We start from the raw sequence: 71,387 nt of genomic DNA, 5'->3' as shown, positions 1-71,387 counted from the left end.
GCCCAAAAGTCTCGACCCAAGCCTAGACCCAATAAAATCTTGACTGTGTTGGGTTTGCTTATATGTATGGAGCTGAGTTCCCTTTAAATTACCCAACCAATAATAAGCAGGCCCCCAGGCCAGGCCTTGCTTCATTGAAATGTCATTTTATCTCTATCCAAACCCAGTCCATCTTGAGTCAAGTACCTAATTGCTCAGCGAGTACTTGAACTAGCATAAGAGGGATATGCCAGAATTTGTTATATATACATACTTACTTAAAATCATTGATAGCTCCAGTTGATAGGCTCAATCTGTGCTGTAGAATGAGTGGAATTTCTGTTGGTAAGTGTTCTCGCATTCTTGATCATCTTCGCTGGAAAAGGCTTTTCTCTCGACATATTTTTTTTTTGTTGGTAGAGGAAAAGCGAAATTACGTGAGCAGCTTCCGACTTGCTTCATGCAAAAAATTCCTGTGGGATAGTAAATTTTGGAGGCCCTAGTGGAACCTTCCAGGAAATGAGTGTGGGATTGAGTGCTGAGGCTGCTAGCTGGTATCTTGGTCAGATATCGGATCAGGTACAAACGTTTCACGTACGTACGTACGTCAGACGTCATCTAAGACAAGATCGACACATGTCCCATCGCTGTTTGTGGGGACCACGGTTACTTTAAGTACCAAACAGGACAAGTGTCACGTCTCATTGGGGTTTGTTGAAGGTGGAGGCAGTAGAAGCCGTGTCAAACGGGACTACTTTGGGCCCATTTCAGGGAAGCTTGCACGTTACAAGAGAGAGGATGGGGTTTGTTTGAGTACTTGAAAGGGCATTGAGTGAGTGTGTGAGAGAGAGAGGCAGCACCTTTTCAAGATATTTGAAAAGAAAAATGAGCTAAATGCAAAATTTGACACGAAAAGAGTTATGTACTTAATCAGCATTGGCAGTCTCTCTCTCTCTCTCTCTCTCTCTCTCTCTCTCTTGGGGGATAACCAAGAGAAGTCGCTACCGGACTACAGTTACCCCTGGAAGCTAAATGGATACCAAAAGCAATGCACGAAGCTGGAGGGCGAAGTGAGTGTTAAAAATTAAATAGTATGAAGTGGGAAGCGAGATTAGTTTTGAAGGCTGTTGAGGAAGCGTGTGAGAAACTAATTAAAAAGGAAACATGAATAAAAATGAATGAGAAGCCAAGGGAAAGGTAAAAAAATAAATATCAAGAAGGAAGTGATTTGAGAAGCCAGTGAGAAGGGCACTTCACACAAATGAAAAGCCAGTTTATCTCACGTGGTGCTTTCCACTTTGAAAGCACAGTACTTCCTCTCCTAGTGAGGCGTTTCAGATAACTATGGTTTGAACATCCCAGAATGAATAGAGAGGTGTCATGTTGACCATGGCCTTATTCATACTCCCTCCAACCTATTAGATATAGTTTCCTGTTAACTTCCACCATGCAGCAAAGAACGTCACCTCAAGCATCAAGCTCTTGATGTTCTTCCACTTGAATGCTTGAAGGCGACCCACCTTGCAAGGTGTGTGAGGAACATGGGGGTTTATTTTAGAATATCTTGTTTTTTTAACATTTTTTCTAAAACTTCAGAAACCATAGTAAACTATAACTGATCTAAAATTTCAAAAGTTAAGAGCAGAACCTTTTGTTACCCTTTCTAGATTCATTCTTTTAGTTCCAATTATAGTTTTTTAATTGGCTTTTATAATGCAGTCCATAATAAACTGTTACACTGAAGAGTTTTTTTATAATAAAAATTACAGTAAAAAACTATAATTTTTATAATTATAGTTTTTTTCCAAGTTCTCTTTATAGATACCTTTAAATTCAGGTCAGATTAATTTTTGGTAAATAATGATTGGATTCTCTCTTGGTTGAAGAATAACCACTAGACACCACAGTAAAAATTTAAATTACCTAAATTTTAGATCAGAAATTGTGCTATTTAAATGCATGCGCACTTGTCATGTGATGGAAGCACCGTCTTTCCTAAAGGAAAATAACAAGACAAGCATAATTTAGGCAAAGCAGATTATATATATGCCCCACCCTGAAGACGGCCGTTAGCTACATCATGTGTTTGGGGGTATTCCCATGTTTGTCAACATCAGTTAGCGTGCAGTTGCAAAGACTTAAGTACCCTTTCCTCCATTGGTGCCATAAAGCGACGATTCTAGAAAAGAAGCGGTTGCAAAAGACTTAAGTACCCCAAAGATGGTTATTTAAGACTCAGTCTCTGCACTGCAGGATTATCCTAGAAAGGAATCCCTTCTGAAGAAGGCCATGAACATCAACCCTCTCTCACTCTCTCCCTTCTCTTTCTGCCTCTTTGCATATCCAGCAGACAATCCTACACTGCTCCATCAAGCACTGACTGACTTGCACACTGCCTATGTGCACATCCAACAGACGATCCTATATTGTAGCATGGTTCAACTTGATGAGTTGTGCAGCTTAATTCAGAGTTTTTGCCATTACAAAAGGGGGTCCGAGGGGTCCCCCCGGTGCGAGTCCCATTGTGCGGTCTGTGGGCAGGGGTCCAGGGGGGCGCCCCTGGCGGTCTCTAGGAGGCAGTGCCCCCCATAACAAATTTTTTTGGGGGCCTTGTATAAATTCTTTCTTTTTTCTCTATTGTAATTGTCGAAAAAAAGCAATAAAGTGTTTTGTTTGATCGTGACACTCATATGTTTCCTTCGACTGTTTCTTGTTCAAGGTTTTCGTAACACCATTTCCCGTGATTTTCTGTTGTTGTTTTTTTTGCTACACTATTTTTGTAAATCGCTACTCGATTTAGCGATTTTCCATTTTTTTGCTACGTGATTTTCGTAAATCGCTACTCGACTTAGCGATTTGCCATTTATTTTCGCTACACGATTTTTGTAAATTGCTACTCGATATAGCGATTTACAAAAATCGCATAGCGATTTGCCATTGATTTGGCAGGGAGGTGGGTCATGTTGGAGAGCACGGCGCCGGAGGTCAAGATGAGGACCCCGCGGTGTCAGAACCCGACAAATGCCTGCCAAGACTTGAGGGTGCGAATGCCCGTGTTGAGCAGTGTCAGGGTGGCTTGGAAGGCATAGCCCTAATCGAAAGTATTGTCGACGTAGAGGTAGACGGATTGTACTTTGAAAGACTTCGTTGTAGGTGTACTGGAGAAAGATTTTGTTGTAGGTGTGCCTCAAAGGCGGCGGAGGGCCGCCGCAGTCGGTTGCCCACTAGATGAGGGTAGCATTCTGGCCACTGCTAGCAGAAATAGGACGACGATCACCATCGGATTGCCGACTCTTTACCTCCCTTAATACAGTGTTTCACGAAGAAGGAAGAAGAAGATGATGATGATGATGAAAAGTTCAAACGAAAAAGAAAAAGAGTGTTTCAGGTTTGTTTCGTTGTTTGGACTTTAAAGAGTTAACATCATCCATGACTTTCTGGATGGAGAATATTTTTGTCCTTTTTTCGAACCATCTTTTTCCTTTTTTTGAATGAAGGATATTTTTGTTATTTTCTCAAAACGTCATTTCATGGAGAGAATAGCCAGAAAGGGTACTTAAGTCTTTGCAACAGCACTGGACTCCGACACTAACTGATGTTGACATACATAGGGATATGAACCCCATGTTCTTACATATGTGGCGCTCATTGAGACCCCCCGAACACGTGATGTAACTAACGGCTGTCTTCGGGGGAGAACACACACCACCCTTCCTCATTTAGGAGCCCCACCTAATTTGTTCCTTCTTCTGAATTAAAATAAAAACGTTATTGCCTTTTTGTTATGAATACTCCCTTCCCATAATGGAACCCCTGATATTATTATAGACTCATTTCCAAGATCCAACCAATAAGGTCAAAGCTAAGCTCCCACGCTTATATAGAGGATACTTGTTCGGTTCCATATCAGTAAGGCGTTTTCCATTTGTTATGGAAGGCTGGAAATTTTGAAATCTATGGGTTGTCCTCTCTCTCTCTCTCTCTCTCTCTCTCTATATATATATATATATATAATGCATTGATTAGGCCCTTTTTTGTTGAGTCTCATAAGGCTCCTTAAAAAATCATAATTTTAAGTATTTTTTCTCACGTCTAACACCGTAGATGTATAGGTTTTGTTTAGTGAGAAACAACTTTTAGATCACCGGAATGTGACATGTATACAGGTTTTTCTGGTGATACAAAATCAATGGCTAGTTTTTTTTTACTCATAAAAACATGTTTTTTCTTCGAAAAACATGATCCAAGAGTCGATTCCTACTAAATAGATCATGCTAAACACATCTAACAATTCAGATCTATCATAAAACACTTAAAACCTATAAGGCAGAACGAGAAATGGGGCCTAATATGTTAGGTTCTCTCTCTATATAGTATCTAGAATATGAGAACTGAAATACGAGAACTAGAAATATGGGCACTTTCAACACTTTTTTTGCAAATCCAACTATGTGGATGTGCTTGGCATGGTGAATTTGCTAGGAATCAACCATTGGATCATGTATTTTCGATGAAAAAATGTGATTTTTGAATGCTTGAATATTTATTAAGATTATGAGTCAATGATTTTAAAGCCTTAAAACAATCTCTTCTATGCATCAAAATCGGATGATTCATAGCATATTCTTATAAAACCAAACATGTAGATCACATTGGTACGGTTAGATTTAAGAGAAGAGAATTAAAAATCCATGAAAATCATGGTTCACACATTAGTTCTCATATTTCAAGTTCTTATACTATATATATATATATATATATATATAGAGAGAGAGAGAGAGAGAGAGAGATGCTCCTTCTGCCCCCCTCAAAAATCATTTTTAGCATGTTTCTCACATCTAACACCATAGATATGATCTATAGGTTTTATTTAGTGGGAACCAACTTTTAAATTAAAGTATCTGACCTGTTTACATGCTTTTTCGGTGATCCAAAATGAATGGCTATGAAGGTACTAGTTTTTCCTGGCTCATAAAAACATATTTTTTTTTTTGGAAAGACATGATCCAAGAGTCCATTTTCATTAAATCGAGCATGCTAAACATATCTAATGATTCAGATCTATCATAAAACACTTCAAAACTATGAGGCAAAACAAGAAATGGGACCTAATATATTAAATTCTTATATATATATATATATATATATATATATATATATATATATATATATATATGAGAACTAGAAATATGGGCATTTTCAACACTTTGTTTGCAAATCCAACCATGTGGATGTGCTTGGCATGGTGAATTTGCTAGGAATCAACCGTTGAATCATGTATTTTTTACAAAAAAAAAAAATCTGATTTTTGAATGCTTGAATATTTATAAAGATTATGAGCCATTGGTTTTAAAACCTTAAAAAATCACATTTATGCATCAAAATTGGATGATTCAAGAGCGGGTTCTTATAAATCTAAGCATGTAGATCACATCTGTATGGTTAGATTCAAGAGAAAATAACAAAAAATCTATCAAAGTTGTTCACACATTAATTCTCATATTTCTAGTTCTCATATTCTAGTGATTATATATATATAGAGAGAGAGAGATGATAAGATTTACTAAGTCATTTGAACGTGCAAATGACCTAGCAAATATGGTGAAACCTCTTTGTTCGTTTGTTCTTTTCGCACATCTAACATCATAGATGTGATCTACTAGTGAGAACTAGCTTTTGAATCACCGAAATCTGGCTTATGTATAGGCTTTTTTAGTTATCTAAAAAACAATGGCTAAGAAGGAAAAGATTTTTTTCAACTCAAAAAACATATTTTTTCAACAAAAACATTATCTAAGAGTCAATTCCTAGTAAATAGAGGATGCTGAAAGCATCTATGTGTTTAGATTTGTCAAAACAACTATCATTTGTGAGATTCAAACTAGATTGTAAGTACAATTGTTTGTACTATATATATATATATATATATATATATATATATATATATATATATGAAAACTAATGTGTGAATCATGATTTTCTTGAATTTTTTGTTCTTTTCTCTTGAATCTAACCATACAAATGTGATCTACATGTTTGGTTTTATAAGAACATGCTCTTTAATCATCTTATTTTGATGCATAAACGACATTTTTTTAAGGCTTTAACATTAATGACTCGTAAAATATTTAAGCATTCAAAAATTGCATATTTTTATCAAAAATACAAGATCCAATAGTTGATTCCTAGAAAATTCTAGTAGGGGTCTTCTTAACCCCAGCTTGCCTTTAAAAAAATGATTTTTTCTTTTGTTCGCAAGCATTTTTAGCAACTGGACAATCAAAATATGAAATCACGCTCAACATGAGAACCGAAGAGCCAAACGTCTATTTTTCAACGTACCCTAGAATGTCAAAAAATAACTTATGGTAAGGGAGATGCGACCTTGTCAATCTGACAATGTCGAACATGACATAAAGACAAACAAGATTTTAGCTCCTAAGTGTATCCAATATCCAAAAATCTAAAAAAACACCGAAGCTACTAACCTCACAGTGCCGAATCTCAGAAACTGAGATCTTTGAGTTAAATAAACAATCTCACCGTGATTGTCATTTTGTGGATCCTTGAATTTTTGAAAGCCAAAAACAAGGGTTCTTGTGAAAAAGTTTATTTAAAAAACTAGACCAAAACTGAGATCCGAACTTAAGATGAATGTGAGAGTTGTTCTTCAAGATCTTGCACTTTTCCTTCTTTGTTGAATAGAGATCAGTTGGACCAAAAATCTTTGATCTTCATTTTTTGAATGATGAGCTAACTTGACAACTCAAAGACTCTGCCTAACTCATGCCAATTAGAAAAACCTTTTTTGGTTCAAACTTAGATCAAAACTGACACTTGGTTTGGTGGGATGGTTTAAAGATTTCAAGTTGAAAGATGTCATGAGTTCGATAACCTGAGTGTGCATCAACTCTATGATTTTACCTGTGTAGACCTACACTGAAGATAGTTAGGTTTACTGATGTGGATCCGATAAGGAGCTGATTCATGATCCAAGATCCAAATAGATCCTGATGCATGGAAGCTAAACTGGATAACTTAAAAAACTGCCAGTTTTCAATAAAGAGGTATTTGGACCCTGTTGCTCTCCAAATGAAAGGACAGTGCCAAAATAAATTCTGTAGACGACAAAATTTCCTTTTTAACGATTTCAAAAACACAAAAATCTAACCACTGATGTTCAAGATACGGTCGGAACACCAGATCAACTGATCGATGTTCACAAGTGGGTCTTCCGGGATTGTCCAGTATGGATAGGCTAGAACATGACTGTTCCCTAAAGATTCGGTCAATGACCCGAATACAAAAGTTATAGGAAATCTAGTTTTGAAACTACTAAAACTAAAATCACTCAAATTGAAAGTTGAATGACTCTGATACAACTCGAACAATATGGCAGACCAGTACAATCCTGAACAATCACTTGTGAGATTGTTTTGTCTATTCTAAGACACTTTTGACCATACAGATGATTGATTCAGCAAGTTTATTTAACATGAAAGTTGTAGAGAATTTAATTATTGAATTAGAACAATAAAAATTACTTGAATCAGAGTTCAAATGACTCCGCTATAAACCAAACAAGAAGTTGAACTATTACAGCCCTCATAGTCACCCGAATGACTATTTTCTTAATTATAGACTCATTAGGATAGCCAAAATGAATAAATCAGAAATTATGATAAATATATAAGTTGTAGTCACAGATGTTAGCTTTTCAACAAGCTATCATATGATAATTTTTATAAAGTAAATTAAGAGTTATGCTTCGATTAGTGTGACTATATCAAATACATAGACAATCACATAACCGAATGGTATTACACGATTCAAGAACAACTTTAATTTGATCTAAATTTTAGCATTAGGGGTTCAGTGTTTAGCCTGCACACACAAATACTTCTAAATGTATATTCGCCAATGTTAAATCCTTTTCACCTTATCCTAACTCCAGTTAGACTAAGTAAGGATTATAAATAAGGTACAAATAACAAACAAACTAGCTGAAAAATTATATTCAAAATCCAATGCTTAGAAAATAACCTCTTAGATCAAACAAGATGTCTAACGAGTTCAAACGGAAGCAAGTTTAATCAAACTCGTTTGAGAAGTCACAAGATATGGTTCCAACACAATATCAAGAGTCACTCAAACACGAACAATCATGATGCTACTTCCTTCCAAGTCGGCAAGAACACCACAATCAAGGAATTAGCAACAACAGTTGGTACTGATTTTTTACAGCAACTACAAACACAAGAATGGTTCACACGCGGCTTTGGTTCACTCTCAGCTGGAGCTATAGTATGTACTATGGTCTAGATGCAGCAAGCTTCAACAAAAAATGTCCCAATATAGGAGATGACTATGAAAGATCTACTATGATTTTTTCTTCAACAAAATTTATGAGCAAAGAGAGAAGACCTCAACATTTTTTCTGAGCTCATTTAAGGGAGAAAGAAAGGTAACATGGTCTCTCATTGGTCATGTTGGAGGCCACCTCCTTAATGGTTAATGAGAAGACCAAATTTGAAATGATTTGCTTTTGGATGGTCAAGAAGAAGGTGTCCTCCTATTGGCCACCTTGAAGGTGACTTAGGCTTAGAGAGACTTTAAGTTCACCTTCATATGCACTAATAGGAAGTCAAGCTATACTTCTCTTGACTTTGGTCAAACAAATTCAAATGGAGTTCATATTGGTCCAGTCATGAGAGGCACCACCAATATGGATCCATTTAAGACAAATTGGATATGGTATAAGATTCAATTCATGCAAATGGATATCAAACTATTTTAGAGTAAAATAAAATTGCTAAAAAAAATAAAAATCTACCCCGATATCTCATACACCCCCTAGTACCCTAAAATAATCCTACCAGATACCAGAACTATATGGATTCGTAAGATCTGATGCCTGAAAAAAATAAAATAAAAACTATAGAATTAATTTCAATATTCACAAAAATGAAATCCCAAAATTTAAATAAATTTTCTAAGATGGTTGAATTAAAATTCTCAAAAAATTAAATAGCAAATGACCAAAATATCCCTCGACCCCAAATGAACCCGAAATGGTTTTTTTTACATAGGGTCGCGGGTCATGCAATGCAGATTGGGTCTTTGCTCCTCGCGGCTATCTAGATGCTCTGCATCATTTACACTCGTATTGTTCATGGTCGGTGAGAACACAGTTTTTTCTTGATTTATCCAAGAGGAAAAAAGAACTAGAGAGACTCAATGACTTGCCTTGTATTTGATTCATTCAGTCGACTTATAGGATGTCACAAAACATATTTTTATAAAAATAAAATTACCTTCTTATTAAAAATAATCATAAAATTATAAAACAAAGGCTTTTCCTGCAAAGAAGAGTATGACCATAAAATTGAGGTGGTATCAATGCGGTAAGCGGGGTCCTCTGCCAAGCTCAAGGCCCATGTTCGAATCCCTCTGCCACATGGGGCTTAAGAGATATCTAGTAGGGGTCTGCCTAACCCCAGCTGGTCTTTGAAAAAAAAATGCCCATAATTATGAAAGGGGGCTCCTTGGTGCACATGACCTTGTGTTGGTAGGTTGCAAGTTAGAATCCCAATGGTATCATTGTATAACTGGTAGGGGTCTGCCTAACTCCAGCTTGCCTTAAAAAAAAAAACAAAGAATATAACCATAAATGTATACATACTTTTTGTAGACAATAAATAAATAGATTCTCAGGTGGGCAAGAGAGACTTGAAGGTTTTACCAACTGAAAGCCTGCCAATATATGGTGACTGGGCCTCGTTGAGATGCCTCAAAACTCATAACCAAAAATCTGAGCTAGCGTGGGGCTCACTGATGTGGTGAGGACCCTACACCAAAATCCGAATGCATACATCAAACCAAAAAATGAGGGGCCTTAAATTCCTAAAATAAAGGGCGAGAGAGAATCTTTAATCCAACCCCCAGGACCGGATGAGAGATTCGAGGATCTTGCTCTTCGATATCCCTCAAATATGAGGGATCCAAGGTTAAATTTGGTATCACTTCTTTTCATCCAAATCTGGATCCAATTAAGTGATATCCAATCGGGTCACATTCAAACTACATGGAAAGGCTTTCGATTGATACAACCTTCCAAGGCCCCTTCTGATGAGTACCGGGTTTCGAACTTGTGACATCCTGTCAACATTTTGGCGATCTTAGGCGGCCCCACCAACTGACCGGAGCCTCCACCTTTCCCTTAAATCATGCTCTATTGATTAACCACAGCATAATGACAAGATTAATCCATTAATTGCTCTTATCATCGAGTGTGTATCAGGTCAGAGCGACCTTTGTCAGCAATACATCAAAGGTCACCGTGAACGGCATCCCAAACACGATCACTGAACTCTATGTTTTCAGCCGTTCATTTTGCAAACACTTAGATGCCGTTCATCTAGAACATGAACGGCACCGGGAAAATTTGTGGGGCCCATCTAAGAGATATAGAGACCAACCATGATATTTTGAATGCCGTTCATCGTCAAGGGTGATCTCCGACGGATGAACCGATCACCCTCACAAGTCGCTCCGACCTGATGCACACTCTCCGCCACCGCCGACGGTTCCAGTCCTATATGCTATGCGTCAAGCGAGGAGTCACGGATGACTAGGATCCACGTTGCTATCTGCCACGTGTCGTACACATCCGACATGTGGGATGATCCGTCCATCCACAGCGCCTATAAAAATCTGACGCCCGCGGTCGGCTTTACCCCGAACAAATTGCGTCTTCTCTCCTCTCTCTTCCTCTTTCTCCGGCTTTTCTTTTTCTACCTTCGCCATTCCTTGATCACAATCGGAAGGTGAACCCCAAATCCAAATTGGGTTCTCGTTTCTCTGTTTTTTCGGCTTCTGTTTCTGGCGTTTGAATCGTTCCTAGGTTGGTTTGATTCCCCTGTTCGTAGAGAGAGAGAGAGATAAACAGAGGAGAAAATGGTGAACACATCAGGCGGTGCTTTGCCTCTCACCTCCCTGAACCATATTTCCCTCGTATGTAAATCCGCTGAAGAATCGATCAATTTCTACCAGAATGTTCTCGGATTCATCCCCGTCCGAAGGCCGGGATCCTTCGATTTCGATGGCGCGTGGTAACTATTTTTCTCCTCCATAAAAATCATCCATATCTTCTGGATGAAAAATGTTGGGTTAATTTCTCTATGTGATCGTTAGGCTTTTCAACTACGGAATCGGCATTCATTTGCTCCAAGCGGAGGACCCGGAAAGCCTGCCAAAGAAGACCAAAATCAACCCCAAAGACAACCATATCTCCTTTCAGGTAAATTCCTCTCAAGATTACTTTGGGTTCTGGAATTTGGGACCGAAAGATCATTGCGTTTTCTCTCTTTAAGATTATTCGAGTTATACTAATTAATCTCATGTGGTGGGAAGTGTGAGAGCATGGGGGCGGTGGAGAGGAAGCTGAAGGAGATGGGGATCGATTACGTGCAGAGCATGGTGGAGGACGGGGGGATCTACGTGGAGCAGCTGTTCTTCCACGACCCTGACGGGTTCATGATCGAGATCTGCAACTGCGACAACCTGCCGCTGGTGCCGCTGGTGGGAGGCGTCACCGCCTGCTCGTGCGTGAACATGGCTAAGCAACAGCAACAGCAGCAGCAGATGAAGAAGGTTCAACACCAGCACCACCACCAGCCGCAGCAGGTAGCGGCGATGGTGCACCATCTCTCGGTTCCTTCGGCTAATGACATGGCGTATGCTTGAGTTTGGTGATTTCCCCTGACAGCAGTTATTGTCATTTACAATATGAGAATAACTGCTCTCATTTCCACTGGGTTCGGAAATTTTAGGGGTGGGTTCTTGTTTGTTCTTTTGTATCTTTACTACCAAAGGCAATAAAATAAAAGGAAGTGGTTTTCTTTCCTTTTGTTATTATTTTAGTTTACTTGGATTGATTGATGGTGCAAAGCCTAGCATGGAAGGTTGGGAGAGAGGGAGAGACCCTTTTGATTGTTTGTATGTGTCTCTTTAATTTGAGCGGGGCCTAAGAGTTTGGTAAGGGGTTAATCTGAGGTACAACTTTCCTATTTGTCGTGCGGATGAAATGGACTAGAGAGAGAGAGAGAGAACAGGGGTTTAGAGAGAGAGTGGTGGTGGTCTGTTTTACCCAAGGCAGGAGGCTTGCTGCATTTCTAAATTGGAGAGTTAATGAGAGAGATAGGGAGGGGGGGAGGAGGGTGGTGGTCTATTTTACCCAAGGTGGGAGGCTTGCTGCATTTCCAAATTGTGTAGAGTTGTTAATGAGAGTGAGAGAGAGGTGGTGGACTATTTGACCTCCAAGTTAGGAGCTTTGCTGCAATTCTAAATGGGATAGCCGCTGTTGATTATTGGTCGAATTGAATGGCAAGGCCTTAATCAGCAATTTATAATTCAAAGTACAGCCTGTAACCACTTAAATGCTCCTCCGGAGAAGCCACCCACCTTGCTTCCTTGAGTGTGATTCCTCCCACTTGCTGTGGTATTATCTCATAAGCATGTATCCCATACTAGTTGTTGCATAGGCTAGGCGCCACCCAAGGGCCATAATAAGTCCGGATCCAGGTCTTGGGCCAGGCCATCACTGGCTCGGCCTGGACGGGCTTAGCCTTGGTCTAAACTCAACTTGGGGAGCTTGGCCCACTCAAAAGCAGACATGGACTGAGCTGGGCCGAGCTGGCATATGCACGTTCTTGGAGCAGTTGGCAATGTGGAGGAGTTGAGGGGAATTGTGGGTCCCACTTGTACTGAGTGCCGTAAAGAGAGGGGTGGGGTTTGTGGCTGTAAACGCTCCCAGCGTATGACAGGATCCTCCCTCAACGATACCGGGGTGTGGGGTTACAACTCAACATTTGCATCCAGAAAGATCTTCTCTCCACGTCGGATCCATTTCATTTGAAATACGTACTGATTTCTGTTGACGTGTCCATTTCAATTGTAGAGGTGGCACGACCCCACACCTAAGTTCATCCTTATCCGTGCGCTCCCTCTCCCCAAGTGGGGCAGAAAGTGCTGACCTCTTCGTCCAGGGTTCGACACCCACACCCAGAGGTGTTGATGCCTTTTGACTGATAGGTAGGCGTTGTAAGAGCTTCTTAGGTGTCGGTGCGACTCAATGCAATCCATTGCTCTCGGTGGACAATACGTGATCGGCCCGAGTACTTTATAGAGTATTCAGGCTAAGCAACCCACAGAAAATTACTTTGCATGCAGTTATTTTTTTGTGTAAAACATAAACAAAGAAAAACGCAACACGTCCAGTGATTTTGTGTGTAAAACACAAGCGCAGTGTTTTCAACTTCATCTGGTTTCCTTGTCTCCAAAAAAATGTGAAGCTTGAGATCTCATATGCTAGATCCAATGTTTGTGGTAGTCTTGTGACTGCTCACACATATTCTAGAACCTAGTTCAGGTATTTTTTTTTTTTACATATATAGCAAAATGAGATGGGCGGTTTTCTGATCCAATGCAAGAATGGATTAGTTAGAATGTTGGATTACAATGTTAATGTAAAAAGCTAACAATTCTTCCGAAGGAATTGGATATTTATCCTCATTCAAGAATCTTTTCCCTTCCTCTACATCGTCCCTAAGGTAGGCGGGACCAATATGTGACACCTGTCCTTTTTTACACTAAATGAACAAAAAGAATGGAACAGAACATTGGTTATGTTCGTTCTGTAACAATTGTTCCAAGTCCAACATTTGTTTCGATTGTACTCAAATGCTATACTTCAAATGTTCGTTGTTTGATGACGATGTGCAGATAACTTGGACAATCATGGATAATGGGTCAAATTACTTTATTTTGGATCATATGATCTTATCCGTTCACTATTTTACATATTTTAGCAAGTTTATTATATTTTTTTGCTCAAATATGCATCTAATTACGAAATTATATCTAAAATCATGAATTTTTGCCCTGGATATGGATTTGTGCTCCAAATAAGGATCTCAAATAGGATTTGTGCTCCAAATAAGGATCTCAAATAGGATTTGTGCTCCAAATATAAATCTCAAATTGAATTTTTACCCCAAATATGGATTTTTGCCTCGAATATTGATCTCAAATTAGATATTTTCCCTCAATATGTATCTTTGCCTCGAATATGTGTTATGCTCTCTCTCTCTCTCTTCTTTGGAGAATGGGCTGCTATAATGTACTATGATCCGATCTGGAACAAATTCAGTTTTAGATATGATGATGACCAATAATTACTTGCAGAGTTTAAAACAAAAGTTTATCAAAGAAAGTTAAAGAAGATATAGTTTGCCTATTTCAACAAACAAATAAGAATTATTCATAACATGCCTTTATTCATATGCAAAAATTCAACTAGATACAAAAGAGTATGAAAGATATACCAATAACTTTTTGAAACAAAGTTACAAGAAGGTACAAGGGCTGCTTCTTCACATTTCAGAAGTTCTGCACATAAGTCGTCTGCAGCCAGTAATTCATCATGCCTACCCATTTCAACAAGTTGCCCCTCTTCCATTATAGCAATATAATCAGCATTTCTTATAAGACTAAATTGTCGGGCTATGATGATGGTTGACCGGTCCAAAGTGAGAGCTTCTTGAGCTGCCCTTTCTGCCTCAAAATCAAGACCTCCAATAACTTCATTTAGTAGCAAGATGCATGGGTTTGAAAGGACTGCTCTAGCAACAGAGAGCTTTATCTTTTGTTCCTCGGTCAAAGCCAACCCAGCCCTAGCCACCTGAGGTAAAAAGTCATTAACATATTTGCAAATGTCATAACATAAATCAATGAATAATTGATTATGATCCCCTTACCTAAGTATCATATCCATTGAAAAGTGAGCTGATAAAAGTATGTGTATATGCTATTTTTGTTGCCTCTTCTATCCGATCAATGATAACATCTGACCTTCCATAAGCTTCTTATCTAGATGATTCCAAAACTATGTCACTGGGATTCGGCTAGCAGGGTGCTGCACCCGCATCGATGCGACATGGGTACGGGTGCGGCATCGGGTGCGGTCAACCCGACCCTGGGTGCGATCAACGCACCCAGGGTCATTTTGGTTCAATTTTTCAAACTTAAAAAAAAAAATTGCCAAGATTTTTTTTTTTTTAATACATGTCACAGGGATTCTCCAACTAGGTGCCGCACCCGATGCGGTCAACCTGACCCTGGGTGCAGTCAACGCACCCAGGGTCATTTATATCCAACTTTTGGACTATATATATATATATATATATCTTCATGGTGTATGAGCTGCATGCAACCTTCCAAATACTCAAGGTTTCTGCTGCTGTATGGAATGGAGGAAGCTTCCTTCTGGAAGTAATGCCCAAGCAGGTGATTCTAAAGGACAAGAGATTGGAGATGCTGCCTATCCTGAGTTGTGAATCGGCACAAGCACAAAAAGAAGTTGCTGTGCAGGATGGTCTGGAAAAGAGTGGTGATACTAACAATGCACAGAAAGCTGAGGTGAACAATTCTTGACAGTTTGTAAAAATCCTTTGTAGTGTTCGTTTACTTACTGATAGTCAATAAAGCATGCCCATTGTATAAGTGTTCACGCTTCTTCACTTCCTTGCTGTTGTATATGTTAATCATGGTGACCTGTGTGAGGTGTGGCATTTTGACAATCCTTGCCCCTTTACTATAAACACACGGATATGGCTGTAGATAAGGGGATACGGCCGTTTTTGGTGAAAGTTTTCCATTACAAGTAATATACAAGTGGACAGGGTGGCGGTAGACCAGAAAAGTGGTAGCCATGCTTGATTTTACATATTTTTATATATAATATTTATATGTAATTATATACTAAGTATAATATATGTATATATATGGGATGATTTGGCCGAGTCATGCTAAAACGTGGCGAGCTTTGTTCATTTCTAGGTCATTCACTGGGTTGACCCAGTAAATGACCGAGTCGAACCGTGTCACGGGGTTGATTCGATATGGTATTTTGTCTAATTGACGCTATGGATGTGATCTATATGTTTTTAGTGGGAATACACTTTTGAATCTCCAGAATCCGGCCTCTATGTACATGTTTTCCCAGCGATGCAAAAATGGACAATTGTAAATGTACCAATTTCTTGTCTAAAAAAACATGATCCATGGATCATGTCTAAAAAAACATGATCCATGTAAAAATGGGCAGTGTTTTGTCATCGAAGAAACATGATCCATGGATTGTTTCCCACTGAATTGAGCATGCTGAACACATTTACGAGGTTAGACAGAGTCAAAACAACTTGCATTGTGAGATTTCAACTGGATTGTACCTACAATCTACTTTATTAAATATATACCCTATATAGAGTTAATCACCAATGAAAGCTAAACAAGCTTTGGGTTTTGCCGTGTGTTATCTACTGTCAGAAAATGAAATAAGCATGCCGCTCTTATTTCAACTCATTCTAACGCTATAAGTTTGCCCCACATTAGAATTTTATTTCTTCATTAACATAGTGAAGCTCTGCTTCACATGTTAAACTTTTACTAATATCAGACACAACTCAATAAATTGGTTGATCTGCATCAACCAATCAAGAAATGCCCAAAGATCACACCTTTCATCAAAATTAATTGCCCTTCATATGAACATTCTTCATGACATCGAGTCAAAATCTCATTCTCAATCATCATTACGTGGCTTTTTCATCAAATCATTGTCATGAAAACAGCGATCGGGCCATTGTCTTCAGATTCACATGGAAATGATGTTCCTCTTGAAGCATCTAGAGAGGTCTTGTGAATCTTGGTGAATGGTGATCAACTTTTTATATAAAAATTAATGTTATTATTAGATCAGACGATTGGGCCTGATTTTACAAATTATTCACAATAGCTTACACTTGGTACAAGTGGCAATGCATGTTCATAGACAAATACGGATAGTCAAAGAATGCCCAGAAACACCAAGGTTCTATTGTTACCAAATATACTGATCTAGGCTCAAATAAGTTATGTGCCAAACTGGGTTAAGGTTGATGCAATTGAAACTCGTATTGATAGCTTAATGCGATACTAACAAGAAATTATGCAATGATATCAAATTTGCTGAAAAATTAATTGGAGTCTTATCAAGTTTCTTTTTTTTTTAAGAAAGTCTTATTAAGTTATGACTTAGATCTTGCACTGAGCATAGCAAAATCCATGCCTAAGAGCCAAAAAAAAAAAATGAACCCTAGCCGTTTACATTCCCTACTAATATTATAACTTACCTCTCAAGTCAAGAGATTGATTCACTGGAAGAGATGACTAGGTGATACAACCAAGATTCTAGCTTCACGTTAGAACTCCAACGGGGAGAGAGCTCAAATCTTAACTTTATTTTCAATTCTTCATTGCATTCAACTTTAAAAATATTTGCATATTTCTACATGGGCTTCGGATCTTACATTCATCTTTAAACTAAACCAATCAATTTAAGAAGAATCTAAATAAATCTCATACAACTAAGATAATAATAAAGCCATAAAATCCAACAAAATATAATTCAAACCGAATATTAAGAACCAAGCAAAATGATTCAATACAAAAACTGAATAACACACTCAAACAATGTGCTCATGCAATCCAAGCATCACACTGAATAGGCATTGAGCTCATCTCAGCTAAAGAGCACCTCGATTGGGATCACAAATTTAAGCCTGGTCCTCTTAGATAACTATGCATATGAATTCTCATAATCTCGTATTCAAAAGTGGATAATCAAAATTCAGTTTCAATTTATCCCTCACCGAACGCACATTGGCTGACCTCCATTTGGTAAAACCCTTGAGCCCCCCCCCCCCCCCCCCCCCCACCCCCCCAACACACACACACACGGTACTGGGCAGTACATCCAGCTGACGCCACCTATGGGTTTCAAACTTGTGACATCCCGTCAACTTGTTGACATTCACAAGTAGCCCCTAGCAGATGAGCGGAGCCCTGTGGGCCAGTTTCAATTTATTTTAGAAAGTAACATTTAAATTTTGCGCTAGGACAATGCATAAAAGCATTGAAGAATAAGTTCACATAAACATTTTTAAATAAAGTACTAGTTTAAATAGCTTTTTAATTCAAGCTCTCAGATTCTCAATCTAGCATAACTCAAACCAGAACCAAAACCAATCATCGGCTGTTGAGTCAGATCAGATGCACACAGATGGATCAGATATCCAACCCACTGACAGTCCTCTGTGGCTGCAATGCTGAACTCGTGCTCATCCTTTCCATACAGAGTAATTGCCAACATCTAGCTAAAGTTGTAGATCTATGGAAAGACAAACATCCTATGAATGGAAGATGGAGATTTGAAACAGAATGACGAGGGCAGTACAATCCAACAGGCACCATATTTGGTTTTCTAAGTTGCTTTCCATTAACCTATAACACATTCTGACAAACATTTGATTTAGATCAATTCATTGTTTCCCCAAAAGGAAACTATAGAATGCCTTTAGGATCTCTACGAAAACTTTTTCTCAAAACATGAATCCATAAACGACCTGACATAGCAAGAGCACTTCTTGGGAGTAACCACAACAGTTAGCGAGCATTTTTCTGGAGCTCATCACGAACACCGTGTGGCCGAAAAGGGAAACGTCCAAACCGAATCCTCAATATTGGTGCATCTGACTTCTTATCATCAAACATATATCCTGCCAAAAGAGAAAAACAAGTAAAAACTAAGCAGGAAAATTGGATCTAGGTGTCCTCAAGGCATGCATATTTTTTTTCTGTCAAGAAAATGTGATTAAGCATCATATTAAATGGGAAAACCTCAAGTTTATAAACCTTCCCGAAAGATTTGAAGTTTCAGGTTTCAACTAGGAGAAATCAATGCTTTAGAAGGTGTGCATCTCTCATCTAAATGAAAACTCCTAGGGGGCGTTTGTTTCAGGTGTGAGAAAGAGAAACACAAATCTCATGGAATTTGTGTTTGACATGATGGTATAATCCTGTCAAATCAATCTTGTTTTGTGTTTGTTTCATGTAAAGTGGGAAACTCACAAGGTAAGGTGGGCCCCACATGCAAAAAGTAACATTTTTGCATTTATTATGACTTGCCGTATGAGAGGTGGTTTCATTTTGAATGAGAGTGAAAAACTTGATGGGTCACACATGTAAAATAGTAGGCTTTTGCATTTATGAAAGGAGCCCATTGTCAGAAAAGATGGAAAATTTGTTCCCGAGGAGGGGAGCATATGGAACAGATTTCATATGAAACCCACAGTCAACGTTATTTTGGCTTCTCATTGACTGTGGGCCCCACCAAATCCCAAGCTTTAGCGTGTTTGTTTCACTCCCTCAGAAAATGTGCATTTCATATGAAACAGAGCTGTTTCATATGAAATAGCGTGAAACAAATGCCCCACTAATGTTTTAGCTTGTTCAACCAGATGTCATGAATGAGTGACCAATGACCATCATATATGATTGAACATTTATGACAAGAACAAAAAGAAAAGGAATAGTTCATATAAATCGTATTGTGGAATGTGAAGCCAAAGATATCACCAATCACTCTGTAAGAGGTTGATCTTTGAAACCAATAGTCATAGTGCAAGGATGCAATTCAAAGCACTAGACTAAAAAAAAATACCAAATAGCATTAATTTTTCATTATTCCTTCTTCTTAAGCACTGAAAGAAACTAGTATAAAAGTTAATAAGAGAGATAAATGCACAATTCAAAATCCTGGTGAGAGTACGGATAAGAGTGAACTGAAATATAGGAACCTTAAATACTACAATTTTGTGAAAATTTTTACTTCCCATGACTTGTCCACCATAAGCTTCACTCAAATGCCTAGTCTAAGATTCTAAAGCTTGAGAGTCCTTCATAGTTACCAGAAGCACATAGAAGAAGTGCAAACCTTGATTTCTGGACAGCGTGAAGCAGAACTTGGGACTCCCAATTCTCAGTCATGACACTATTTGGATGTCAGAATTTTTATGAATTTAAAGATAATATGAATACTTTTTGTTATTACTTCAGAAGTTTATATTTTCGATCAAAGAAATCAAAGATAGCAAAACTTCAAAGAAAAACTAAACGTAAATCTAAGGAGTAACAAATTATTTACATCATCACATTCAGAGTTTCTAATTACATTTAAACAATGAATATATCAGACAATCCTAGAAAATTTATCTTAGAACACACCTTGAAGAGTTTCCAAAGCAGTTGCTGCACATTTTGCATCCTTGAATTCCACAAAGCAAATAACAAAAGCTTTATCACCTGACTGCAATCCAATAGTTAAACAAATTAAACATCCCCCCACGTGACTCTTAATTAAAACAGTTGAATAATGAGATTAGCTAGGAAGCTGAATACGACATCAAATAATGGCCATGAAGAACATAAACATAACATGGAAGTAAGGCCATTTTATAACATGCTAATCATTGGTAGTTTGCTACTTAGACACACTGCCATATTGTTTAGAAATTTTCACAATATATGCCTTCCGGGGAATTATCTAATATTTCAAAGGACCAATACAACCCATTTTTTACCAAAAACAAAGCAGCATTATTGATGTAGATCCTAGTAGACACAAGCTACAGAACTGTAGCAGTGGAGATATGAAGATGCAACAGAAAAGTCATACTCCAATCACTGATATTGACTTGTTGCTTCAAATTATGGGCAAGTGCATGCAGTGACAGCTTTAAAGCATGAAAAGCAATCAATTTCTCCATATAGAGTTAATGCCTTAAATCACCAAACAAATATATAAACAATCTGGATTCTAAAACACTTATATATAGGAAATTTAAGAAACAATAAAAAACTATATTGATGTCTGCTGGAGACATAAACAATATGGATAATTCAGATGCAGCAATATAACCATTAATTTGTAATCATGTTTAATTTTTTTTATCTAAAACAGATTGTGCCATCTTTGTTATCAAAACCCAGAAAGGTTTTAGTTTAGGGGGAGAATGTAAGAATGAGGAACTATTGCTAACAAACAATTCTTTACATTAGGAAAGGCAGAGAGCCAGCATTCAATCTGGAGGTAGATTTAGAGAAGGCCTTTCATATTGTCCGCTCGGATTTTTTGCATTTAAGTTTCTCTCATACAGTTTTTTTTTCATCGAAAAAATGGGTTTCAAAGAAAGTTAGGCTGGATCAAGGATATTCTTTTTATCAACCTCAATTTCTAACCAATGGCTGCATTCAGAGATCTTCACCAAGGAGATCCTCTCCTCTTTATTCTTTAACTTGAAAGTGAGGATCCCAACCAACTTATGAACAAAAGGCAATAGAGTCTGGCTTTATTGATGGATCTCTATGCTAATCCCAACCTAGACACTCAACTTGTTTTTCTAAAGATCAGTCTTTGCACTAACCAAGGACCGATGAGTCTAAATGTGGATTAAGGCTCAGTTTGGGAGCCTGGAATCGAAGGGCATTGGAGTGGATTCGTGGAATCCCAATACAGTTTGCAATAAAGGAAAAAACTAAAAATGGAAATGTGATGGGTGTTGGCAACTGTAAAAGCCCTGCAATTCTCATTTCAGCTACCATCCTTTAGAAGCATTATTTGGCAAATCTTGCTTCCAACACCCATCTGATGGTGATTTTGCCTCTCCATCAACTACTTTTGAGACTTTTTTTCCTTGCTGCAAAGTGACTCAAGAAGGCCAGCCCTCTAGGCAAAAGCTGTTAATATATATATATATATATATATATATATATATATATATATATATATATATATATATATATATATATATATATATATATATATATATATATATATATTGTATGTTATGTAATAGGTAATGCTCTCTAGGGGAATTTTGGTCTTGTTATTTTCATGTAAATAGTGACTGCCCACTAGGTACAGTATTGTATTTTTATCTTTATTGTACAGTGTATGGGGTGTATATGAGTCATAAATATGACTGTTGGAACAGTGACTGCCTATGGGACTCTTCCAACAGTCATAACAGTGAATGCCTCTCTTAAATGCCCATCTTAGCTCTATGTATAGAGCATTTCTACTTTTTGTAAGATAATGCTTCTCTTAAGCATTCATGCTCAATAAGATGAATATTTTTGTGTTACTCTCTTTAGTTCTTTGATGTCTTGAATGCACTTAGTGCTTGTGTAGTGCCTTTGTGCTCTTCTATTGTCCCTTAGTTGGACTTGTGCATGTGCATGTGCACTTTGTATTTATGATCTTATAAGTCCTTAGAGGCCCTCGTTTTGTATTTTCGCATATTTTATTACATGGTATCAAAGCCAAGAAATCTTTGGTATTTTACCTTTTTTGGGTCTAGGGATTCTTTGGTTCGGGTTCGTGAAGGATTTGTAATCATTGTGTGGCTTGGATTCAAGGAAAATCTTGACCTGGTATGTATCTTATATCTTTAGTTACATGGGTTATCTATCTCATGCATTATTCATGAGAAAGCACTCATTTTTCTTATCTTTAAAAAAATATTTTTATTTTTGTTACAAATTAAAATCTTTAAATATTTTTTAAAAATATTATTGGATTTATTTTTATTAAATGTTTTATAAGGTTTATAATATTTGTTTGATCTTCTGAAATTATATATGCATATGGTTTTATGAGATCTAGTTTGAATCTTAGTTTTTCGAACTCGCTTTATTTAATATGTACATATATGAACTAGTACTCTTGAGCATGTATTGTTGGCATTTAGATGCTTTATTTGAACACTTCATAGTTATAAATGTCAAATCATGTTCATATTTATTATTGAACTTTGTTTTGTTTTGTTTTTCTAAAAAATTATCGGATATTTTAAAATAAGCTGAAATGGTATTGTGTGTCATTCACAAGTATGATCTTATGAGATTTTGCTTAACTTGTGTTTTAATTTTTTTTCTTTCTTTTTTTTTCTTTCTTTACTCTTGATGTATTCTTATGTGAAACCTAAAATAGATTATGAAGTATTAAATATTAGATGTGGTTAGGATCTTAGTGATCATGAATACCTTGCTATTTTTGAATTTTGAATAGATAATTTTTATATTGATATATGATCTTTGTGCACTTGTGATTGTCTTAAATGATGAATGAGATTATCTATTCGTGCATAAGGTATTGAGCATGATTTCTTATGGGAACCATTCACTTTTATAAATGCCTTTTAAATATGTTCATTTTTTAAAATTATTAAAAATAGTTATAGTATCGGGTGTTTCTCTTGTTGGCCCTTTTGTGGTCCTTGTGATTGTGTTGTTTTCTTATTCTCATGGTTCTTTAATGAACATTATCTTACATGTTTTGCATGAGATTTAAATATTATGTTTTTTTTCATACTTAGTTTCAATAAAATATTAATTTAAGAATTATGAGAACTTTCTTTGTGTTTGCCCTTTGTGAGTGTTATAAGTGTTTCCCTCGTGGTTCACTTTAGTAATTGTTCATTATTGATGGACATACTTGTTCGTAATTGAAGACTCTCATTGGTGAACATTTTATCTTGGCTTATCTTGGCGTATGATTGCATGTTTTTACTAAAACATATTTATATCATGATACCTCACATGAGTTTTAAGTGTTATGTTTCTATTGCATGCTTATGATATTCAATAAAATATCAATTTTTTATATTGTGAGACTTCTTGTGTAGCCCTTTGTGGGTTTTGTGAGAATGTTCCTTAGAGAACATTTTTTTTGTTTATCGACTTAATATTGGTGGACATTTCGGTTTGTGATTGAAGGCTCTATAATTGCATTACTTGAGGATTTTCTTGACTTGAAATTTTTTGTCTTATCAATTCTTGTTCCTTCGAATGTGTCTTTCAAAGTTTTTATTATTTGGCTTTGTAAGTCAACCACTCTTCTTTCAATACATTCATTATTATTTGTTTGGCCTTATCGAGGTGAGTTATATGCACTTCTATGTTGCGGGACCAGAGTTAGTTGTTGCGGTGAGTTATGTGTGCACCTCTGTCTTCTTGTTGATATAGATTGTCAAATGATTTGGCTCTAATAGACAATTGATTGAACTTTGGTTCCATGAGTGTGCTTGATCACTCATTTGTTTCTTGTGCACCTCGATGTTGTGGAGGAGTTAGCCGTTGAGGTGAGTTATGTGGGTACCTCATGTTATCATATCAGTCTAGATTCTCAAGGGTTATGAGTGATGTATTGTCATTTGTCTTGGGTCTGATTGATGGTTGATTGGGCACTGAAATCATTGTTGTTGAAAATCTGAGTTAATTGTTGGGGTGAGTTGTGTGTGCACATCATGTCATCTTGTCAGTATAGGTATGTATCTAACTGGCAGGTGATTGACCTCGGTTTCTATGAGTGTTTTTACCACTCATTTGTTTGTGTGACCATTGTTACAGTATTGGATGCTTGATATCTTGTTTTTTCTATGATGGTAGTTATATTTTTGGAACTATAAAGTTTTGAAAGATTGTTAAAATCGTTATTCTTATTCTTCTTGATGGTATTAGTTTGTTTTCATTACAAGCTTTCTTACCTCTTGTGTTTCCTCCTGTTATGCCTCTTATCTAAGTGTCATTACATGTAGACAATAGATGTTTACTCACACTTTTGTGTGTTTGTTTAGCTCATAAGTGGCATTGTGATTATACTCTTGTTCTAATAGTTGATACATTTATTTTGAGTGCCATTATACATTGACAAGAGATGTTTTCAATGTGGTGAGTTATATGCACCCATTGATTATGCTCTTGTTCTAGTTACACACTTGTTTTAAGTGTCATTTTATGTGGACAAGAGATATTGTTGGTTATTCACACTTTTGTGTGTGTTTTAGCCCATTAGTGGCATTGTGATTTTTACTCTTATTTTAGTTGATTATACACTTGAATTTTGAGGTTTGTAGGTCTAGTGAGGTGATTGTTTGTGGTGGTCGAACTATTGTTGAGATTTGTAAATATCATTTCTTTTATTACGTGAGATTTTTAAAATCTCTCCATAAAATTTCTAAACTTTTTCTACTCGTATGAAAAAATGTTTATTGATAAAATTTCATACATCTTATGTGCATTTCATTAATATATATATATATATATATATATATATATATATATATATATATATATATATATTAAGATTGATGTTTGGTCCCTTGTGCTTAAACCCATTCTAAGTTGTGTGAATAAATTCTAATTGGTTGTGATTTGTGAGGTTGCTCTCTTTCATTGTTATGTGCATTAAATATGCTTTAATTGCATGTTAGATATATATGTGTTTCATATTGATTTTTTTTAATTATCTTGTTCACATTGTTGTATGCATGGATTTAATTATCTCCTCTTTTCTTGAGGCTTTTTTTTGAATTGTTATAGTTTATATATGCATGTTGTCGTTGATGATGTGTTATTTCATTTGAAATGATTTCTAAAAATCCTTGGGATATTATTTATGCATAAATGTTTATCTCTTCTTGATGATTTATATGTCCTTTAGTGATCAAATTTCCTTAAGATCAATATTTATGTTTTCTTGAAAAATATATTGATTTAGGTTTATGATTTGATAAAATAAAAATTTATGCTTGAAGTATGCTCGTCTTATCTTTCTTAATGATTATCTAATGTTTCTCTTGTTCAAAAATATATTTGTTTTAAAACTATTGGGTTAGAATATTTTTTTGTGTAGTTGGAACCTTTGTTTTGTTCTCTCTGCAAGTTCTTAAAGATGTGATGGATTGAGAAAGAAATAGCTTTGATGCATCATATCATGAAGATGGAGATAGCCATTGAAGGCGTTTGAGGACGATCATCAATGAAAACATTCAAAGACTTGTATTTACAAAATTTTCTGATGCGTTATAAAGATGGAGACTACCAACGAAGATATTTTGAAGACTTGTATTTAATGAAGACTTTCAAAAACCTGTATTTAAGACCTTTGAGGACTTATAGTTTCAAACTTTTGGTTATCACACTGTAAGTTTGAGGGGGGGGGGGCAAATATATATATATATATATATATATATATATATATATATATATATATATATATATATATATATATATATTGTATGCTATGTAATAGGTAATGCTCTCTAGGGGCATTTTGGTCTTGTTATTTTCATGTAAATAGCAAATGTCTAGTAGGGACATTATTGTATTTTTGTATTTATTGTACAGTGTATGGGGTCTATATGATTGTTGGACCGTTGGGATTGTTCACTGCCTATGGGACTGTTCCAAATGACTGATGGAATAGTGAATGCCTCGCTTAAATGCCCATTTATCTTGGCTCTATATATATAGAGCTTTTCTCTTCTTTGTAAGATAATGCTTCTCTTAAGCATTCATGCTCAATAAGATGGATATTTTTTACATTTTTGTGTTCCTCTCTTTAATTCTTTGATGTCTTGAATGCACTTAGTGCTTGTGTAGTGCCTTTGTGCTCTTCTATTGCCCCTTAGTTGGACTTGTGTATGTGCGTGTGCACTTTGTGTTTATGATTTTATAAGCCCTTACAGACCCTCGTTTTGTATTTTCGCATATTTCATTACAGAAGCAACAAGTTCACAGCCCCCCTTGGTAAGATGATTCAAAACTGATGGTTGAAGCTCGACTATGACCTCGACCACAAAAAAAAGGTAAAAGAAAGGTAGTTTTGTGTGACAAAAGTATGTGTTGTCCACTTTTCCGTCCAAATGGGTCTCTCTTTCTCTCTCAAACACACACACTGTTTTCCAATGGGGAAGGTTACGAAGTGTCCAGCGGAATCCCAAACAGCTTAAGAAATGTTCTACTAGAATCAAGTGGTACCCTTTTAGGTGCTTCCAGCAATTGATGTTGTTCTCAAATCCACCAAACCCAACTCCATTTTCAAATTCATGGATTCCATATTTTTGACCCCAAGTATGAGCTTCCAAATAGAGTCTAATAGTCCAATGTGGATGAGGACATGAAGAAAGTGACAATGGCTTATGAATTTACATCATAATCAAAGAAGATATGAAGAGAGAGAAATCTCTCAATTTATTCATCACCAATACAACAAATAATACAAGATCAACAGTGCAAAGTATTACCCTTGGTCAAGAACCAAGAAGAAAACATACATAATCAACATAAAAGAGATAAGCAAGATCTTAAAAGTGTCTCTTTACCGCCTCAAGTTGAGGCAACGATGTCAATCATCACCAACTTGTCAATAATCTCCAAGAGCCAATTCCTTTGGCCTTTCTAAAAATGTTAGATAATTGATTTAGTGACCTCACATATAAGACAACTTATCTTCAATCTTTTTACAAATGAAGTGGCAATCTATATCTATTTGCTTGTCTGCTCATAGTAAACCGGATTAAAAGTTATTTTAATTGTTGTGTTGTTATCATGGTACAAGCTCATGGAAGCTTTAATACCCACTTCACAAAGGATATATTTTGACTAACAAGCTTCATGTCCAATTAGAGATCTTATTCTCAAGCTAGTTACCTTACGGAATAACAAGCCCCAGTTCCAAGTGTCGAGATGTTAGTTATCCATGACATGGTGGACAAATTGGAAAGAAGGAACAATCAATTGTTTTTTGATAGTGCTCTATCAAAATCTAATGGGTGTACTATAATGTGACACAATGAAATGGAAGTGCCTTGTCTTTGTTAAGACCATAGTTACTGTTGAGAATAGGTGGTTTTTAGGTTAAGTTGTTCTTTATTAGAGGTTTTCTGAAATACTTTTTTCATAAGGTCTTAGATGTAATTTCTTTGTTTTGCCTCTCTCTATTTAATATAGAGAGAAGCCCTAATGATGATTAACGATTTCTGCTTTCATGTTCAGCCGTCTCTCTCTCTCTCTCTCTCTCTCTCTCTCTCTCTCTCTCTCTCTCTCTCTCTCTCTCTCTCTCTCTCTCGGGGTCGGTTCATCTTCTACATGGTATCAGAGCCTCAGTCGATCGTGGGAACGTGATCGACTGTGACGTGGGAGCGTGATCGAGATATCGACTGTGACGTGGGAGCGTGATCGTGCTCTACCAGAACTCAGTCGATTCATGGAGGCTCTCATGATCGTGATCAAACTTCGATCACGCTGAGTAATGTTCTAATCAGGTCAACACTGTAAATATTTTTTTTTGGCATTCTGCTGGTCGTGGATGCCTGCTGTGGGTGTCGTATCATCTGCTGGCCGTGGATGCCTGCTGTGTGTGTCGTATCTCCTCGTCTTTCTTTTTTTGTTTTCTCTCCTCGTGACTACCTACGCTGTTGGGAGTTTGCTGCGACCTGGTGGTGCCGAGTCTGGTTGCTGCTATGACGAGTTGTGTTTTGGTTCATAAGTTGTCGAAGGATATTCCTGATGGGTGGAAATAACAGAATTTTTTCCTGTTGTCGTGAGTGCTGAATTCTCGTCGAGGTGTGTTCCTGCTGTTTGGGAGCAACAGAATTTTTTTTGTGTGGCCGTAAGTGTTGAGTTCTTGCAGAAGCTGATTTTGTGTGATATTTATTGGATGTCATGTCGTATATGTTGGAGAACAGCAGGTTTAGTTAACATTGTGTCTTGCGACTGCATTCTATCATGTGTGGTGATGAGTTTGGGTGCAGCAAGGATCGGGATTTCTGTGGTAACTACAGCAACTGAAATTATTTTTTTTAACTCCCTGTTGTGTCGAGTGTTGGTTTTAAGGAAGCACGGAAGCTGAAGTTACTCTTCTGTCATGGAAAATAGCAGATGTGATTTCCTGCTGGATTGAACTTTATTTTGTGGAACAGCAGGAGTGGTTTCCTGCTGAGTTGAAGATTTTTTTTTCCCTTGAACACTTGTTGTTCAAGTGAGTTTTTTTTTGGTATGGCTGAAACGTCGAAAGGTGATTCCAAAATGGAACATATTGGGGAGTATAAGTCGTTTGTCAACCCCTTCTCGTATGGCTCTTCTGTTAGGTTGAATGAAACCAACTATGCCAGGTGGTCCAGAACTTTTATGATGTCGGTATCTGGACATCGTCGAAAACATATTTTGTTGGAAGGCGAACCCACTGAGAAATTGGGAAAATATGTTACTTGGGATGAAGATAATGACATAGTTATGTCATGGATCATGAACAGTGTCGAACCCCATATTGCAGATGGATTGATCTACTATAATACAGCCAAACTAATGTGGGACAATCTTCGTGATACATACTCACAAGAAACGAATGTGAGTCGTGTCCTACAAGTCGAACAAGAAATATATAACTTGCAACAGGGAGATCAGACATTGGCCCAGTACTATGCCTCTGTCAAAGCTGCGTTTGAAAGACTTAATGCTCACCAGCCTCTGTGTTGCTCGAAGCAAAAGGATCATCAAGAACAAACCATGGTTGCTCGTTTTCTTACAGGTCTCTCTTCAGATTTTTCTGTTGCAAAAGTTCAAATGTTGACTGGTTCAGATGTTCCGACTCTTGCTGACGCTTACAATCGTCTGAGTAGACTTGCGATATCTCTGCCACAATCTCAGCCTGTGACTCAGACATCTGCTCTTGTTGCCCCATCTAGTTATGGCCGTGGAAATATTCAGAATATCAGAGGACGAGGACGTGGACGTGGTATGGGAGGCAGAGGAAAGCTTCAATGTACATTCTGTGGAAAATCTGGACATTTAGAAGATCGTTGTTGGGATAAGCATGGTCGGCCAATCTCTTCTGCATCAAAGTCATATAATCCTAAAGCTCATGTTACTACTATTGAGGCAACTAATGCACAAGAGAATATCACTGCAAATGAAAGTAGTATCACCCTTAGTCGTGCGGAATATGATGAGTTGATTGCTCTCCGACCTTTGAGTTCCAGTTCTCCTGTAGCTGGTATTGCCTATTCAACCGGGAATCATCTCCATCCGAATGATAGTAAGTGGGTTATTGACTCTGGTGCATCCAGACATTTGTGTGGAAATTCTCGTGTCTTTTCAGATCTAAAGGTCATTAAGGCTCAACTTGGAGTCTCATTAGCCGATGGGAGCTCCTCCCCGGTTGTTGGTCAGGGAAATATTTCTATATCCTCCTCATTACAGTTGAAAAATGCTCTTCATGCTCCAAACTTTCCTCAAAGTTTACTTTCTGTTAGTTGCCTTATAAAAGAACAAAATTGTAGAGTAATATTTGATCCAATGGGTTGTCATTTTCAGGATTTGCTGACGGGGAAGAAGATTGGTGGAGGCTATGAAGAAAATGGAATTTACTACCTACATCATCCAATGGGTTCTGTTCATGCTGCAGTGGATCATTCATTCAGCCCTGTTCAGTGGCATCGTCGTCTTGGTCATCCTTCATTGTCAAAGCTTCGGTCGGTCTTTCCTCAGATTTCTTCCACCACATCATTTCAGTGTGAAGCATGTCAGTTGGGCAAGCATCATCGAAGTTCGTTCCCTTTGAGTCAGAGTCAGTCTAGTAATAAAGTTTTTGAACTTCTTCATGCAGATGTATGGGGTCCTAGTAAGATTCCTACTAGGACTCAGTGTCAGTATTATCTTGTTATTGTTGATGATTTCTCTAAGTTATCATGGGTATTTTTAATAAAAGAACGATTTGAAGTTTCAAGTCTTATCAAATCCCTAATTCTTGAAATAAAAACTCAGTTTGAATCTATTGTCAAGATTGTTCGCACTGATAATGCTCTTGAGTTTAAATCAAAAGATTTGTTACAATTTTACCAAGATCATGGCATCCAACCCCAAACTTTCTGTGCCTATTCATCTCAACAAAATGGGGTGGCTGAGCGAAAACATCGGCACCTCCTTGATGTTGCAAGGACCATTATGATTCAATCCAATGTTCCTGCGTCATACTGGGGTGATGCGATTACCACTGCTTGCTATCTGATCAACCGCATGCCTTCGTCTTCTGTGGGTGATCAAATTCCATTACATATCCTAAAACCTAATGCCCCACTTTTTTCTTTCTCACCAAAAATATTTGGATGTGTTTGTTTTGTTCATAAACTTGGCCCTGACCGTGATAAATTAGCAGCTCAAGCTACGAAATGCATATTTATTGGTTATCCGAAAAATCAGAAGGGCTATCGATGTTATGATCCTATTTCTCGCCGAGAGTATGTCAGTGCGGACGTATCTTTCCTGGAATCCTCTCCATATTACTCTAGTTTCGGTTCTCCGCTGCAGGTTGATCCAGCTGAGTCTTTTCCATTACCTATACCTCCTTTTCCTTTGGAATCTGTGCCCTCCTTACCGAACCAAACTTCATCCTCTTCCAGATTTAATAATCCTCCATTGGTATATGTGCGTAGAGCTCCACTTCCGCAAGAGCCTTCATCTTCTTCTTCTCCTGAGGTAAGTTCTACTGACAATAGTGTTCTTCAGGATGATGATAACAGGCCTATTGCTCTACGAAAAGGGACAAGACAATGCACCTTATATCCCATAGCTCATTTTGTCTCCCATGCCAAAATTGGACATAAAATGAAGTCTTTTATTTCAGCCTTGTCTGCTGAAACCATTCCTCTGAACTATCAGCAGGCAGCACTTGATAATCGCTGGAAGATGGCTATGCAAGAAGAAATGACAGCTTTGGTATCTCAGCATACCTGGGATCTAGTTGATTCCCCAGCAGATGCTGACATTGTTGGTTGTAAATGGGTATATACAATAAAGTATAAATCTGATGGTTCTATTGAAAGGTACAAGGCCAGATTAGTCGCGAAAGGATATACCCAGACATATGGAATTGACTTCTTTGAAACGTTTTCTCCTGTTGCACGGATGGGTATCATCCGTCTTGTTCTCTCAGTAGCTGTTCAGCATGGCTGGAACTTGTGTCAATTAGATGTGAAAAATGCATTTCTTTATGGGGATCTCTCTGAGACCGTTTACATGCAACAACCTCCAGGTTTTGAGGTTGAGGGGGAGTGTCATAAGGTGTGCAAATTGAGAAAGGCGATTTATGGCTTGAAACAAAGTCCTCGTGCATGGTTTCAAAAGTTGTTTGAAGTGATGTCAAGCTTTGGTTTTAACAGATCAGAAGCAGATCATACTCTTTTTATAAAGAAAACTAGCTCTGGCATAGTTGTTATGGTAGTATATGTGGATGACATCATTCTTACAGGAGATGATGTGAAAGCTATTGAAGCCACAAAAGCTCATCTTCACAAACACTTTGTTACAAAAGACCTTGGTTCACTCAGGTATTTTCTGGGTATAGAAGTTGCTAGAAGCCGTGAAGGGATGGTTCTGTCTCAACGGAAGTATGTTCTTGACTTATTAAAGGAAACAGGCATGTTGGAAGCTAAACCAGCAAATATTCCCATGGACCATAAAGTTCAGTTGGTTGAAGAAGGGTCAAAACCTGTTGATAGCAAACGCTATCGCTCACTAGTAAGGAAGTTACTATATGTAACTGTGACCAGACCAGATATTGCTTTAGCAGTAAGCAAAGTTAGCCAGTTCATGGACAAACCAACTGAGGTACACTGGAATGCAGCCATAATGATTCTCAGATATCTAAAGTCCTCTCCTGGAAAGGGGTTACTGTTCAAGAAAGGTGGAACACTGGAGATAGTAGCTTATTCTGATGCTGACTATGCTGGATCTGTAGTAGATAGAAAGTCTACCACAGGATTCTGTGTGTTTCTGGGAGACAACTTGATTTCATGGAGAAGTAAGAAACAAAATGTGGTTTCCAGTTCGAGTGCAGAATCAGAATATCGGGCTATGGCCCAAACAGCTGCTGAATTGATATGGGTTCGCACTGTTCTTAATGATCTCCAGGTGAAGGTTTCCTCTCCAATAACCATGATGTGTGATAACAAAGCGGCAACATATATAGCAAACAATCCTGTCTTTCATGAGAGAACAAAGCACATTGAGGTTGATTGTCACTATGTAAGAGATATGATTCAAGCTGGTCATATCACTACAAAATACCTAAAGTCTGAAGACCAAGTTGCAGATATGTTTACAAAGCCTCTTGCTAGGCCTAATTTCTCCAGATGCTGTGACAAGCTGAGCATGATAGATATCTATGCTCCAGCTTGGGGGGGAGTGTTGAGAATAGGTGGTTTTTAGGTTAAGTTGTTCTTTATTAGAGGTTTTCTGAAATACTTTTTTCATAAGGTCTTAGATGTAATTTCTTTGTTTTGCCTCTCTCTATTTAATATAGAGAGAAGCCCTAATGATGATTAACGATTTCTGTTTTCATGTTCAGCCGTCTCTCTCTCTCTCTCTCTCTCTCTCTCTCTCTCTCTCTCTCTCTCTCTCTCTCTCTCTCAGGGTCGGTTCATCTTCTACAGTTACCAAAGCAGAAATCAAAATGGGGAAGCTGTACGAGAATCGGAATTGGGAACGGTCCTTTGAATTTTTTTGAGGATTGGGAAGTGACTGTTTTAGAAATAGCATGAGCATTAGGGTCAAGATTTTCAAAGAATCGAAATTCCTGAAGGAACCACGATTTCTAAACATGGGAGTTGGGATTCCCTCAGGAGTCCTGATTCCATGTAAAGGAACCGGGATTTTCATCTCATAAGAATCAGGTTTCTTGAAAGCATCAGGATTTCAATCATGAGTTTCAGGATTTACGTGTTATAAGAAGCGATTTTCCTCAGTGAATCATAATTCCTAATCAATTCTGCTTCCCAGGAATCGTGAGTTCCAAGTAATGTAAGTGATTCTGGTAACTACCGTTAAGACCATTATGGGCTCTGACTCTTCCAATCTTGCTAATCCATATTGCCAACTTGTCATTCTTAAATAGTTGACTGCATGTATTTGCTTTAAATCTAGATTAATAATGATTATCAAAAAAATTGATTAATAATACTTTTGTTTTCTCTAAAGAAAACTCTAAACACTAGTTTGACATACCACTTTCTTTTACTTGCTTCTCCAAGAAACTAGATTACCTCCAACAGATGCACAATATCTCAAGGTGGGCCCTTTAGCTCCTATAAAATGAGCCCAATTTACATCATTATGTTCTTGAACATTATGATAACCATGATTAACATCAGACTCTTATTTACAGTTTTAAAGTATATTAAATGTGTTTCACAACTTCTCAAAAAAAAGTGTTTCACAACTATCATATGAGAAAAAAGAGGGGCACGTGTGAAACAACTTACCATTAACTACGTAAACTACATCAAGTCATGATGGTTAGGTAACTTTGCTTAGAAACTAACCTTCGTTATCGTCCAACTACATCATTCTTAGCCACTAATTTACAAGGTTTGGCTTATTGAAGTATTTACTACCTTATATCAAAACAACTTAGTCTCTTTGAGAGGATCAAGAACATACTTTTGCTGAGATATAATAATTCCTTTCCAAGATCTTGCAACTTCCATGCCTAAAAAGTAACGCAATGCTCATAGGTCTTTTATACTTTACATTTTATTTGGATACATCTACAGTCTTTGAACTTCAATGTCATTACTCATTACCATAAGGTTTGCCTCGGGAATCTTGTCCTAGACAAAGGAGAGATTGGGCAAGGAGAATAGAAAGAGAAATGGAATAGATATGAGACAGTCACTAGTAAACATACATTTGCTATTTCTTGGTTGACGTCCCTTATATGTTATGTGTAATAACTTGAATTACATAAAGAATCCACACAATTGTTTTACAATAGTACATGTTATGTGTAAAATAACAAATATACTTCTGAAGATGTCTAGTCTTACATTTTCCTCTCAACATGGATAGTCTGCACATTAAAAACGAAAGTAGATCAGTCTTCATTTTTTTTACTAATAAATACTAGGTATATTTCTTCATGTTCCACTTTTTGTCAAACAAAGAGTTGGTCCATTCTGGTGTCACCAGATATCACTGATATTTTGAAAACATCATGATATTATCGGCATTTTCACCTAGGCCGATAATACCAGCAAAATATTGTGATATTTTCAAAATATCATGATATTTTCAAAATATCGCCAAAATGAAAATATCAAAATATTATTGTGATATTATCACGATATGTCATATTTTTTAAAAATCTTATTTTTATATATTTTAAGTTCAGTTTTCTATTTTTTGGTTTCTTTCGTATTTTAAAAACTTTTAAAACTTGTTTCTTTATATTTTTTGCAAGAAAAATAATAATAAATCTATTATTTTCCTATGTTTCTTATTATTATCTATAATTTTTTAATTTTTAGAGCTTCCAAGATTTTTCTGAGAAAAAACACTTTTTGAAAATATCCCCGAGAAAAACCCTCATCGAGAAATTACCTTGAACGATATGTGACTATGGTCCATTCCATATGTTCCATTCATAGTTGCCAAATTGTTGTCATGAAAATATCGAATATTAGTGTTTTCTCACAACAGCCAATAAAAATGTAAAAACATGGTGATATTTTCATTAGTATCATGATAACACCGTGATATTTTTTAAACAATTCCTGTTTCTAAAATTTTAAGTATACATTTTTTTATTCTTTGCTTCTTTTATCTTTTAAAAAATTCTTTAATTGCTTATTTATGTATTCATTAGAAAAATGCTACTAAAACCCCATTAGATCATATCTTTTTATTATTCTTTACATTTTTCAGCATTTAAAATGCCAAAATTCTCCCACAAAAAACCCTCACCAGGGAATTGCAAAGAACGACACTAGTGATCATGTTTTCATTTTTCCATATTGTTCTGGTGAACTGCACTCAAGAAATAATGTATTCATAAAATTCATGCACCATGAGTAGCCCATGTCATTGTGCATAAATTAGGGTTGCTGCAAAGGAGCAGCAACATCAAAAGTTATCTCTACATGATCACTTAGATCTTCTGGACCACTACTCTTTCTTGATTGACATACTCAAAAGCAACTCGCTGCTAGTATTGTGTCTGAATTAGAGAAATCTTCAAAAGAAGTTCCAGGTTATGACAACAATGCAACTCAAGTAAAATCTTAAATCTTCCCAACATTACTTACTATCTTGATCCTGCCATCTCCAGCTAACTACTTAAAATATGACCATGTGATGCCACTATAGCGGAAAAAATAAACAGTTCCACTGGATGAAACCAAGCAATATCAAGCCCTCTAAAATCAGAAAAATGACCCAAGATGCATGCCGTGAAGTGGTGGATGAAACATGTATACACATGACCAGCCACTCGGATAGACGATACAAAAATTTCCAAGAACCTTGTACAAGTTGGATGAAGTGGCCAGGGCTGGGTTGATGAAAAGAAATGCCATAGGCATAAAAAAACCACTGCTCCACTTTTAAGAGCATGAATGGTGTAGAACCTACCTCACAGGGTCACTCCAATTTATTCCCATATAGTGTTCCCTTCTGTACAATTATTAATACAAAAATAGTGCCTCTTGTGCCTTTTTGACACACATATCACACAAGGTAGCTTTCTTAGAGTTTGATAACCCAAGATCAGGTTTTCCAGTATCCACAACCAATAAAAAGGAGACAGAGAGAGAATAAAACAAAAGGGAGACCCTAAGAAACTTGAACATATTTTACATAATGAAATAGTATCTTATATCTTTCCGCACATAAAGTTCATCTGCAGAAAGAGCACAGCTGAAAAAAGTAAAGGAGATGATAATACAACATACCTGTATAGGCTCCTTGTGAATCACTTTGATATCCTTAAAGCCAATAAAGGGGCGGAAAAGATCTTGAGAAGATTGCTGAGGAGTTCCAAAAGATATAACAATAATGAAGTGCATAATACAATAAGAAAGCAAATAAATGTCTCAAAGGATACGAGCCACTTCCCTTCTCGTACAGTCACTTGGAAGTCCTTCAACAAATAGCATGTTAGTGTCCTCAGAGAGAACATCAGGCTTTATCAGAGAAGAGACAGCCCTTTCAGGAAGTACCGGTGGAATGACAGGATTTATGCTTAGTGGATCTCGCCTTCTGCTAAGCAAAAGTGGATCTTCAAATGAACTTGAAAACCCTCCCAAACTTGTTCCAGCACTGACTCCACCTAGTCCTGGCCTAGGAAGTTCGCCAATACCCACAATATCATTCAAAGCGTACGTACTAGATTTTAGTGATGGAATCTGACAATATGTGTCAGATGTTAGAAACTAATCCACAGAGATTACAATTCTAATCTGAAAGTAAAACGACAATGGAAGACATCTATGTTCTGTTCCCAATATAAAGTCACTTACATCATTCTGTCGGAAGTCTGAAGAAGCTAGAAGAGGATCACCAGTTCTCCACAAACGTTGGCTAGCCATGGCAGATGTATCAGAGGGTACATAACCAGGAAAACCAGCTGAAATTCCAGCTACAAGTTCTCGTCCAGCTGGCTGAAAACTATCTGTTGAAATTAACAGGAACAAGATATATTATAATTGGTTACACAAAAAGTCATCATGAAACACTGCACTATGCTGAATCACGCATTGCAAGCAACAAATTCACAGCTAAGAAAATCCATCTATATCAAACTGCTGCAGAGAGATAACTAAACCAAGCGGATGTCTTGCTTTGAAAACATTATAACAAATGAATAATAATTTCAGGGTGATTCCCAATTCGGCACCTATGTTTTCAGCATAATTAAAAAATGCAACTAAATTTAGTTATGGTTATTCAAAAATAAAAAAGAACAGTTTTGGTATTAAATTTATAGTGAAATCTCGAATATGACATTTAAACATTTATTAATCACTTCTTTTCTCTCAAACTTCAAATTATATTTTCTACAATTAATTGAAACTGCTTTATTGTGGCATGGGGACATGGGGATAATGATGATCTAAATATGAATACTTTTCAAGGATAAGTCAAAAACAATAAAATCAGAAATTCAGAGAGGAGGATGTCACAAATTAAAACCACCTAATCCATAAGCCTTGCAACCCAAGTACAATTGATATTCTAATAGAACATTGAAGGTAAAACAGTACTTTCCTTGTACAAACCCAAGACAGGTTAGTAATAACTGCAGTTTATTTTTAAAGATGTTTGTTTTTATTTACATCAAGAAAAATCTTTGGTGCCCTTTTGACATTTTCCAAATGTTGGGTGCATTTTCAAATTATGCCCAAAACTTAGGTGTCGTTTTGAAAACTTCCCTAATTTGAGCTATCAATCAGTATCACAGAAGAGTATGAGAGCCCTTATCTCTTAATTTCACATGGAACATAGAGGGTGAAACTCTTTAGTGTTGAGAAGTGTAATATGGTTGTATCATATTTGTAATTGTATGCTTTATGCTATCCTCCCATATTCTTGTACAAAATATTGTTTACGAGGAGCATTCTTGTATTTTAAACCATGAAAGGTGTCCCCCTTTAAGATGTATCTTTTGCAATTTTGCTAGCTAATGAAGTTTTATGGTTTTCTCCTTCTATTCTTCTCTTCTTTCATAGTGGTTGCCCTATCTTCTTGAATTTGTATATGGTATCAGAGCCATACACAAATCAAGATTAAGATTCTTTGCAGTGCATCAGAGGGGGGAAAACCTCATTATGCATTGCTGCAATCAGACCTTGTTTTGCATGCCCCCTTGCTGATGTCAGCACAATTGAAGGGAAATCACTTGGATGAGGTAAGGGATAGCAAGAGTGTGATTTTAGAAGTAATCCAAATCAAAATTCTCTTTGATTGAACAACTATTGGAATTTCTTTGAATTTTCTGAAAGTGGCAATAAATAGGGTTCTGTTTTGGATTTCTGCCTATTCCAATCATATCAGTGTTTGTTAGTGATTGGTTTGGATGCTTTTGGATTGTTTTTGCCTAAGAAATCAGTTACTAGTCATTTTATGTAGTGTTTAGGTGATTTTGGTGAAGTTTTGAGAAGATCTTGAGTTCTTATATAAGAAGATGACTGAATTTTTTGTGTGTTCTGTCATAGTCGACTACTATAGAGGCCTTATTTCTATCTCATTTGTTGTTGTTTGTTGTGTTTACATGCATTGTGTTCGTTGGTGTTGAATCTTGGTGTTATTGAAGCTATCATTAACAATCTTTTGGCATAGTCAATTGGTATATGCTGTTGGGTGAATGTGAGAGGGTTGTATCTTGGTTGTTGGTGTGAGCCCTTTGATATAGAAGTGCCTATTATGTGTGTCTTGGTGCTTCTTTGTTGCTGGTTACTTGTGCTTGTGCAGGAATATAGTAGTTTGAGGGTTGTTGGTGAGAATGGACAAGGAAAATATTCAAATCATACCTGTAAAATTTGACGGGACTAACTGTTAAATTGTATAAACTCATGTGTGTGTGTATATATATATATATATATATATATATATATATATATATATATATTTCTTTCTTTATGTAGCCCCAGGGGCTTTTTTGTCCTTTCCTATTTTACGCATATTCACACTTGTGAATGTGCATGTAACTTTTCTTCTTTTTCTTTTTCTTTTTCTTTTTCTTTTTCTTTTTCTTTTTCTTTTTATTTTTCTTTTTCTTTTTTTCTTTCTACCTTTTTGACTAAAAGTCAAAGGAGGGGGAGACGTTGGACCCCCCTCCAACGGTTAGATTTCTAACCGTTGGAGGGGCTCCAACGTCTAGTAGGAGCCCCTCCTTTTGGTCTCCTCTTGTATTATAAATAGGGGTGTATCCCCTCTATTGTAACTCATTCTTTTGGGAGCCTTTGTGCTCACCTTTGCTTAATAGATTCAATCTTTTGCATTCCAAGTGTTCTCTTTGTACCTGTGTACTTTTTATTCAAGTGTTCTTGGTGTGTCTTTGTACACATATCCCTTTGTGGAGCTTGTTCTTGTAGTGCACATCTTTGAAGATATTTTTACATGGTATCAAAGAGAGGTTGGGAGAAAAGAAGATCATGTATTTTGTTCTCTTTACTGGGTGCATTGAAAAGTGTGCCATCAAGTGTTGGTGATCAGGATAAAGACTAGTTTCTTCATTCAATATTTTAGAAGCATCCTACATCGAGTAGGACCTTATATCTCCTTGTGGTACGCATCTCTTCTCTTTCTACTTCTCTCTAATGAGCAAAAAGGACTCTCACTTCTCTCTTGACTTCAAATTAAATGGATCTAATTATCATATATGGGTCGGGAATATAGAGGCCCATATCAAAGGTAAGGGTCTTTGGGGATATGTTCAAGGAACTATTCTCGAACCCGAACCTAAAATCACTATATTTGAAAAGGGGGAGATTAAGGTTCTTGACGGAGAAGAAAGAGAAAAAGTTTTTGAAGAATACAATAAAAGGCATGAAGAGTGGGAGATGAAAAACTACAAAATCCTTTCATGGTTTTTCTCTTTGGTGGAGACAAAGATTAATGCCAATATATTGAAATTCAAGAAAGCATATCAAGTATGGGAGTATCTTGAACGAATGTATACATCAAGAGACTTGTCCCATAAATATTACCTTCAAAAGAAGGCCTTAACTCTTCATCAAGGAGAGATGTCGGTTAGAGAATATTTTGCCGAATTATCGGCTATTTGGGATGAACTTGCTCTCCTTGAACCTAAATGGAGTGGAGAGGCAATCGAATTGAGGCAAAAACAACTTGAAGATGATCACTTTTTTAATTTCTTAAATGGGCTTAAACCCGAGTTCGAAGAGTCTAGATCCTCTATTTTATCTTTTTTTTCTTCTCCACCTTTAGAAGATGTTCTTACCAAATTAAGTAGAGAAGAAACTAGATTGGGAATGAATAAAACCAATTAAAATGTGTTGGCCATCCCCTCTAAAAACGAGGATGAAGGAGCTTACGTTGTATCTAGACTGGGGAGCAATGTCAAATCTTATAAACCTCCTCACTTCAACAAGAATCGAGGAAGAGAAAATAACGGACATTATGGAAGAAGAGACTACAGTAAAATCGTGTGTCATTTTTGTAAAGAACCAGGGCACATAAAACCCGTGTGTCCCAAATGAAACCTTCCAAGAGGAGACACCGTCTACCTCCAACAATGCCAATCTATCTCTAAATCAAATTATTGAAGCTCTTCAACCACTCCTCAAGGGATCAATCTCGAGAGTCGTTGCGTCCTTCTTCTCTCCTCCAGGTAAAATTCTTTGGCTATTAGACTCAGGTGCATCCTTTCATATGACTCCAAATGCTTTTATACTGACCAATTATTCTAAAAACCTCTCATCCTTTGTTTCTACTGCGGATGGGGCTTCTCTTGAAATTAAAGGAATTGGAGACTTTGAAAAACAAGATTTTTTTTGTTCCTAAAGTTAGATTTATTCCAAAATTAAATTTGAATTTGCTTTTCGTCTCTCAACTTTCGGATCATGGATGTGATATAAAATTCTCATCACATAAATGTTGGATACAGGATCGCCGGTCCGGGAAGTTGATTGGGGAAGGCTCTAGGAAGGGTGACCTTTGTGAAATTGTCTACGAAGAGACAATACGCATACAAGCACAAATACTTTATAAAAGAAGTGCACGAAAGCACTCTCACAACACTTGAACAAAATACGCGAAAAGCGTATAAATAATAAACATGCAATAATGCATGTATTTCATAAATAAAAGCAAATGCTTGAGACTCTCAAGCTTGTCATACAACAAGGGGGAACACCCCTATTTATACAAGAAAGGAGAGGTGCAAGAGGGGGCTCCCCAAAGGAGTCGTTGAGGAGCTCCCAACGGTCACAATTGTGATCGTTGGGGGCTCCCCAACGACTCTATTGGGGAGACCCCTAATGCACCTTTTTGGAAATACAAAAAGGAAAAAAATAAAAAATAAAAGGAATTAAAAAATAAAGGAAAAAATTACAGCATATTCCAAATGGAATATGCACAAAAAGTAAAATGACTAAAATACCCTTTTCAAGTAAAAAGAGAAAATGTATAAATATATATACTTATATATAGAGATACGTATACATATAACATATGTATGCGTATCTCTATGTATATAAGTATATATATTTATACTTACAATAATGTTTTTGAGTATACATTTTAACACCCCCCCTCAAACTTACGGTGTGATAATCGAAAGTTTGTCAAGAAGGAAATGAAATCTAGGCGAACAAAGAGCTTTTGTGAAGAAGTCTGCAAGTTGATACTCAGACGTCACGTATGATAGATCAATGACCTTCTTCAAGTATTCTTCCCTGACATAATGGCAGTCCATCTCTATATGCTTTGTTCGCTCGTGAAATGTGTGGTTCTTGGCAATGTAAATTGCACTTTTATTGTCACAGCATAGCTTTGTTGGTTCTGTGACAACTACTCCCATATCTTCCAAAAGACGTCGAATTCATACTATTTCCATGGTGGTAGATGTCATGGCTCTGTATTCGGCTTCAGTGGATGATAAGGAGACCTTCTGGTGCTTTTTACATCGCCACGAGATCAAAGATTCTCCTAAGAAGATACAAAAACCAGTGGTGGAGTGACGGTTACTAGGGTCACCTCCCCAATCTGAGTCAGTATAAGCAAGCAATTTTAATTCAGAAGAAGAGGATAGGAATACTCCCTTATTCACCGTTCTCTTCAAATATCTGATGATGCGAAGCACAACACTTATATGAACGGTTGTAGGAGCATGCTAAAACTGGCTGGCGATGTGTATAGCATGTGACAAATCGGGTCGAGTAATGCTGAGATACATTAAAGAATCTACCAACTGTCTGTAAGGAGTAGGATCGATTAGAGGAACACCGTCGTCGATCTTCATTTTTGCTCCCACAACTTCAGGGGTTTCGCATACTTTGTCATCAGAAATTCCTTATCTGTCAATAATCTCACAGGCAAGCTTAGACTGAGATAAAAAATAACCACGTTGCGAATAGGCAACCTCAATTCCAAGAAAATATGTCAGAAAACCCAAGTCTGACATCTCAAATTTTGAAGTCAATACGGACTTAATACCTTTGACTCCTTGAACATCATCACCTGTAATTAACATATCATCAACATATAGTAATAATATTACAATCCCTGCCTTAGATTTTCTAGTAAATAGAGCAGTGTCAGTATAACATGAGGAGAAACCATTTTTCAGCATTACATTGGTAAATCTGTCATACCAGGCTTTGGGGGCTTGTTTCAAACCATAAAGGGCCTTTCGAAGACGAAGAACTTTATCTTTAGGGATCTTCATGCCTGGTGGAGCATCCATATATACTTCTTCATTAAGATCACCATTTAAAAAGGCATTTTTCACATCCATTTGAAAAATATTCCAATTTTTAATAGATGCAATAGTGATAAGACATCTAACTGTAACCATTCGGGCTACAGGAGCAAAAGTTTCTTCATAATCAATTTCATACTCTTGCCCATACCCTTTTGCAACTAAGCGAGCCTTATACCTTTCAAGGGATCTGTCGCTCTTAGTTTTAACCTTAAAAAACCCATCGACAGCCTATAGTTTTCTTTCCTATAGGTAGAGTTTGGAAATCCCAAGTTTCAGCTCTTTTAAGAGCATTAAGTTCATTTTGCATAGCTTCTTGCCATTCTATATATTTTTTTGCTTCTTCAAAATTTCTTGGTTCAAAATAAGAATGAATGGCACTAAGACAAGCCCTATATCGGGGTGAAAAAGAATCAAAGGAGACAAAACGAGTGGGAGGTCTCCTATTCCTCTCAGATCTTCTGTGATCGAGAACAGGAACAAGTTCACTATATTGATCAATAGCACTTCTAAAGGTGTCTTGGTTTCTACGTGAGTATGTTATTGGATCACTTGAAATGATGCCTTCTTGTTGGTTATGCTCTTCGATATCACCCTCAATGTCCTCATCATGATTTGATGATACATCATCATCACTAGATGTATCATCATTACTAGACAATAAGTCAAAAAGGAAGGAATAATCAAAATTTTCTTGTTGAGAAACATTTTTTTCAAATCCACTTTCATTTTCCAAAAAAGTTACATTTCTAGAGACATATAACTTATCTTCTCGAAGATCATAACACCGAAATCCCTTTTGAGTTTCAGAATATCCAAGAAAAATGCAGGGGATAGCCTTGGGAGAGTTTGTCATTCTTATCCGTAAGTATGAAACACTTACACCCGAAGACTCGTAACCTATTATAATCTGGTTCAAGTTTATATAAAATCTCAAAAGGGAAAATTTTTCCTAATATTCTAGAAGGCAAGTGATTTATCAGATAAACAGAAGCAAGAGCTGCTTCAGCCCAAAAATTTTTATGGATGTTTGGGGAAATAAGAAGGGTTCTAGTGGTCTCAATGATATGCCTATGTTTTCTTTCGGCCAACCCATTCTGTTGAGGGGTTTTAGGACAAGATCTTTGGTGAATGATTCTGTGATCTTCAAGATATATTTTAAATTGGTTGGAGAGATATTCTCCTCCAGAATCACTTCTAAAAATCTTTATGTTACTGTTAAATTGATTCTTGATCATTGAATGGAAGGTTCTAAAGCACGAAAAAACTTCATGTTTGAATTTAAGAAAAAAGATCCATGAATATCTAGAGAAATCATCCACAAAAATAACATAATAAGAAAAGTCTCCTTTTGAGACAACAGGTGCAGGTCCCCAAACATCGAAATGAACAATTTCAAAGGGTTTAGATGAGAACATAGTTCTTTGCTCAAAAGGTAAACTTTGCATTTTTTCGAGAATACAGTCATTACAAGAAAAAGAACGTTTACATAGGTCCTTTGCAAAATGCAAATAAGATAACTTGGTGATATTAGGATGACGAAGTCTTTTGTGCCACACATTTATATCTTTGTTTCGAGCAACATTACAAAAAAGATTTTGGAACTTGAAGAGATTCCATATAGTATAAATCGCCTTTTCTAAAGCCTTCCCCAATCAATTTCCCGGACAGGCAATCCTGTATTAAACATTTATCACATGAAAATTTAATATCACAACCATGGTCCGAGAGTTGAGAAACAGAAAGAAGATTTAAGTTAAGTTTAGGTATAAATCTAATTTTTGGAATAAAAAAATCTTGAGTTTCAAAATTACCTATTCCTTTAATTTCAAGAGAGGTTCCATCCGCAGTGGAAACAAAGGATGGAGAAACATTTTTTTGAATAATCGGAGAGTGAAAACATGTTTGGGGACATATGAAAAGATGCACCTGAGTCCAAAAGCCAAGAGACTTTACCTGGAGTGGAAGAAGTAGACACGGCGGCACCGGATGTAGCTCCCTTGAGAAGAGGTTGAAGGGCTTCCATTATTTGGTTCAACGAGAGTGACCCACTTGATGATGTCTCTTCCTTTTGTGGTGCACCGATGGTAGCCATAGCGAGAAGCTTCTTCCATTTGGGACATACGGGCTTGATATGCCCCGGTTCTTTACAAAAATGACATATAGTCTTGCTATAGTCCCTCTTCCCTCTTTGTCCACCATCTCCTCCTTGATTTGGGAATTTAAAATGAGGAGGACGATAGGTCTTTACATTATTTTTGGGTCTTGATACGGCATTAACCTCATTGTTTTTTTCATGATTACAAGGAACCATAAGAACACTTGGTCCTTGTTTACATAGACTCATACGAGTCTCCTCACCACTTAATTTGGTGAGAACATCTTCAAGGGAGGGAGGAGTAAATGAGGATAGAAGTGATGACCTTATTTGCTCAAATTTCGGTCTCAACCCATTCAAAAAATTGAAGAAACGATCTTCTTCAAGTTGCTTGTGGCGGAGTTCAATTGCCTCTCCACTCCATTTTGGTTCAAGCATAGAGAGTTCATCCCAAATAGAGGAAAGATCGGCAAAATATTCCCTAATAGACATTTCACCTTGAGTAAGGGAGAGGGCCTTCTTTTGAAGGTAATATTTATGGGATAAATCTCTTGATGTATACATTTTCTCGAGATAATGCCAAGCTTCAGATGCTTTTTTGAATTTGATAATGTTGGCATTAATCTTTGTTTCGACGGATACGAAGAACCAAGAAAGAATCTTGAAGTTCTTCATTTTCCATTCGTCGTGCTTCTTGGAGTATTCTTCAAGAGCTTTGATCCTTTCCTCTCCCTCAAGAATCTTGATTTCACTTCCGTCCATTACGGTTATCTTGGGTTCCGGTTCCGGAATTGTTCCTTGCACATAACCCCACAACCCTTTTCCTTTTATGTGAGCCTCCATATTCCCGGCCCAAATATGATAGTTGGACCCATTCAACTTGAAGCCAAGGGCAAAGTGAGACTCTTTCTCACCCATTAAGGCGTAAAGAGAAGAAGAAAAAAGGCGTACCAATACAATGTTTCAACTTCTAGTTTGCACAAGATCCTTCTAAAATATTTGAGAAGCAAGATCCACCACTTCAGTCTCTAAAGATTTGAAGGCATGGTTTTCGAGGCACTCGAACAAAGGAGGATCCCACGATCTTCAATCACCAACCGAGCTCTGATACCATCTGAAATTGTCTACGAAGAGACAATACGCATACAAGCACAAATACTTTATAAAAGAAGTGCACGAAAGCACTCTCACAACACTTGAACAAAATACGCGAAAAGCGTATAAATAATAAACATGCAATAATGCATGTATTTCATAAATAAAAGCAAATGCTTGAGACTCTCAAGCTTGTCATACAACAAGGAGGAACACCCCTATTTATACAAGAAAGGAGAGGTGCAAGAGGGGGCTCCCCAAAGGAGTCGTTGGGGAGCTCCCAACGGTCACAATTGTGACCGTTGGGGGCTCCCCAACGACTCTATTGGGGAGACCCCTAATGCACCTTTTTGGAAATACAAAAAGGAAAAAAATAAAAAATAAAAGGAATTAAAAAATAAAGGGAAAAATTACAGCATATTCCAAATGGAATATGCGCAAAAAGTAAAAGGACTAAAATACCCTTTTCGGATAAAAAGAGAAAAATGTATAAATATATATACTTATATATAGAGATACGTATACATATAACATATGTATACGTATCTCTAATGTATATAAGTATATATATTTATACTTACAATAATGTTTTTGAGTATACATTTTAACAACCTCTATTTCATGAAGTTTCTTCAAATTCCAAAAACCTCTTTTTGTAACATTGCACAACATAAAGATATAAATGTTTGGCATAAACGCCTTGCGCATCCAAATATTGACAAGCTTTCTCATATTCATTTTGCTAAAACATTTTGTAAAAAAAATTCAGTTGTAATGATTGTATTCTGGGAAAAATGAGAAGCTTACCTTTTGGTTCAAGATCTATGTTTTCAACTAAGCCTTTTGAAATTGTGCATTCGGATGTATGGGGACCCGCACCTGTAGTATCTAAAGGAGGTTTTTCATATTATGTTATTTATGTTGATGACTATTCGAGATACAGTTGGATATACTTTCTAAAGCATAAGAATGAAGTCTTTTTCACTTTTAAGAATTTTCATGTAATGATAGAACCCCAATTCAATAGGAAGTTACAAATCTTTAGAACAGATTCAGGAGGTGAATTTCTCTCAAATGATTTTAAAAGCTATATAGAGAGTAATGGGATCATTCATCAAAGGTCTTGTCCCAATACTCCTCAACAAAACGGTTTAGCTGAACGAAAACACATACATATTATTAAAACTAAAAGGACTCTACTTATTTCTCAAAAGATTCAAAAAAGATTTTGGGTCGAAGTTGTAATGAAATGGTGGTCTTCAACAAATGCACAAATAACTCACAAACAAGTGTCTATTGGAGACACTACAAGCATGACCCTTGAAAGGGTATAAAAGGAAGAACACTTGAAAAATAAATAATACTTTATTCATGAACAAAATGCTTAAGAAGCATGGTGATTTACATTGAAGGGGTTCACCCCTATATATACAAAAAAGTGGGAGAGAGGAGAGCTCATTTTGAGCTCTCCAAAAGAGACGTTGGATTCCAACGTCTCTTAATATAGCTGTTGGACTACAGTCCAACAGCATTTATTATTATAGCTGTTGGACTATAGTCCAACAGCATTTATTATAGTTGTTGGACTACAGTCCAACAGCTATTTGCACAATCAAGTTCCAACAGGAACTTGACTGGATCAAATATCTAGTTTCTATTGAACTAGATGCTAAAAAAGAAAATAAAGAAAAATAGAAAAAGAAAATAATAAAAGAAAATATAATAATATTAAATAATATATATATATATCAAGGTTTTAAAACCCAGTGACTCGGGACTCGACTCGCTCTTTATTGACTCGTGACTCGGCGGGTCAACTCGGCGACTCGGACAGGGTTTTGTTAACTTTTGATTTTAAAAGAAAAACAATATATAATTTGTCTCAAACCATGTTTTTCAGTAAACAAGAGATGTTTTTTGGCTCCATGCAGAATCTTGGGTTGAACTGAAATAAGGAGATCGTAGCATGTGGATAAATTGTTCATTAATGAGCAATAAGTTGGAAATGTGGAATGAAAGAGCACAATTTATTCCAGTTACATAGATGCCTTTATGCATTAAAAATGCACATGCCTATAAAGAAAAGAGAAATTTTTTGTTGGATGTGATAAGGCAAGGTGAGGACAATTGGTTCTGATTAAAGGGGGGTATAGCATATATGAGATACAAAGAAAATATGAAGTCTGAAAGGACAAGAAAGAAGCACCAAGTAGATGTTGGAACTTGGAACTCTATGGATGTTAAGGCCAAAGTTATGTATGACTTTGTTCCAGTTTCTTGTCTATTATGCCTTCATAAAGATGGGGCAAAGAGGAAAGGTGTGAGGAGAAAACCAAATTCTTCCTTGTTATATAGTCATGTTAGTAAAATTTAAAGCAAAATATTAAATGCATTTATGCAAAGAAACTGCAAAAAATATAATTGTGTAGAACATAATAAAAGCAGCAATCTACTTGATCATAAAATATTAATTAGCTGTTGTTGAATCTGAAGATTGTCATGCCTGATGCTTCTAGAAATAGATTCATATCCAATAACATTTACCTTAGATCATAGTCACATATTGTCTTCTTTACATATTGAAGACATTAAGAAAGTAACAACAATATTCTCAATAATATTACAATTTTTTTTTATTCTGAAATACTAAAAAATCAAATTTTAAACATTCCAGAACTCGCCCGAGTCAGGCCGAGTCACAACCGAGTCTTCGCAGACCGAGTTTAGCTTGCCGGGTTGACTCGCTGGAGGGCCGAGCCGAGCCGAGTCAGCCGAGTCACCGAGTTGACTCGGCGAGTTTTAAAACCTTGATATATATATTACAGTTTACATTTTAACACTCCCCCTCAAACTTACGGTACAATGAGCGAAAGTTTGTCTAAGAGGAAGTGAAATCTGGGAGCAGCGAGAGGCTTGGTGAAGAAGTCTGCTAATTGATATTCTGATGTAACATATGGCAGATCAATGGTTCCATGTAAGTATTCCTCTCTGACATAGTGACAGTCCATCTCAATGTGTTTAGTGCGCTCATGGAATGTCCGGTTGCATGCAATGTAGATCGCACTTTTGTTGTCACAGCATATCTTTGAAGCTTGCGTTGCTTTAGCTCCCATATCTGCTAGCAATCGTCTGAGCCAAACAACCTCTATAGTGGTGGTTTGTTTGCACCTATTTATGTGATCAAGATATGAAGTTCTAATCTCAATTCAAATCTGCATTTTTCGGTCTGTCACAATTGACGCAAATACACTGCTGTTATTTTGTTCAGGCTGGGATATCAGAAGATCAATGTTAAACTGCAGATCAGATGTATCACATCCAGCGTGGTGCAGAGATTGTGGTTACCGCTGTTAAAACATATGTAATAATACCATAATACCCGATAGGGGTATTATGGTCATTTCACAAAGTACCCCATAGGGGTACTTATTTTGTTTCTCGTATTTCACTATTTTTTATTTTTATTTTTATTTTTATTTTTATTTTTGTATTTTTTGGATACCGAAAAGGGGCCCCACAATGGAGTCGTTGGGGCCCCCAACGGTCACATATGTGACCGTTGGGGGCTCCCAACGACTCTATTGGGAGCCCCTTTGGTCTCCTCTTCTTATAAATAGGGGGAACCCCCCATGTATGTTGTATTGCTCTTGAGAGCTCCTCTTCAATAATAGTGATATTATTTTTCATGTGTGTAGCCTTTTTATAAGGCCCTTTGTATATCCCTTAGTGGATTTTCTCTCTTGTGCTTGTTGCATTTGTCCGTGTGGGACATAGTGAATGCTTTAGCATTCTTGGTTTCTTCCGCTTATTTCATTACATGGTATCAGAGCCATAAGATCTTCTAAAGGTAAAATCTTGTCTCTCTCTACTTCCTTTCTTTCTCACATCTTCCTTGTGTAGCAATGGAAGTCAAGATCGATCTATCATTCAAACTCAATGGAAAAAATTACATGATGTGGGCATCCGCAATGGAGAATAATCTCAAAGGCAAGAAGCTTTGGGGTTATGTAATGGGAACCGTTCCGGAACCCCAACTTAAGCTCACAAAGATGGAAGGAGATCAAGAGAAAGCACTTGAAGGCGATGCTCGTCTCAAGGCCATTGAAGATTATAATCATCAAATGGAAGATTGGGAGAGCAACCATGCAAAAATCCTTGCATGGTTTATGAATAATGTCGAACTTAAGGTATGTGCAAATATTGCAAAATTCCGCCGGGCAAATGAAGCTTGGTTTTTTATGAAGGGTATGTTTACCCAAAAGGATCTTGCAAGAGCTTATTTCTTGCAAGAAAAAGTAAGAACCACAAAACAAGGCGACATGAGCATACAAGATTACTATAGTGCTCTAAATCCTTTGTGGGATGAATTGGCTGTTTTAGAGCCTAAATGGGTATCTATGGAGGATGTGGTTCTAAGACAAAAACAAATGGAACAAGATAGATTGTTTCAATTTTTATTTGGGCTTCGTCCCGAATTTGAACAAGTGAGATCCTCACTTCTCCATAGATCCACGTTTCCTCCCTTAGAAGAAGCTATTGCCGAGATTACTCAAGAAGAGACTAGGCATAGCATGGGAAAAAGCATAGAGGAAGTTCTTGCCGTATCTAAACCCGGCAATCATGTTAAAACATACAAACCACCTCATTTTGGTAAGCAAGGGAGTGGTGGAAGAAAAATGATTATATGTCACCATTGTTATGAGCCGGGACATATTAAACCCGTTTGCCCAAAGCTAAATGGGGCATTCAAGCCAAAGGTGGCTTCCGTTGAAGAATCCACCACCAAAGAAGATGACGGCAAGAACGGGGATCTCAAAGACACTCTTGGACAAATCTCCTTGGCTCTTCAACAAATCTTAAAGGTCACTTCTTCCACCTCCGGTGCCGCCATTGCCTCATCATCACCTCCCGGTACGTACTCTTGGATTTTAGATTCTGGAGCTTCTTTTCACATGACCCCTCATGAAAATGCATTAACCAATGTGCACACCAATTCAAAAATGTCTTGTGTCTCTACGGCCGATGGAACTTTTCTCAAAATAAATGGTGTTGGAACTCTTGATTCTAAAAATGTTCAAAATTTCCTTGTTCCAAAAGTTAGAATAGTTCCAAAACTAAATCTTAACCTCTTTTCCGTTTCTCAAATAGCCGACCATGGATGTGAAATATCTTTCTCATCCCAAGGGTGCTTTGTGCAGGATCTCCGGTCCGGGAAGCGGATTGGGCAAGGCCATAGGAAGGGAGACCTTTATTTTATGGATAATTTAATGCTTCCGAATACCTCATTTTGTACTTATGTCCAAGACAAAAATATTGAAACTTGGCATAAAAGGCTTGGACATCCAAGTTACTCTAAAATGTATCTTTTTCCTTTTGGACACAAGTTTTGTAAAGAAAAAGATATCAATTGCAAAGATTGCATTTTTGGCAAAATGAAGTCTACTCCTTTTCCTATTAGATCCTTTGTGACAACAAGACCTTTTGAATTGGTGCATTCCGATGTTTGGGGGCCATCTCCGGTTCTATCTAAAGGTGGTTATTCATATTATGTTACTTTTATTGATGATTATACTAGATATGTATGGATTTATTTTCTTAACTTTAAATCGGAAGTTTTTAACTTCTTTAAAGAATTCCATGCAAAAATTCAAAATCAATTTCAAAGTCAAATATCCATTCTTAGATCCGATTCGGGTGGAGAATACTTATCAAATGATTTTCAAGCATATCTAAAACAACATGGCATTTGTCATCAAAAATCTTGCCCAAGAACTCCTCAACAAAACGGTCTAGCGGAAAGAAAACATAGGCATATTTTGGAAACCACTAGATCCTTACTCATTTCTAAAAATATTCCTAAAAATTTTTGGGCCGAAGCCGTGTTAACCTCCACCTATTTAATCAATAGGATGCCATCTTCAAAATTGAATAATATCTCCCCTTATGAAAAACTTTTTAATATGACACCCGACTACAATCGTCTTCGGATTTTTGGGTGTAAATGCTTTGTTCTTTTACATAAAAGAGATAAATTGTCACCTAAAGCAATAGAATGTGTATTTTTAGGATATGGTGAAAATCAAAAAGGCTATAGATGCTTTGATCATAAAAACAATAAGTTATTTGTCTCCAAAGATGTAACCTTTCTAGAAGATGAAAATGGATTTGACATATTGGAAAAATCAAATGAAATTGATTATATGTTTATCAATGATCTTTTAGAAGATTCAAATGATGACTCTTTGAGTCATCCGGAAATTTTAGAAAATACTCATGATTCTCATGATGATGATGTATCACCAACTAATGGTGACAATCTCCAAGTATACACTCGACGTGAGGAAGCCCAACCTATTAGTGCTTTAGAAAAATTCTTGCGGCTTAATGAACCCCTAGAAGAAACCTCCCTTAGGCGTTCTTCTAGAGAATCAATTCCACCTAATAGGTTTGTCTCATATGAAACTCTTTCACCTAAATATAGAGCTTGTCTAATAGCCTTGCATTCTTACTATGAACCCTCCCATTATAATCAAGCAAAAAGTATACCTCATTGGGTTGAAGCAATGAAAGTTGAACTAGATGCTTTAAATAAAGCTAAAACTTGGGAAATAGTTCACCTTCCTCCAAATAAGAAAGCTATAGGATGTCGATGGGTCTACAAAGTCAAAACAAAAAGTGATGGTTCCCTAGAGCGCTATAAAGCTAGATTAGTTGCTAAGGGATACTCACAAGAATATGGCATCGATTATGAGGAGACTTTTGCTCCCGTGGCTCGCATGACAAGCGTTAGAACTTTAATTGCGGTAGCATCATCTAAGAAATGGCCTATATTCCAATTAGATGTTAAAAATGCCTTTCTTAATGGTCAGTTGAATGAAGAAGTATATATGGATCCTCCGCCGGGAATCAGTGTTAACCAAGGTCAAACCCTTCGGTTATTAAAAGCCTTATATGGTCTTAAACAAGCCCCTAAGGCTTGGTATGATAGATTTAGTGCTATCATGTTACAATTGGGATTTCGCTCATGTTATACTGACACTGCTCTTTTTGTTAAAAATGCAGGTAATAGTATCATCATCCTTCTGCTTTATGTTGATGATATGATCATCACTGGCAATGATGAAAGCGGTATTCTTAAAGTTAAAAATATGTTAAAACATAATTTTGATATGTCTGATCTGGGTTTTCTCAGGTACTTTCTTGGCATAGAAGTTGCATACTCTCCTCGAGGGTATATACTGTCACAGATGAAACTTGCTGCAGACATATGCTCCAAATCTGGGATTTCAGATGATAAAAAGGTGGAGACTCCCGAGGTTATCAATGCTAAACTACGACTGGAGGATGGAGTTCTGCTGGACGATCCTACGCCCTACAGGCAACTCATAGGCTCCCTCACCTATCTGACTATCACCAGGCCCGATATTGCTCATGCTGTGCACTCTGCAAGCCAATTTCAGCATGCTCCTACATCTGTGCATATGAGTGCTGTGCTCCGGATCATTCGATATATTAAAAATACTTTGACTAAAGGGCTATTCCTATCCTCAATCTCTTCCTTAGATTTACTAGCTTATACTGATGCTGACTGGGGAGGAAACCCAAATGATCGAATCTCAACTACTGGCTTTTGTGTATTCCTAGGAGATTCGCTAATTGCTTGGAGGTGCAAGAAACAGCAGAAAGTCTCATTGTCTTCTACTGAAGCAGAATACAGGGCTATGGCAACCACTACAATGGAGCTGGTGTGGCTTCGAAGTCTTCTTCAAGATATGGGAGTCGAAATTACCGGGGCTTCGAAGCTTTGTTGCGACAACAAAAGTGCTATCTACATTGCCAGCAACCACACTTTCCATGAGAGGACGAAACATATTGAAATGGATTGTCATTATGTACGTGATGAATATCTTCGTGGGACAGTAACACTGTCATATGTCACTTCAGAATATCAACTTGCTGATTTCTTCACCAAAGCCCTGCCTGCTCCTCGCTTCTTGTTCCTCCTTGGCAAACTTTCGGTCATTCTCCCGTAAAGTTTGAGGGGGGGTGTTAAAACATATGTAATAATACCATAATACCCGATAGGGGTATTATGGTCATTTCACAAAGTACCCCATAGGGGTACTTATTTTGTTTCTCGTATTTCACTATTTTTTATTTTTATTTTTATTTTTATTTTTGTATTTTTTGGATACCGAAAAGGGGCCCCACAATGGAGTCGTTGAGGCCCCCAACGGTCACATATGTGACCGTTGGGGGCTCCCAACGACTCTATTGGGAGCCCCTTTGGTCTCCTCTTCTTATAAATAGGGGGAACCCCCCATGTATGTTGTATTGCTCTTGAGAGCTCCTCTTCAATAATAGTGATATTATTTTTCATGTGTGTAGCCTTTTTATAAGGCCCTTTGTATATCCCTTAGTGGATTTTCTCTCTTGTGCTTGTTGCATTTGTCCGTGTGGGACATAGTGAATGCTTTAGCATTCTTGGTTTCTTCCGCTTATTTCATTACAACCGCTTGATCTGATCGACCGGCGTTTTTGACAGATCATGGTTTTCAGATCATGCACATGCGTGGGAGTTGTGTTTCACGCCATCAGCGCTAATCACACAGATCAATGTAATCAACGCTGAGGATGTCTTATACCTGCAGCACGTTGTGGTTTCTAGTTAGTTTGTCTTAGATTTAGTTAGTTTCATTAGTGTAACCATTCATTGCAGTTTAGATTAGATTTTTGAGTTTCTTCATGAAACTAATCAAGCGGTCATTGCTAATAGTTTTCTTAATTGTTTTTTAAATTAATTGTTACTAATAGTGTTCATCGTTTTTAATTTTTTTTTTCTTTGCAGAGACTAACATTAGTGATTCTATAAATCATGTTTCCGTGTTTTGGGTGTTTTGTGTTTGCGGGTTTTTGTGTTTTGCAGGTGGATTCAAGTGTGCGAAAGGAGTGATATCGCTAGGGTCGTGCTCGTGCGAGGAAAGGAAGAGAAAGCGAACAGAGCTCTACAGATTTTTTTTTCTTTATTTTACTTTTTTTACGGCCAGAGGGTCATTTATTTTAAGTTGGGTTTGTAATAAGGCCTCTTTATTTTTTAACCCTCCGCAAAGGGTAGTACATTTTATTTATTTAGTTATTTTTTATTCAAGGCAATAAAGACTGCATTTGTGTGGGGTACAAAAGTATTTTAAACATGTTTTCTATATTTGACTCGGACTTCACCACTTGTGTGAACCAGAATTTTAAGATTTGATGCACGGTTCGCATAAACGATTTTCATTGAAAAACCTCTTTTAAAATTACTTTTCTAAAAAGTTGCACCATCAGGTTGTCTATCCCAAAACCCAGTTTGTCTATGTTTTGCCTTGAATTCCCTGAACTTTCTAAAATCGTATTTCCTTGTTCCCATGTCTCCTGCCCCTAAAACTTTAACCGAAGCTAGTCCCAGGTGTCTAGATTAATCTCTCAAAATTTCAGATTTTTCTGTGGTGTCGTTTGGGAGTTATAATTTTTTCTCCTCAAGCCGATCAGAGAACCGGACCCTACATACCTGAGTTGACTTTTGACCTAGACCTTAACCTAACCGAGCCTACCTCCTGACCAAGAATCCGTACCCTAGGTCCAGGGATACATCACCCATATTCTTGTACATGGGCGAATTCTTGTATTTTAAACCGTGAGGAGCATCCCCCCTTTAGAATGTATCTTTTTCAGTTTTGGTAGCTAATGAAGTTTTATGGTTCTCACCTTTTATTCTTATTTTTTTTCATAGTGGTTGCCCATCTTCTTGAATTTGTATATTTAGGTGGAAACAATGTCCGAATTTGCAATATTCCAAACATTAGAAAACAGAATGTATGAACCAAATGGTCAACTACGCAGACAAGCATACAAGTTTATTCATTCAAAAGATAAAGTTCAAAAGGTCAGCAAGAATGGACAGTTAATAGCTTCAGATTCACCAATTAGAAGTTAGAACTCTCACATTCAGCTTAACTTCTTTCCATCTCTGTTTTCCAAGTGTCCCCAAAATAAGGAATCAAATTGCTCTAGTTATTATTTGAAAGGGAGAAAAACAAACAACATAAAGCAAATTAACACAATGGTCACAATTCCGAAAATAACCATCAACACAACCAACTCTGAAGCTATTCATTTCATCCTGAGGTCAGATTAGCAAGTCAACCAAACAAGACCCTCGGTCTAGGACTTCTTCTTCCTTAATGGACTAGAAAGAACGAAAGAAAGATCAAGCCAAAGAGGGCATCAGCAAGCAAAAAGCAAAACAAACAATACAAAGAATCGAACAATCATCAAGACCAAATTGGTTTTCGCTCGAAGAACAAACTTGGAAACTTTCAGAAGTGAAGAATGTGAATCACCAACGAATTTCAACAACATGGTGGTGATGAAAAAGGAACGAAAAAATCTGTGGTGAAGAACCAAACCAACAATTTAACATGGGTGTGAATGTATTCCCAATTTTTCGCGGTATCGAGGACTCGAAAGGAACGGAAACAGTGAACGAATTTGCAATTTCAGTGAAGGAAAAGTAGTTGGTCGGTGGGAAAGAGTGGTGATAGAAGGGATCATGAATCACAAGAGGTTAAGAAAAAGGGGGGAAGAGCAAGGACCTCTTTGTGCAACGTATCGCCAGTACCCGTCCGCCATATCGCGCTTCCTTCCTCCTTCCCTAAAGTTTCTCACAGAGAAGGGTGGGGTTTTCAGCAGGAGTCCAACTCTCGCTTCCGAACTCTCTCCTTCGTCTCTTCTCGGTTCCGTATTAGTCCCTCCTTCCCAAAGCCCAATTAGTCTAACACTTGCGGGGTTTTATTAGATTGCGTTTGGATATAGTATTGTGAATTATCACCAGCACTTGTGTTTCTTTCAAAAGAAAGAATATGTGCTGGTGAGAATTCGCAATCTCAGGAATCCTTCCCACTATCCAAACACAGTCTAATAAAACAAGGGATGTAAACGGTTCGGATTAAAACAAGAGATGTAAACGGTTCGGATTCGGATGGAACGTAGCCAATACCATGTTCAACTCATCAGATATGGGCTAAACGGTTTTAAATTTGGATTCTGATGGTGAAAAGCTCATACCAGATCCATTTTTACATGTAAATGGATTCAGATATCCATCAAACTCGAGTATTTGTCAGATTTAATAGCAAAAAATCAAAATCATATTGGCATTGGATTATAATCCAAAATGAGTTTGGCTTAATATGTAACTAAGCATAATTGAATTTGGTTAGGCATATATTATTCTATCACTAACTTTCCTCTAAAACCCTTAGCATTTTTCTTCTTTTCTTGTAATTCTTGAAAAAAAATTTTGTTGCATTCCGCTGAGGTTGCAGTATCTTTCGCATCAAGTTCTCAGGTTAGGTCAAAAGGTGAGTTTCATAGCATGTTGCCTATTTATGTTATTTCATTTCAAAAAATTTATTTTATTTGTAGATATGATCATTTAATAGTTTCATGTGTATTTGTATTTAGTTGTTGTTATGGATGGTTTTTTTTTTGTTTTCTACCTGATTTACTTACCGTGCAGTATTTAATATGCTTAGATTTTTTTATAGTATCTTAGCTAGTTCATAATAAATACTTATAAAGATAAAGGAAAATATGGCAACAAAAAGTGATCCAAACCCCCACCCCAACCTCCAAGCAAGGACTCAGATGTGGTGTCTGAGGTATAATCAATGTCTTGAGTCTTGCATGTACATAATCAGTTGTGCAATTTTATGTATGTGTTTATATTCATTTTTCAATTGATGATGAGAACAAGTTATTGATACAGTTCTTAAAGGGCACAAGCCATTAGAATCGAAAGAGCATTAATTTTACTAAGAAACATTGTTGGTAAGTGATGTAAGTGTCAGGTTTTCATGTTCATTTGTTTGTTCCTTTATTATGTTTGTATGTATCTTATATTGAATCTAACAAGAATGTATCACATATTGCTCTTATGTAACATCTGACAAGATTCATAGAAAGACTCCAAGCAACTCATAAGAATGACATGGTAGACGGAGTGAAACTCCTAAAGAACATTTACCTTACCCCCATTTCTTTATGAGTTTTGAATGCGAGGTTTATGATATTTTTCTACTGACTAATGAAAAGTAAATGATAAGCATTAACTGCTTACAACAAATGGTCAAAACTAAAAAGATGCAAGATGAGGCTCATCCATATTTGGAGATCGATAAATTATCATATTCTTTCGATGAAGCTGACAAGATATTCATTCTATAACTTTGCATACTTACAAAACATAAATTTTCACGTGCACAATAATTTTAAACTCGATTTATGCTGCAAATCTTAATTCATGTCAACTGGGGCAACCAACATTGGGTTCTTTGAAAAGTATATATGAATGGGAGAGAGTTTAGGCTATATAATTTGATTGGGTCCATAACTAATGCAGATAAAAACATAAAAAATATAATATGATAATATTACTTATTTAATAATATTTTTGTAAAACCCAAGATTTTTTTTTCCAATTAAAGTGAACAAATGATGAATTATTGGTGTGTCTATGACTATAGTGTGAATTTTTTATTTTCTTGATTTTTTTATTTTGAATTATTATAAATTTAAGTCTTAAGTTATAAAAAATAATATAAGAATAATAAAAAATTTTAAATATGTGACGTAAAAAAGAAAGTAAATGATTTTAGATTATAAACATTAGATTTGGATCTAAATCCTAGCATTCGGTTCCAATATGAATTGGGACTTTAAACTAGATAGTGGATTTAACTAATGGTATTTGGAGTGAACCCAATTAAGTTATATATAATCCATGATATTTGGATCTAATTCGGGATGGATTGGATTAGATATAACTCAAGATATTTTGATCCAATCTCATCAAGATTTGACTCATAGGGTGGGACGTTCTGAATAATATTATTATTGTTTTGATAGAAATTTGATTGATCAGTTCTTCATCTATTAAATCATAGTTGACCTTGACGTTCTTCATTTCAAGGGCATCAAAATCGACTATTTATACACCCAAATTGTTGTTGCTTTGAGCATTTTATCATCGATCGAAGTTCATGTATAATTGTAGGTCAAAAATCAATATTTTTTGGCATCAACTAAATTTTTCTTTTGATCCATATTCATATGATTAAATTTAAGGCCTCCACGATAATCTACCTTTCGAGGGCTATCGAATCAACTATTTAAACATCAAATTTTATTGAGACGTTGGGTTTGTAGGCTTCCTTGAAGGTAATCATGTCATGAGAGCCCAAGCTAGGGTTAGATGTCTCCACCTTTCTTTTTTAGCTTAATTAATTTTAAAATTTAATAAGTTAGGACCTATAATTTATTTTTTTATAAAATAGATTAATATATATTAATCTCCTATATCAGAGATAAGACTCTTGCTTAAGCTCATCTATAAATAGATGTCCTCATGAGGATAATTAACAAGATTAGTTATCTCTCTCTCCTATTCTTATTAGAATTCTCTAATTTCTCTCTACCATCTTCTTCCGCTTTCCCTATTCACGCCTATGAGGTTTGGAGTGTGGCTTTAGCAACCATTAAACTTGCCTAGCTCTAGAAGGTGATGTTGGTGAAGATATCGGATCACTCGATTTTCTTTTGATTTATCAAATCTATCAATTTTTCATATAAGATTTACGTAGTATATATTTTGTACATACATATATGTATAATATATTATCTCAGTTGTGTATTTGCCTTATTAGACCAGTAATACACGTGTTCTTTTTTGAGGAAATTGCATATTTGGATTTACAAAATACGAATCATGGGTTTTTCATCAAAACATTTTTGAAATACATATCTAAATAAGGTTTCATTGTTGGTTCAAGTTAGATTCAACCATAATGTATTTCTTTTTTGTGATATTCATAAGTTAGTTATTTTGAGGTTTCAAAGGTTTTATGGCCTCAAGAAAGCTTTTAGTAAAAACATTTTTTTAGAAACTTTTGTTTAAGATAAGTGATATATTTTTTTGACTAGTTTCAGAAATAATTATATATTGCCTAGAAGACCAGTCCAAAAAACCCAAATAAAAATATTGGGTTCATTTACATATCTTTGGCTTAATTCTAACATCTTGTGTTTCTTTACTTGGATTCGTATTGAGGAAGAAACATTCATCCTAATAGAGCTTAAGTTTCAGGCTTTGGTTATAAGACTGTTTTGACCTATCTTTTTTAAATGTATGAAAGCCTAAGCAAAATCACTTTGAATAATTTATACAAAATTTGGGTAAAGTCCAAGATATAATAAAAGATTGTGTAAAAAGGGTTTTATCAAAAACATTTCCTATAAATCCCCAAAAAATCATCAATCTGATAAAAAATTATGTAGTTTACAAAATCTAGGTTATAACTCTGTAAGAACAGTGTTCAGTAGAATAATTTTAATTATTTTTTTACTCATTATTTTAAAAATCAGTTTGTTGGGTTATTTTTGATAGGTAAAGGCAGCCACAGTAAAAATATGATGATTTTATATGTGATCTGCAATTTTTGGTGGATTTTGTAAAAATAGGTTATCAGGGGTCTGAATTTCCCTGATGACTTGTACTTGTGATTAGATGGTAATGTGTTTGCATCTTGTTGTTTCATTATTTTTCTATCATATTCTGTATATTATCAATGTTAAGACATCCTATTGAATCATGAATAAAGAATCAAACACTATAGAAGATCTAAATGTGAATTTGTGCAGGTTGTGTTTGGAAGATATTGCAAAAGTTTGACTGTTATGCAAATTAACTATTTTGGTTGATTCCAAAGAAATTTTCATATATATGATTGTGTTCAACATGTGTAGTTTGTTAAATAACTAAATTCATGATTTACTTAATGGAAATTTAATGGTCTGTATTTAAGAGAATCAAAACCTTGATTTCTTAGAAATTGATTTAGGGTTTTGGGCTTATTCTTAGATTTCAATTCCTATAAATGAATATGTTGTTGAAATTTGATTTTTTCTAAGTTATGTGCAGCATGAATTGAATTAAATTAGGTGTATTTACCTTGGGTAAGCATAGTTATAACTGAATATAATAAAAAACATATGAGCCTTCCGATTTGGGCTTGTGTGGGCCTTGATCGAGAAAATCAACTTATGTGTTTTTGGTTATTGATTAGTTGTAGTAAACTCATGGATTCAATCTGTTATCATTGGTATTTTAATCAGGTTTGATATAATGTGAAGTACTAAAAATTGAAACATTAATCAGAGTCATGTCAATTTGATTGATATGGGTTTATGGGAGCTCTTATCGAGAAAGTCGGGTTTTGTGACTAATTAAGTTTTGATATTTTCTTTAAAATTTTTGTAAATTTAGTTTTGAATTATATCATATATAATATAAATATTTATGATAGAAATGACGGTGAGTTAGATCGCGATCGATAAGTTATGTTTTTGGTATAAGGATGTCCTGTTTTGGAGAAATAGGCTCTTACGCAAATTGTGATTAATATTAATGATTAAATCCATTCATAACAATTTATCCGTATTTATTTTCATGATAAATTAAGTATGATCATGATCTTATTTGCAAAGAATGTGACTTGTGAATCTGGACATGTTTGATTGCATTGTGATTGGCAAAACATATTTTAATTGTGTGGTTTTGGGTTACTCTAGCCACGAGACCTAAACAACTTAACAGTGATTTAAAACTGTAATTTACAGAACGATATATATTTGTGATAATGATGAACATTGATTTCTATTTATTGAATATATGAGATGTTGTATGAATAATTATTGAATAGTATGTTTACATGATTAATTGTGTATGAAAATTCATGTAATGCTTTTAGATGTAATATTTATAAAATGCATGTTGGGTGATAAAAATCTCACAGGGTTGCATAGGTATATGGGTGCTCAATAAAATGTTGAATTAAATTTTCAAAGAAGGAACAATGAGATGACAATGCACTATCCTAAATAGTAGATGCATTTACCCATGGCCTAATTAATAAGATAACCCTGACCCAGATTTCGAGTATGCCTTTATCGAGTTATACTTAAATGGAATGGTCCTTGGTCTACCTTAAAGAGGGTAGGTGGTATGAAACTCTCTGGGATTTTTTCTTTTTATACTTCGAAGGCAATGTCTCGGCGGCCCTCTTACCTAGAGAATTTATGGGGGCCAAGACCGCCTCTTTTGTCCTAGGTGGGCATGTCCTAGGGTCTTCTGCAGAAGTGAGTGATCGATCACTATATGGCATGAAGCCATTCCTCAGACAGTGTCTCTCGGTGCATGCCGCTATGTCTCATGGCCTGACTCCACTCTTGAGAGACGACTCAATTAGTTACTCAAAAAATTAAAATACATAGCATAATAAATACTTGAGTAGTCTAGTCTATTTCATAGAGGGCCAACGTAAACCTGATATGTTTTTTAGTAATTAAGTGAAAACTTAAAATACCCGCTCACCTTACTTTTCTACACTTTTATATATACTCATATGATTATGTGGATGCATGCATGCAATTAAATATTTTGATTTAAATTATATTGCCGTTGTGCATGCCTGAAATTATGATATCATGATTATGCATATTTTGAAATATGAATTCATGAACTTGATTGTTTAGTCATTTATCTGCATATTAAATATTAAATTTTGTATAATGTGATTGATACATGTTATACAAGCTTAGTGTGTTGTATATTTGCGTTATTTATGTGAATCTTATTCAGACTCTTCAAAATCTTATGTTTTCAAAATAAAATATTTTTCAGGTAACAAGTGATTTGATGGAACAAATGCAGGATGTTGCGAGTGTGTTGTGTGAGACTGGTGATTTGGAGATCTGGAAGGCTATCTGTCAAACTTTAATTTGATATTATTTAATTATTTAATTGTTGACTTTTGGATAGATGCATGATTTGTTAGTTAGATAGATTGTTCAATATTTCAATTAATTTCTTTTATATATGTCTGATGGGTGTGTTTTAGAGTGTAATGCATCTGAGAGATTTAACAAAAAATCTAGAATATTTAATTGATTTCAAATCAATATTTTCCGTCGTGTTTTCTTAATGTAAATAAAGATATTTGGGTTTTGTCATTTGGATGCCTTTTTCTCAAACTTTTTATATGGAGCTATTAAACGTCGGTGCATGCGCAGGGTGACTCTTTAGAGCTTAATTTGATTAAAACAATGCCAATGATGAAATATTTTAATTAATGAATCTTTTATGTAATGGTTCATTCAGTTTATTAATGATCGTTATGTACTAAATCTGGTACTAGGAGGCTAAGACACGCCTAGTCTTGTGCTTAAGAAAGTCGTCTAGTACTTGGTACAGTTGAAACATGTCTATTGGTGAGACCGTTGCATTATTACATATTAGAAAAGAAAAAAAAATACTGGTATTTTTAGGTTGAAATATGTCAGAGCGTTACAATGTTTATGTTCACTTGTACTCAATAAGTTTAATGTTGTCATTGTAGGTTCATTTTTTTTTAATGTGGTTTGGCTATGACTATTACACTGATTTGATGGCTTGTGTCATAGATAATATTCCTCAACAAAAAAATGGGTAATGTGCATATGTTTGTTAACTCAATTCATATATGTACATGTGCTTGACTTTGTATATGATTGTTACATGTATGATTATGATATATTTGTTGTGTTGTACATGCAGTACTTAGGCACAAATAGTGAATTGAACTTCACACAAGTACGTGTTTATATATATTACTTTGTTAAGTTTTTGAAATGTAATATATAGTTAGTTGTTTGCTAATAACCTTGTTTTTCAAAATGATGTAACAAAAGTCAAGAAACATATGATTCAATTCTATAAACTCATGAAAGAAAGGACAACTTCAGAGCATGTAAAAAAGAAAGCTAAGGAGGAAGCAAAAAACCAAAAAAAGTCCACAACAGAACAAAAAATGTCCAAAAGACAAATAAAAGGCAAGAGACAAGACATCGAACAATGAGGTGCCAGAGGATGAGATATCGAAAGCGGAGTTATGGATAATTCTAGGGACTATACATTAATTATTATTGTAAAATATTGGATGTAAATTTGACATATTATTGAATATAAACTTGACAGATTTTTTGATGTTTTTAAAAGTATTGGTGTTCTTTTAATCTTAGATGTTCAATACATTATAAATTGTAACTTTTGGATGTTCTGTACATTATGTTTTGTAAGTTTTTGACATTCTTTAAACAAGTTTATTTGTTTAACTTTATTCTAGGTTTGTAACAAGGTCATGAACAAAACGTATTAGTCATTGTAAATCATTAAGTTATTGAATTATCTTTGATTGAATTATGTAAATGTTGTAAATTTGAATTTGTATTTGTAAGTTCTAGAGGTAAATTTATAAATTTAAATTTGAATTATGTCAATGTATTGGTCTTTGTTCTCTAGCTGAATTTGTAAAAGTCTTGGATATTCTGATTTGCGAGGATGAGGAAGTTCGCAGAAAAATATTTGAAAAAAATTAACAAATATTTACAATGATAAGAAACTCCGCAAAAAAGATTTATGAAAAATAATAAATATTTGGGAGGATGAGAAAGTCCAAAAAAACATTTTGTAAATAGTAGGACCAATATTTTCAAAGACGAGGAAGTTCACAAAAAAAATTATGAAAATGACTAATATTTATGAGGATGAGAAAGTCCGTAAATCTTTTTCTAGACTATCTCATCCTCGCAAATGTTGGTCCTACTGTTCGCATTTTTTTGCAGACTTCCTTATCCTCACAAATATTTATTATTTTTCGCAAATCATTTTTACAAACTTTTTCATCTTCGCAAATCTTGGTATTTTTTCATAAATTTTTTTGTGGACTTCTTCATCCTTGCAAATTAATTATAATACCTGTGATTTTTCATGAATACTCTTATAAATAATAAATTGACAATAATAATAAGAGATATGAAATAAATAAATTAGATTTAGTCTCAACATTTTAATGGAAGAATTTCAGAAAAAAGTTTAAAAGACCAAGTTGTCCTACCGACCCTAGTGAAAATCACATTAAAAACCAATTTCAGTAGCAATGACATTTTTTATAAGAAAATTGAGATAATTATGACAAATTAAAATTTAAAAGAGTTTCACACAAATTTGAAATAATTTGGTATATATGTAATGTCATTTCACAAAAATTTGATTTTTTGTTATAGGTATTTGAAATCCAAAATACCAAATAATGTTAATGAGTAAATTAATTATTATGGAATGAAAATTATGAATTAACCAAACTTTATAATTTACAAGAGATCCATAGGTGGGGCATCCCCCTATAGGGCCCATCCTATATGGCACCTCAAGTTATATTCAAACTTCTTAAAGGTTTAAAAATATAAGATATTTTAAAACTTTTCAAAAAAATGAAAAAGGGAAAGTAAGCCTAAAGTTTCAAAAACATGAGAAACCCTCTCAAGCGGGGGGGGAGGCGCCTCTCATCATAGAAGGTTCTCTAGGATGGGCTGACAAAAAAATGCAATATGGTAAGTATGGAAGAATATATATATATATATATATATGTGTGTGTGTGTGTGTGTGTGTGTGTGTGTGTGTGTGTGTGTGTGAAAAAAGAAATAGCAAAGTCAATTGTTTGCCAAAAAAGCAAGCTATGGTAGCTTGTTTTTGGAATTTAGAAAGTAGCTAAACAAAGGGAGGGGGAGAGTGTGTCCAGCCTATGTGGACCCCCTTTTGCTTGGCATAACTTACATATCATATGAATAAACATAACCTAAACTATAAACCTATAGTTAGCTAAGTAGAAAAAAAATAATACATATAAACATAAATGAATGCTTAAGAAAAATAAGAAAGGAAAAAATAAGAAAAATAGAAAGTTTTTTTAGGGGTGAGATTTTATCTCAGCATTTAGGAAAGGGTTAGAGAAGGAGAGAGAGTATAAATGAGTTGGGAGCGGCTCATGCCCCCCTATTTTGCCTTTTTACGTTTTATTTGCTCTCTCATTCCTCTCTATCTCCCCCTTTCTCTCTTCTTTTCTCTTCTTCTTATCCTTTTTTGAGTTATCTTCTCTTTTACAAAACAAGGAGGACCAGACCACATGTCTAGTCAAAGCTAAGCAACGGGCTGCATTCATAATATGAAAGAGTGGAGGCGGATCGTGTTACCGAACCGATCTTTCTGGTGTTTGTGCTCACTGATTCATCAAAAAAGGTAGGGGTTCTATTCTTTTCTCATAGATCGAAACTCATATGCATGAGTTTATTCCAATACTAAATAGGAAAAACCATGCATCGAACCTCTCATACGAGAATTCGATGTTGGTTCTATCATATTTAGTGTAGACATGATTTTTGGAATAAAAAACTCTTCTAACACTCGATTCTTACTCGAATTAGTTTCACAAACAGTAGCAAATTCGGGATGTATACACATGGGTTGTATATACATATCATACGTGATATGTGTACACACATATACATGTGAAAGAATTTTTTTTTCTTTAGATCAATGGCAAAAAAAAAATCATATGTATATTCTTTTTTTATGCGTTTTAGCTATATATGAGTAAATCGGGTAAGCCGATTAGCCCAAAACTGATGCACAAAGGGTTTCAAACAAAAACCCTTCATGGATCACATTTGGTTAGTAAAGAAAGTGGGACTGATTGAATTCTATAGTGGGGCCAGTTCAGTCTCTAGAAACAAATGATAATAAATAAAATATACAAAATTATTATCATTGCAAAATTTTACTTTTGCAAGTCAAATTGACCTTTGAAAAATATTTTGAAAATAACTTGCCTCTATTTTAAAATGCAAGAAAATTCCGAGGAATGAGACTCGCCTATCGGTACAAGGTTTAACCCTTCCTGGCGCCATTCGAGCGATCCTCCTCCACATCTTCGTAGGGGCACCGCAATATTTACATACCAAAGTTTCATTCATTGTTATTCTAAATTCGTATTACTTATAAATAATATACGAAATTATTTTAAGAATACTTACATGTGTCATGTTCAACCCGTGCAGTGATGCAACACAACAATCCCTTCTCATGGGAGGACCCATTGTTCTTCGATCATAACTCTTTTGTTCGTTATATGACTGACTCTACATTGCAACATGTAAAAATTCAAGAAGACGGTAATGTCTCAGGGTCCTTCCAATGGATATATAGTTTCATATACAAACTTGCAAAGATTAATACAGATTAATACACAGTATAGTATATCAATAATGTTTAAGTATAATAAAGGAATAAATGCTTTCAACAAACTAACATGCCGACCATGTTTCTTCCATAACTCATGCTACTCAAACTTTCATATAGATGTGGTAGGACAATGTTAAAAGGTCAACTTAGGTAGACATGGGTTCAATTTTATGATAGGGTTTGATAGAAAAATCAGAACGCCCAAATGGCACCATAGAAAAATCCCAAATTTGGAGGGATGATTTTGGACACCTTGGACTAGGTTCGGTTAAATTTTTAGGTGAATGAGACATGAGAACTAGGTGATGTAATTTTAGGAAGTGGTCGAACAAACAAGATAGGACAAGGACAAGCTGGGTTTTAAGACAGATAGGCCGACTTATAAAATCAAGTTCTCCTTACAAAGAGCTTAATAAATAATGAAATTTTGAGGGTATGATAATGCATTTATGATTAGCATAAAATGCATGCATTTATGTGTCTTTTGTTGATTTACATCCGAAGCTTATGATGTTTTAGGAATAAAAGAGTTATGGTTCGAATCCTGCACAATTTAGAGTTAAAACGAAGAATCTATGGCCATTTTATGGCATTGGAGCAAATTTCAAGATGATTCGGATCCTAATTCAGCCCAAATCACATTAATTGGATCTTAGATCCAATGAAAATGTGATCAGCAAACACATTTATCCAAATCCAATTCATAAGTTTTTGGAAAACCCCTTTTAGAATGGTGCCAAATCGTAATTTCAATTTTTAAGTAGATTAGGTAGTATTTTAAAATTTTGATAGAATAGTAGAAGTAATTTATAGATTTTATTTTTAGCTTATAAATAACCACTAGAGAGGAGTGAATGGGGTCTTGAAACCCATTCACGCCAGCCCCTTCTTCTCCTAATTCCCTCCATGCCACTCTCTCTCTTGCTATTCTTAGAAAATTTTCTTCTTCCTCTTTTTCTTCTTCTTCTCTTTCCATTTTCCTTTTTTTCTCCAAGGATCTGCATGAAGATCCAATCTGGAGGTGTGCTACATATTACAAGAAGATGAAGACCACTCTCTTCTCAACCAAAGCACTGGATCGGCAATTCAGTAAGATCTCTTCTCTCTTCTCTATTTCATGCATTTGTGTGTTCCTCTTTTTCTTTTTCTTTTGGTGTTATTTTGCTTTATCTTGATTGATTCAATTGCTGTTTTTTTTTTTTGTAATTTTTCTATTCTTGAATTAGTTCTTCTTTCAATTTCAATTCCAAATCAAAATTAAAAAGAAGAAGCTAGATCAGATTTTGGAATTGGAGCAAATCCAATTCCAATCGTCCGATCAATCTTCTCATTAGATCTAGGTTTCAATTTCAAATCCAATTTTATTATTGTTTTCATTTTCTTTTTATTTTAGATCAGATCAAATCAATTGATCCATGTTTGATCTTATTTTTCTTTTCAATTTTAGCAAAAACACAAAAGATTGATGATCCATGCTTAATTGGTGTAAATCCAATTGTAGATGTGATCATTTCATTCAACAAAAGTTAGATCTAATTTCTGTATTGCATTTTTTTATTTTGTTGTTTGAATTCTACAATTAGTTATATTAGAATTTAGATTTCTTTCCTTGAAATTTGATTCAATCATTCTTTGATCCGATCAATTAGATCAAAGTGTGAAAATCGATAATTCTGAAATTTTGTTTTGTTGATTTTCTGTCTGAAATTGATTTTAGTATAGATTGAGTTTTTAGAATCCAAATTGAGATTCGTAATTTTGATAAGATTTTTGAATAAGTCTATTTTCATTCTGAAAATTTTCAACAAGATTTGATTCAGTTTCATGAACTATCCCAGATTTTTCTGGCGACCTGTCCAGAAAACTCTGCTTCTGCTATTCTATCTCGTTTTACTGAAGAAGTCGAATACAAGAAGCTATCCGAAAATTTGATAGTCGATTTCTTTTTTTCCTAGTTTTTGATAACAGTATCATAGCCAAAGTTTCGCATGAAATTTTTCAGTTTCGTAAATTGGATATGGTTTATATATGTTTTAGGAAGCTCTCTGGAATTTTTTAGCAAGAACCGAATATGATTCATACACTGTTTTGCTAAATTACAGAAACATATTTTGAAAAGAAATTCTGTAATTGAATAGGACAAAATTATAATTTCGTGTGCAACTCTTTAGTATAAAATGTTGCATTTTTGTGTATTTGTTTTCACTTTTTGCTGGATTGATGCCATATACAGAGTACAGTGCATTGAAGTAGATTTGGACTTCCTGTGAAGGAGTGAAAGCGAAAGCTCTATTTGCTATTTTTCTTATTTTTCAATTTCGAGTTAATTAGGGCCTTTTGGCCACATTCAACTTTGTAATTATTTACTTTATAAAATTTTAATTACTTTTAATTTTTATTTTAAGGCAATAAAGAAATTGCATTGTTTGGAATATGAAGTTTATAAAAACCGTTCTCTAAGTTTGACCCAGTTCTCATACTAGTGAGAGTTAGTTTTTATTATTTAGTGGCTGACTTTCATAAATAATTTTCATCAAAATACATCTTTAAAATACATTTTAAAAAAAGTACACCGGACACTAGACACCCTAAAATATACTAGGTCAAAATTTTAGACTCAAATACCTTATAGTTTGGGTTGAGAGATTTTACGAAGTCTAACTATTTTTTAAGGTACGTTAGAATTTAGGTTAGGGCCGAATGGGTTAAGGGTTTCTAAACTCTGTCTGCGGCTAAGGGAAAGGCTTGGATGACTTATTGAGGCATGGTTGTATTTAAAAAAAAAAGCAGGTTGGATCCAGAACCACGCAGAACACACACACATTTAAAACCCCCGTAGGAGGTTTTCTTTTATAAAAACCCCGAACCCCTCAAACCTTCTCCAGAGGTCCAGCTCGCCTAAAACCCCCAATGCTCGCCCGAGCCCTTCCTCATACTGATGCCTTCCTGCAGCATGAGCTTCCCCTGCATAACCCTCGCCCGAGCTTCCTCGACTCCTATCCCTCCCGACTTCCATCTCTCTCTCTCTCTCTGTTGAAACGGAAACCCTGCACGCTCTCTCTTCCCCTATGCTCTCTCTTCTCCCTGCACTCCCTTTCCCTTCGTCGGAGCCGCCAGCCCCTTCATCGAAGCTGCCAACCCCCCTCTCACGTACGCTTCTGCGTCCTCTCCCCCATCTCCTATTCTCCCCCCTTCTATTCTCTCTATGGATCTCAGGCAGGAGAACCGACGCTCTTGCCCTCCCTCTCCTCTCTCTATTAGTTCAGGCAGGAGCGTCGATGCTCCTGCCCTCCCTCTCGTCTCTCTGTTAGTTCAGGCAGAAGTGCCAACGCTCCTACCCTCCCTCTCGTCTCCCTATTGATTTCAGGCAGGAGCATCAGTGCTCTTGCCCTCACCCTCTTCCCTTCTCTCAGATTGATGCCGGTAGAAGGGTGCCAACCCACTTGCCTTCCCTCTTGGTTTACGCAGGCAGGAGGGGCGACCATCCTGCCCCCTCTCTTTTCCCCGCATCCTGCTGCAACTCAGGTAGGATATGGAGCTGGGCTTGATTTGAACCGAGCCCGGCTCAGTTCTCTACACTAGAAGACCGAGCCTAGGCTTCGTCCCGTCCGAGTTAGGGGCCAGCCTGGCTCGACTACCAGGTTGAGCCCTCTGCTCCATCTCTCGTCTTTGCACTTTTTTTTGGCAAGCTGGAGGCGGGCAGTTTGGAGTCAGCCTAATCACCGAGCCCACCCCCCTTAGCCAAGCTGGGCCTCAGTAGGCCCAGCCTCTGTCGCACCGGGGGGTGTTGCCTATCTGTTGGGCCTGTCAGCCCCCTTCCTGTCGTAGTATGGGGACCAGGCCGGGCTTGGTTTGACCACCCAGCCCACCCCCGACTGTTTGTCGCATTGCCCGCTAAGCTAAGCTAAGCTTGGCTAGAACGGAGCTTAGCTTAGTTTTCGCTTTTAGACTCATCTACTCGGTTAGCAAGCTGAGCCTGGCTCACTTGAGCTTTGCTAACCGCC

General features: G+C 36.1%; 2 protein-coding genes across 3 annotated transcripts; one reads left to right on the top strand and one right to left on the bottom strand.

Moving 5' to 3' along the window:
- The first annotated feature begins 10,718 nt into the window (after positions 1-10,718).
- LOC149820479 (glyoxylase I 4-like) lies at positions 10,719-11,879 on the top strand. The gene is made up of 3 exons (XM_089982457.1): positions 10,719-11,090; positions 11,173-11,278; positions 11,392-11,879. The coding sequence occupies exons 1-3, from the start codon at positions 10,936-10,938 to the stop codon at positions 11,722-11,724; spliced, it is 594 nt and encodes a 197-aa protein (XP_089838583.1). The 5' UTR covers positions 10,719-10,935; the 3' UTR covers positions 11,725-11,879.
- A 6,085-nt stretch (positions 11,880-17,964) lies between these two features.
- LOC149820478 (RNA-binding protein 1-like) lies at positions 17,965-57,447 on the bottom strand. Of its 2 annotated transcripts, none has more exons than XM_089983874.1 (7): positions 56,804-57,447; positions 37,053-37,204; positions 36,638-36,938; positions 36,486-36,547; positions 20,143-20,224; positions 18,483-18,635; positions 17,965-18,372 (listed from the first exon to the last, which is right to left on the bottom strand). In XM_089983874.1, the coding sequence occupies exons 1-6, from the start codon at positions 56,838-56,840 to the stop codon at positions 18,523-18,525; spliced, it is 747 nt and encodes a 248-aa protein (XP_089840000.1). In that variant the 5' UTR covers positions 56,841-57,447; the 3' UTR covers positions 17,965-18,372; positions 18,483-18,522. The 2 variants fall into 2 exon arrangements, with proteins under 2 accessions (XP_089840000.1, XP_089839999.1); XM_089983873.1 differs by having other exon boundaries at positions 17,965-18,360; positions 56,804-57,442.
- Positions 57,448-71,387: the final 13,940 nt, after the last annotated feature.

This window comes from Nuphar pumila, chromosome 12, assembly GCF_984573655.1.
Source record: "Nuphar pumila chromosome 12, dmNupPumi1.hap1.1, whole genome shotgun sequence".
Taxonomy (NCBI): Eukaryota; Viridiplantae; Streptophyta; class Magnoliopsida; order Nymphaeales; family Nymphaeaceae; genus Nuphar; species Nuphar pumila.
This window is presented reverse-complemented; position numbering and strand designations above follow the sequence as displayed.

What these genes read in the sequence shown, in the direction of transcription:
- LOC149820479 (XM_089982457.1), top strand. Translation starts at nt 10,936, where the DNA reads ATGGTGAACACATCAGGCGGTGCTTTGCCTCTCACCTCCCTGAACCAT. An exon ending in TTCGATTTCGATGGCGCGTG is followed by an intron (nt 11,091 to 11,172) that starts GTAACTATTTTT and finishes TGTGATCGTTAG; the next exon opens with GCTTTTCAACTACGGAATCG. An exon ending in ACAACCATATCTCCTTTCAG is followed by an intron (nt 11,279 to 11,391) that starts GTAAATTCCTCT and finishes TGTGGTGGGAAG; the next exon opens with TGTGAGAGCATGGGGGCGGT.
- LOC149820478 (XM_089983874.1), bottom strand. Translation starts at nt 56,840, where the DNA reads ATGGCGGACGGGTACTGGCGATACGTTGCACAAAGAG. An exon ending in TACGAGAAGGGAAGTGGCTC is followed by an intron (nt 36,548 to 36,637) that starts GTATCCTTTGAG and finishes AATCTTCTCAAG; the next exon opens with ATCTTTTCCGCCCCTTTATT. An exon ending in TGCTTTGGAAACTCTTCAAG is followed by an intron (nt 18,636 to 20,142) that starts GTGTGTTCTAAG and finishes CTCTTTTGGCAG; the next exon opens with GATATATGTTTGATGATAAG.